Here is a 60,948-nt window from a genome sequence, read left to right as displayed (position 1 = left end):
AAGAAAATAAAGACATTGTAAACTGAAAAAATTTATATTCTAAAAAAAAAGCTGTTGGTTACATATGTGGATATAAAATTTGCAAAGCTAACTTTAGCAAGCATTGTCTGAGTAACATTATTGTCCTAAAAACCCCCAATGTCTTTTAAATTTAGTTACATCTTGTAGGATATTAACATTACAGGGGTAGTTCACCCAAAAATGTAAAGTCTGTCATCATTTACTCACAAACCTGTATGAGTTTCTTTCTTCTCCAGACAGTTGACGGTATTGACTTCCAAAAAAATGTATTTTTCAGTGGAAGTCAATGGCTACCGTCTACTGTCTGGTTACCAACATTCTTCAAAATATCTTCTTTTGTGTTCAGCAGAAGAAAGAAACTCATACAGGTTTGGAACAACTTGAGGGTGAGTAAATGATGACAGAATTTTCATTTTTGTGTGAACTGTCCCTTTAATAAATGTGACAAATTGCCAATCCTTTTCCACGGTGTACAGGTGGACCTCCTCCCTGTTGCTCCTTTCAGATATTTGAGCTTAGGGAGGAGTGATTGAGAAAACACACCTCTTCTCATTTATACAACATTACTGGAGAGACTTGTCAGCGGCGCGCACACGGGCTTCGCAAACTTCACACACACATTTTTTTTCTCTCTCTTTCATATCAATGATATTTCTTTTTTAATTTTCTGGACTTACACAACCGCAGAAATGACATACGTGAATGCAGTGAGAGCCGTGAACTTCGCGGAACCGAGCACACAAGTCTTGACATCCACTAGCGAAGGAGCGACTCTTTACGGCACGCGAACCCAAGCTGGGTCTCAACTACCGTTTCAACCAGCCTCTCCTGTCGGGACAAGCGAAGTAATACCTCATTTCGCCAAGCTAACCCTCAATGGACCTCAACTGCAGCACCAGATCCGGTACAGCCCCGAGTACACTGGACCTCCACTGCACCAAGCCTCTGCTGTCAGTATAAGCGACGGCTACCGAGCGATGAACGTCGTTGGGCCTCAACAACAGCAGGTCCAGTACATTAACAGCCCCACGGAGGGGAACGTGGTGTACGGGGGCGCTCGTTACCCGCTAACCTGCGCTGGACCTCAACTGCAGCAAGCCTCTGCTGTCAGTATAAGCGACGGCTACCGAGCGATGAACGTCGTTGGGTCTCAACAACAACAGCAGGTCCAGTACATTAACAGACCCACGGAGGGGAACGTGGTGTACGGGGGAGCGGCTCGTTACCTGGTGCCCGTGCAGATGTGTCAGGCGCCGCGCGTCATGCAACAAGTGTACCTTCGGAGCGTTCAGCCCGTGAGCGTCAGCAGCGTCGCTGAGACCGACTACAGAGGACAAGTTGTGAGTGTTTATTTACTTTTCATTTTGCTTTACAGTAGTACCTAAATAGTTAATATAATTAACTACTATATTGTAGGCTACTCAATGTAGATTGGAAAAGTCGAGAAAATGACCAAAATTTAAAAAAGATGCTGCTGATGCTGTCTATATACAGCTGTAGGCTATAGCGGCACATAGTTCAAAAAGTTTTAGGTTTCTTTAGCGCCTCCTAAGATCAGAAATTGAAATTTAACATGAATGTGCTAATTCAGTTTCCCAAATTATTATTTTTTTTGAGTCACGGTAACGTTACCCCTTGAAATGTTTCAATAACTTTTGGCGCCCTACAGCATGGTGTTGTCACGATACTGGAATTTCTAACCTCGATACAATAACTTGAAAAGTGTCGATATTCAATACCATTTTCGATACCATGGGAAAGAACTGCTGTGTGCTGTCATTTAGATATTTTTTTATATTTTCTCATTTTTGTCCATCCATTGAAAGCCGAGGCAATCAATCATTTCTTCTGAAGAGATCGCTTTATATGATGATGATAGATTTTAATGTAGGCGAGGCGTTTATATATATAATATAAACATTGCTCAGTTATTATGAACTATCTCACCTAAATGTTTACTCATTGATTGAGTCAATGTAGGCTATTTGTGTTTTTACAATGGGCTAATTTTGATAGTTTGATTAAAAAAAAGACAAACAGCCTAAACAGTTAGCAATTAAATAAGAACAAATAAACAAATGACAAAGGGTTGCACAAATAAATACTGGTACAACAGAATAAAGATGCTTTCACTTTAAGACCTGACGCATGTATCCAGAATACACATGCTTTCTTTGGGACCTGTACATTCACTTAGGACAATTGTGCTTATGTGAATACTCGACAAGACAGACAGATCTACCAACATTTTTTACCCAGCAATTTACTCCCCCAGAATATGATCCCCCCCCCCCCCCCCCCCCCCCCCCCCCCAAAGGTTTAAGTCAGGTACTTTATATTTCTTTGTTGACTACTTAAATAGCCCTTTAAATAAAAATAAAACTTCCCCCACCCCACCGCACCCCTTATCCAGACCAGAATACATATTGCACGACTATGGACAAATTAGCTAATCACTATAAAATGTCACTGATTGACCTAAAATTTAAAATATATATATACAGTCATGGCCAAAATTGTTGGCACCCCTGGTAAATATGATCAAAACTGGCTGTAAAAAATAAATCTGCATTGTTTATCCTTTTGATCTTTCGTTCAAAAAATTGCCAAAATTCTAACCTTTCATTGAAGCAAGAGAATTGAAAGTGGGGCTAAATCACATTATGAAATAAATGTTTTTCTCCAAAACACGTTGGCCACAATTATTGAAAACAAAAACAAATATCAAAATCAAAACAAAAATGGGTCACTGAGCACAAAACCAAGATCTGCAATGGCCATCCAAGTCCCTGGCCTGAACCCTATAGAAAATGAGTGGAGTGAACTGAAGAGAAGAAGCACCAACATGGATCTGGGAATCTGCAGGATCTGGAGAGATTCTGTATGGAGGAATGGTCTCTGATCTCTTGTCAGGTGTTCTCCAAACTCATCCGGCATTATAGGAGAAAACTCAGAGCTGTTATCTTGGCAAAAGGAGGTTGCAAAAAGTATTTAATAAAAGGGTGCCAATAATTGTGGCCAACGTGTTTCGGAGAAAAACATTTATTTCATAATGTGATTTAGCCCCACTTTCAATTTTCTTGCTTCAATGAAAGGTTAGAATTTTGGCAATTTTTTTAATGAAATATCAAACGGATAAACAATGCAGATTTATTTTTTACAGCCAGTTTTGATCATATTTACCAGGGGTGCCAACAATTTTGGCCATGACTGTATTTTGTGGGGTTTAATAGCTTTATATTTATTATATTATACAATTTATTTGATCAAGGATAGGTTTGGGGTCAATTTGACACTCCCGTGTAGTCTCAGGATGCCTCACTGTTGGCATGACAGGAGCGTTCCCCTTTTCTTCTCTGGACAATCGATTTTCCAGATGTTCCAAACAGTCAGAAGGATGCTTCATCAGATACACTAAAATGTATTTATTTTCTGAGGGGTTTTCACATTAATTTGTATTTTATGGCCTTGTAGTTTTGAATACTGGCCATAGACACATGTTGGTTAATGATGATATTAATCAAACTTAACATTTTTATATAGTAGGCTACCTTATGTGACTTCAAAAATGTATTAAAGGGGTGGTAAAACACGATTTTACTTTTCTAACTTTAGCTAGTGTGTAATGTTGCTGTTTGAGCATAAACAACATCTGCAAAGTTAACTGTTACAACGCTCAAGTTCATAGCAAAGGGAGATATTTGCTTTTAAAGAAATACATTTCTAAGGACTACAGCAAACGGCCGGACATTCCTCCAGAGTTGCCGACATCACTAACCCCAATATTTACATACACCCCCTCCGAGAATACTAAATAAGGGGGGCGAGGCCATTTTCTATTGCTTTGGAGAAGAGTTGTTGTGGCTGCGTGTTGTTGCGCAATGCCGTCGAAACGCTGTTATTTTCATCCGGATTGCAGGTCCACTTTGTTCAGCCTTCCTAGGGATGGGGGGGTTAGGGATCAATGGTTACAATTTATTTTTAACTCGGTCCCTCATAATTATTACCCAAATCTCGCTCTCTGCGCTGCACATTTTACGGAGGAAAGCTTCCACAATCTTCGCGAGTTCAATGCAGGATTCGCACAACGGCTTGTCCTGAAAGATGGAACAGTTCCAACTTTAAGAGCAGAAGCTGTTGTTTACGGGTCACAACCTGTAAGTATGATTTATTTTTCGTCGATGTGTTTTCCTGTAATAGTTCGTATTGTTAATTGCACGTTGTAGCAAGGAAGTAAGTTAAACAAATGACAACGCTGTTTGTTATGCTCATTCATACTTAGGCCCTAGCTGCTAACGTTATCTGACAAACACCTAACGTTAACGTTACAAACTTTTTTTTTTTTAAATCTCAACAGCGAACTTGGAATTAGTGTAACGTTAAATTATTCTTTGATTATAGCTTTTATGTATCGTTTGTTTATCTAAATGCTTGTTTATCTACAGACATGCTAAACATGGTTCTCTGTGTTTGATTTGGCTACTGTAGTAAAGCCAATGTTTAGTGTTCGTTTTTGGGTTAATACTAACGTTAGTTCTGGCGACAGATATTTGGCTACAATCGTTCAAACACACAAGTAACGTTAACGCTACTACAGAAGCAATCACTATAGATCCGCAGTCTTTACTAAAAACAAAAATCCCTTTGAGGACTGTAGTATAATTTGTTAGAACGATTATATGAAATTCTTGTTTATGAAGCTTATTTTTTGTGGTCTAATGATTATTATCCAGTAATTCCAATTAAATAACAGCGTATCTAAAAAGTATGAGACAACAATAAAAAACAAACCATTCTGAATTGTTTAATAGCCGTTCTTGAACAGGTTCTGCTCGATCATCTTCACTAACCTTCTGGTCCGATTCGGGCTCAAATTGGTATGGTTCCATTGTTAATACACCAAAGTAGCCTGGGAAAACCCAGACCACAATGATGATCTGAATCATTCCCTTCCGAATCTCGCAGAGACGGAGAGCGTGAGCATTAGCTGTCCATGAGCTAGCAGCGGGAGCAACTTTATGACTCTCTATGGGCTTCTCTCTTGACTTTATCGGACTTTATGCCTCCATGTCCCCCCGATTGCTTGCGAGCTTCTCCGCCTGTCTATACGATAATTTCTCGGACTGTGCGACAGAGAGTCGAGTGGTTATGACGCAATCGTTAGCCTATTTTTACAAAAACTGCTTCTACGGGGCCATAACGTAAGATACAAGGTAATGGAGCCTTTTATACATTGTCGTGTTTCTTTAAAAATAAATGATGGACAAATTGAGTCTTTAAACGCCTCAGATGTAAAATTATTCGCTGTCAAAGTGACGCCAAAATGAATGGGAGTCAATGGAATGCTAACAGCAGGTGATGGCTTGATAGCCAATGGTGGCCCCCGGGGAAGCTTCGGTTTCCGGCGGATGGATTACCCCCTTGGTTTTCACAAGGAGGGACAGAGCACGGTAGAATAAAGGTAAAATATATAAAAAATAATGCAATTTTTTTTTAAACGAAGCATGAACACATGTTACAGTGGACCCCACAAACAACACAATCAAGCCTTCGAAAAAATGTGTTTTACCACCTCTTTAATAATGAAAAAGTCAGACTACTGTATGCAGTGAAAGGTGTCATAGTAGCTTGAAAACTGAAAAGAGTTAGCAAGCAAAAATGTAAAGTGACAGTGCCATAATATAACATGAATCAACATCGACAACATGGCTTTTTAGAAATGCGTTTTAGTTTGCATAGCATCACATTTTAGTTCTCAACATTGTTTTTTTTGTGAGTTATAGGGTAATAGCTCCTACCATTTCACCTTATCTGATTATAATAGCAATTAGAGCTGTGCGATCAGTCGTAATTGATTTTCAGTTTTGATTCTGGCTTCCAACGATTATGCAAACAAGATAGTCGAGGTAAAACGATCATTGTGGCGCTGCCACGTTCAGACGGTGCGCTTTCGTTTCTCCCTAAGCCAGACTTAAAATCCAAATCATTGAATAAGTGAGTGTTGTAAAATGCAGTCTACTGTTGCTAAACTGAGGGACGTGCCTAATATTAAACGGTGTCATTAAAAAGAATTAAGCCGCTGTGTTCCCCAGGCGGCTTTCCGCGCTCGTGCGGATCGCGCATAAGCAAAGTATACTGTATGATTCAGATTAGGGATTTAAAAAATGTCAAAATGCCGTTTTTGACAAATATCCTCGTAAACAGTAATTTGTGTCTTGACTCTTAAGTGAATGTAAACCGTTGAGAAAGAAAACGTGCATAACTGTATATTGGATCCGTGCATTCGGTCTTATGCCAGGTTCACACATCACATACTCCTTTTGCAGTGCGTATACAGTACGTAGCCTATGCAGTGCAAAGCAGCACGGCTCGTGTGCTTTACATATGACACGTTTGCATCTGTATACCACAAACACAGCATTTATTCATTATTTTTTATTTTAAATTCAAAATGTGTTATTGAAAAATGCTTTTTTCAGCATCGTGATTCTCTTTGTACACAGTACAGTTACACAATAATTTCATCGACGCATTCACGTTTAAACGCACTCAATTTGAACAATGTATTATTCAATTACTTCTAGATTTATATATCAAGGTGCTCAAGCAAGTGGTAAAACATATAAACATATAGCCTACTTTTCTTATGAAAATCACAAACATTTTTAACTAAAACTTACAAATTAACAAAAGAGCCGACTCTCATGCCCTTCTTTTGTATTTAAATCTTCATAAGAAATGCGGGTCATAAATAACTTTTCTAAAATTAATAACTTTTGTAGCTTTAATAAGGATTCATCTAAATCTAATGTATTCAGGGATGACTATGAGTTATTATTTTACATTTGATTACTTTTACTTTGCTACATTATTAACCTAGTAGCCTATTCGTTTTTGAAGTAGCCCATCGATAATTGTGAGATTTTACTAATATCTAAAATGACTCGTATCATGAAACAAGATACAGTATGTTAAATAATTATGATTTTTCCCATAATCAAGCAGCCCTAATAGCAGTCATTGTGTCTAATGTCAGTGTTGCCAAACTTTTGTAACATTATTTTAAAGCAGTTGTTTTCAAGAAGTCAAAACAAGAAGGCATAGAGTGCTGCAGGAATAACATATTTTATTTTTTAAGTCAGCATCACACTGGTTCCTATGGAAGCTTGTTTCACAATATTTATTGTGAAATTTCATTAAGCTTCCGTTAACTCTTTCCATCTTTTTTTTCCAATGATGTCCCAACAACCTCTATAATTCCATTTAGCCACTTGTTGGTCACCACCTTTTTTAAGACAAGTAAAAGCTATAAAAAAATCACAAGGAGGCTTTAGAAGTATTTAATCGTGTAAAATGAAAAGTAAAAATATCTTGAGCTTGTGTTGAGCACAGATGCTTCAACTGATAGAGAAACAAAAATTTAGGTTAAAGTAGTTGCAGAATTATAATACATTTGTTAAGTTTGGACTTTACGTTCAGAAGATAGAGGTCTGATGGTTTCTGTTAAGTTTTTCAAATATGGGCTACTCCCAAAAAATGTCATTGGTTTCACACATCAAAATCATTTTGACAACTTATTGTTATGACAGTCCTTAGATGATACACATCAAAGTTGTGTGACAATTGAACCAATTATCTAGGACAAGTTTAACAAAGTAAAATTTTTTAAAATCTACTTACCAGTATAGTCTCAAAGAATTCTGTCGTCTGATTATTATAGTGTGACCTAAAGGGAGGATATGACCCTAGGTTCTACGGTTTAAGCAGTTCTAGCTAAAACAGATCAATCTGAACAAACACAATGGGTTCCTGCACTTTTGGTGCTTGAGCTAATATCTACAAGCAGCTCGACAATAATTATACAAGTACAATTAGGTAATTAGAATCACTCAAGTAAATACTGTACAAAGTAACATAATGTAAAGTGTAAATGTAAACCCACTTTATAAAAACCTGCATGTAATTAGGATTGTAAGGCCCGCCCAAATCCGCAGTTTCCGATAAACGGATGAAGGTTTCTGCGCGTTCGTTTTTTTTTTTTCAGCGTGGCAAAGTAATTTAATTCCTATTAAACTTTTATCTGACTCCATTTTATCACAACCTCGAATTTAGATTGGAATGCCAATTGGTAATTGGACATTTAAATAATAGTTTAGCTATGCATTTGATTATTCTATTACTCTTTATTGAAATTACACCCGTTCATCCGGATTCCTATAACAGTTTGAGTCTCGAACCGGCCAGGTACACAATCTCATAATCACAAACTCGTCAGTCTTTGTCATTAGATAGAGGTGGTTGACTAATATTCTAGACGGCCGTACTCTACTTACATATTCTAGAATATATTATTTAGTCCCCATAGATCTGAACACACTTAATTAAGGTACGATTATATCTAATCAGAGGTCATGACCATTACCATAGAACCAAGTCCCTCTAATGGTAACTTTGTATAATCATGCCATGGTTTCCCACGTACACTTTACTTAGAATAATATTACAATAGTCAGAGGTTGAGGCTCACTCTATTTAGATTGGTCTAAACAGAAAACCCATTATTAGCCTCTACAGTCTAAGTAGCCTATAATATACATGACTAATGCCACTGTGTTAGTCGGATCTCTAAAACTTCAGTCGGTGTGCTCCTCCGCGCCACCTAAGCTGTATTTTACTCCGTTACTAACCTGAGTGTAGATTTTGTGGTGTTTTGTGTAGATTTTATGGACTTAACGTAATTTAACTAGAGTTAATCATTTCAGAGTGAGTGAGTAAGAACAAATCCAAATATAACAATTTATTATTATTCAGGTAAATGTATCATGCCAATTACATTATCAATTTAAAGATAATCAATAAATAACATAAAATGCTCTGAAGTAAAAAGTGAAAGATGCATATCTGACCCCAGGAGAATAGGATACATAATAACACTCAGTAATATGGGCTAATCTGACCACAAATCACGCCGAGCCCTTTTCAGGATTTCTTTAAATACCCAGACCAAGACAAAACATCCCTCCAATGTAGGGCATGAACTTACAATAGGAATTTGCATTGACTCGGGTTATAGACCGATGGGGTTCGCACTGTACGAGACTATTGTACCAGTCGCACTGATACATTTTAAATGATACCAAACACGACTGTTAATTAACTTGCATTGACATGGAACATTATAATTTGTATAAAATCTTTCTAAGTGAAGAGAAGAATGTGTTAAGGGAAGGAAGTGGGGAGAAGGAACAAATGTGAAGGAAGGACAGGAGGGAAAAACGCTTTCCCGCAACTTCACCCTGTAGGGTGTGGAGACAAATGGCAGTATGTGTTTGTGTTGTCCATATCTCAGGAGATCAAAGTATCTGAGGTTCTGTTTGTCTTACGGGGTCAGTGCATATCAATTCATGAGCATTATTAATGTTTTGATGTGAATAAGGGAAAGTAGGGGTCAGTTGACAATGGCCACACAGGCTACGCTATTTCTCTGTAACTGTGGTTTTGAGTTGTATGCACACATAAATACATGTTGGTTTCAAACATCTTTAAATGTGAATTCTGTCTTCCAGTCTAAAATTACAATTTCATCCTTTTATATCCTAACATGTCCTGCTATTGGTCAGTGCATGTTCATTAACTTTTTCTTTCGGTCAAATAATGGTGGAAACCTTCAATAGGTTTTCTGTAAATCAACAAAGTTTATGTTTATTCACTGGAGTAAAAAGTGTGACAACTAGCTCCCTAATAAATGAAACATACAAAATGATGAATCATTACTACATATTGCCTATATTATACTGGTAATAACTTATATTTTAAAATGTTTGCTAAGTTTAATAATTTAGTTATAAAGTTAGACGTTTCCCCTTGTACCTTTTAAATTTGTAAATCTAATTTTAATAGACACCAAAGCCAAATGAAAAAAAAGTTATGCACAATGCAATTATTTTTCTTTTCTTTTTTACTTTTAAGCACAAGACAAAACATGTTCAAGAATTCGGTCTCATTCATGTTTTCTTTTTCTACATTCAGATTCAGAACCTAAATGGACAAAGTCAAACACCTGTCTCCAGCCAGGTATCCAGTCCCGTCAAGAGCCCGTTACCGTCTGAGGTAATACAATAATGTACTATGTATGCAAACGGGCACATTTTCACTAACATTCAAGGCTGAATACTGTTTGTATGAAATCATATGGTTAGCACACAAACACACACCTAAAGTTACCCTTGACCCCTTGACTTTCATGCCTTTACGCGGAATACATGAGCAAGCGATACTGTATTACACACGCTTTCCTCGAGGCTTGTTCATGCCTCTGGCTTGCTAGATGAGCTGGGAGAACGAGCTTTACTGTAAGGCAGGCTTTGACGTGTGTGTAGTTGCACGCACATGCTAATATGACCACAATTTATGCGTTTGAGCCCAAGTGCAGTACCTGCAGGGTTTAGGGTGTGTCTCAGAGAAAGAATGGACTCTGTAATTCCCAGAGGAGACAGTGTGTTAACACCCATTTAGATTGGTCCCGACAATAGTCATAATATTGCAAGGAAAGTGTCAGAGGGAGTTGCCCTTTATCGCAACTGTTGCTGTCAACCAGCCTGCAGGTGATCAGGGGATGACGGGTATGTACTGGAAGAGCTTAAATGTGTTCTACCAAACAAGCACCTTGTGTGCTTTTTATGTTTTACCGAGCATTTTATGTGACAAAATATTATTTTTCCATAACATATAGTCGAGCTGTGGTCACACTTTTTTTTTTTTCAAAAGTTAGTGTATCAAGAAAACAGCAGTCAGTGAATTGTCATTTATATTCAAGTTGCAATATTTCAAATTATGCAAAAGGTGCATAATTAAAAATGGTGCATAATTATAATCTTAATATTTCTTTAATTGTGTGTATGTGAGATACATAAAATGCTAGATTTGAAATTAGCCTTAGCAAAACCATATGGAAAATGGGAAACATATGATATCACTCTCTAAAGCTTTTTTATATATAAATAAAAATTCAGTGATAAATAATAATCTTGAAATATCAATAGATATGAACACCACACTACTTTCCTGCAACACTAAGAAATAAATAAGGTATGATTTTTTTATTTTGTTTTGAACCAAACAGTTAGGCCGTGTGTCCACCAAGTGTTTATTAGCCAGCTGAAAACACCAGACGCTCTTCTGAAAATGCCTTGCTGTGTTTTTTTTCCGGTTGAGACTTTGGTTGCTCTGATACGAAATATCCGCAGAAGTGCAAAGTATTTGGCTTTAAATGGTTTTGTTCTGTTGTTGTGCTTGTTTTTGTCGTCTGTTGCCGTTGTACAAGCCGAATGTGGCGGTTTATCAGTGTGGTATTTGTCCCTCCCCTCTTCTGCTGTGATTGGACGGCTGGGTAAAAAGTAGGGGTGTGCACGCCACGATTATTCGATCTGTAATTATTCGAAAAATAAAAATACTATTCGAATTTTGCTACATATGTTGCTTTGCTGGCCGTAAATTCAGTGAAATCCTATACACGCAAACTAAAACTCGCAGTTATAGCTAAATGCACTAGGTGGCGCTAGTGTTGTCAAAAGTACCGACTTCGGTACCAAGTCGGTACTGAAATTTAAAAAATGTGACGCTTTGAGCGCTGTTGAGCGGAATCGTTAACACCTCGGAATGGCCGGCCATTGTCACGTGCTCATCAAATATGTCTGTGATTGGCTACAATGATCAGCGCTTCAAAAACATGTTGTAAATATACATCAATAACGCTCTTCAGCGAGCGATTACACAGATACACACTGGAGCGTTTGAAAGCAGGCGTCTATCAGCGGATCGATCCACTGGCGCTGATAGACGCCTGCTTTTGCTTTCAAAACACTTTCAAACGCTCCCGTGCGTTGATCATTGTAGCCAATCACAGACATATCCGATGAGCTCCTGAACACAATGGCCAATCAGAGGTGTTTATGATTACGCTCAACAGCGCTCAAAGCGTCACATTTTTTTAATTTCAGTACCGACTTGGTACCGAAGTCGGTACTTTTGACAACACTAGGTGGCGCTGTGAAGCTTGTCAACAAGTTGATTGTATTTGATCACAGAATGTCGTCTGCCTCATTTTCCCTGAGGCAACTTTCACCCCGACATGTGGATGTTCTTTTTTTTTTCAACATGAACATGCGAAACAATATAAGCAGTATAACCATATGCTGACTCGACTGTATTATGTAGGCCTACGTTCGGCACGATAACTGGCGCTTATTTATTAGCGGGGTTTTTTTCGTTCGCTTTGCTTCAGCCGAACATGTACAGTTTGTTTTTGTTTTCTTTTGTTTGGCCAGACTCTAGCCAAAGCTCAGCCTAATGCTGTTTGACACAAGAGTGTGAAACAAAAAAAACAGCGCCAGAATGTAAGCCAGACTCGGCCCAGACTTTGTTGCTATCTGGTATGCATTTGTTCTGTATATTTTATTGTGTACACACATTGTTTAATGTTTTCAACTAAAAGCTATAATGTAAGCTTGTTGTGTATATTGATGATGACAAAAACGTAATGTTAAAAAAAATAATGGGTCTCCTTCACTAAGCATGCTTATGCACAAATGTGTGTCTGACAATGCAAACGATTTTAAGAACATATTACAATTCACCAAAAATAAAAAATATAAGAATGACTGAAACCACATGTACGCAAAAAGCACTTACTCTGTACGGCCTTATAATCGTATTAAAGCAGCACCAGGTAACTTTTCAACCTTAATAATATATTTCCAAGTCTCTTGTGATGGTACATCGACTTACAATAGGTTGAATGACACGTCTGCCATAGCCTGACGGGGTCTGTAGCGTTTTTAATCGTACTTTTAAACTTCGGGTTTCGGGTAGTAACCGGCGAACAAAGTGAACTACAAAATTCGACTGCTTTACGGCATATACGTCACTTCCACCACCACCCCCACTTCCTTAAAATCGGACGTGCGAGCCAAACTAGCGTTTGTTTGCCAAATGTTATAGTCATGGCCGAAGCAGCACAGAAAAGCAAGAAAGAAAAGGTTTTGTCGGAGGAAAGCAAAAAGAGGAAACGAGAATGTGATCGTATTAAAGGCAGAACGAGGATCAACATTGGGCCAGCGTTTCCTCGCAGGCGTGAGCTGAAGGAGGAGGAGGGGTGCCCGATGCCACCCGTCCCGGTTTTCCAGGGATTATTCTCTTTTTTGAGCGACAGTCCCAGAAAATTCATATTCTTTCCCGGGACACGAATTGCCCCGTTTTTTTTGTGAAAATGTACTTCTAAAGTAGAGTTTCCTGGTTTCAAATTAAACCGTTTCCGTCTACTGTTACTGTGTTTTCTTCATAGTTGTGTACAGTACATCCAATCCTGTGTCCGTAAACGGGTAAAAAACATGGTAAAAACGGGTAAAACAGTGGATTGGCAAATGCCAGGCGTTTACTTTTATTTGATTGGAAGCTCAACTTATCGCCTAGCAACTGCCTGTGCTGTCGGTCGGTCGCGCGCGCGCATCAACACACATCCAAGATGATACAGTGTGAGTTTAGTTGCTAGATAGCTTTTTAAAATATGTCTATTTACATCTATTGTGTGAAATGGGGAGAGAGACGGACGAGGAGGATAACCACTGTCTATGAGGATAACACAACAAAGTCTGGTAGGGGCTACATTCTTGCAAGTAAATATATAAGATGTACAAAATAATATTTTAGGATACCTAACATGTCTGTGATATTTGTTTATTTGTCTTGCCTCAAGCTATAATAAATCGATTTGTAAAATTTGCAGATTCATCTATGGTAGCTTGATATTATAATATTGACGATATATGGTTATTATATCTACCACTCAAACATTGCATTGAAGTATCATATAGATTCAGTAAAACGGTAACCAATAGACTAGACTACTACTGTATAATGACGCTGGCTTGTAAACGTGAGCATCACGATCATTTGTCGTTTGAAAAAAAATAAAACCCATGAAATTATATTCATATGACATGCTGAAATATATGCCACTGTACCTGGATGAAGACATTTCACACGCGACACAAGCAGAACACCTGCATGTGAACTCCTCCTACAGTGTTCTGGGCTATCATGGTTGTCAACAAATGCACGTGCATGTATGACAGAGTTTACGACAGTAGTAGAGGACAATTCTGTTTCCCAACTCTAGGGGGACCCCGAGAGCAAAAAAAAGAAAAGTAACCTAGTGTTACTTTAAAGGTGACCTATGCAGGTTTTTTACCTTAACTGAAGAGCTTCGGAGTCATTGGAATGGTTATATCACTTTTTTCGGGTTGAATGGTGGTTGTCTCGCACCCCCGTATCGCCTGTGAGCGGAAAAACCACCCCTGCAACTTTGGGCCGGCGGGCCGCCGCATCAGAAAGTATCGCGTGATACCAGGTCTCGCGATGTAACGCATTGCTTTACGGCAAAAAAAAAAAATCTGCTAAAATTGTAATTTAATATTTTATTGCGCTCCCTCCTCACGCTGTTGGAACCCGAATGAAGAAGTCGTTGTAAAGAATGTCCCGTCTGCTTTGATGTCATTGATCTACTAGCCTCTGGTATCTGAGAGTCGCCAACAAGTTTTTCAATAGTGTTGTCAAATATCTATTCCGAAGCTGTAGGGGGAGCTCTATAGAGAAACCTGCGAGCAAAAAGCGAGAATACAGCGAAGAAATTCCTGAAACTGCATAGCCCTGCTTTAAGAATTATATTTCATCCTAACATGACTATAATTATATTGAAGTATGTTGCATACTCTGAGTGAAATACATGCTTAAGTCACCACCGGGGAATAACTGTTTTTCAATATAGTCTTGTAAACGCGTTCAAAAAACAGATTTTTGGTCGTTTTCAGCGTATTGCTCACTGACATTTCCTCCATTTGTGATCGCCTTTTCACTTCCACTAGTTCATTCAAACATTAACTTTGGTACTGCGCATCAGAAGAAAACAATTTGACTTGTAAGTTGTTATCTGTTCAGGTTCCTATCAGTTTTATTTTTAACACTGTCTCTATGAGCACTGCCAGTTCATTCCGTTTTTAACCCTTGAACGTGAAGGTCTACGGTTGAGTCGTCATCGGTCTTTCATGTGGCCTATCCTAAAGTTTGAAAAGCATTACACTCAATGATTTAAAGCGAGCTGTCATAGGGTTGTGCTTGCAAACATGCTGCGACAGGAGTTGGGAGCACATCATAAGCTTCGAGTTTCGTACACACAGGAGGATTTAGTTGTGATTAGGCGTATTACTCTACACAACTATGTGAGATAGCATTGAAGATTGATTGGTTAGGAGGAGTTTCACATGATGTCATTGAGCTGATGCAAGCAAAATGGTGAATATGAAAATGGGCTTTAGTGCGCGACTCGCGAGCATCTTATACGAACATTTGTAACTTTGTGCTGTGGTTCTTTTGAATAATTCATGCATCAGGTTCATGCTATCCGAGGAGAGGTGAGGATTGTTTAGCAAGCAGTCTTTAGTCCATGAACATACAGACACAAGGATTATCCAAACAAGAAGCCATTAGTGATCCAAACAGTGATGTTACTGGAGACTTTACAACAAGTGACAAATACTGATTAAAAACATGGGGGTGTTTAATTATATACGCAAGAATACAAGAGGCATGGAGACTGACAAGGGTGTAATTATGGGAACTAACCAGACGGCAATGGAAACAAAGGAAACCGGAACAAATGCACAGAAAATGAAACCAGAAACATCAAGGCAACAGAATAACATAATAAGAGTCCTCGATAATAATTAATAATTATATTTAAAATTAATTTTGCCTTATACATATTTTCTTTCACAAAAGCAAAGTTAGAAATTGTTTGTCATTAGGATTTTACACATTATTATTAATATGTTAATTATTTAACTTCAATTAGACCCTTCAACTCATTACTTTTTGACGTTTTCCTATGATTTGACTGTTTGTCAGCTGACTCTGAAAAGATCATGATTTAGGCTTGGCTCTTGCAAAACAATGACTTGGAGCAAAAATGTAATGCAAAAACCATGTTTCTTTGCCACATCTCTGAGGGATTCAAATATGTAAACATTTTATTAATAATTTTCATGTACAGTTATTGTGTGCATGGGAGCATTTGAATTTGGCATTTAAAAATCCTAGGTAAGACCTTAAATAAATTCGCTTTTAAAATGAACCAGTAGGACTCGGGATCATGTGATTATAAACAGAAAAATAATATTGCAATGTTTGAAAACGGTCTTATGGAAAGATTCTTTGTACATTTTAGAACATTCAACTCTTAATGAATAGTTTGGAATGATATTGTTTTACGATAGCCAAAGAGAACTGATCTTTGGTAAAAACAAAAAAACAAAACTGTAGTCCCTCCATTCATTCAAATGCCAAATCTCTCAGTTCCTCTGTATCTCTCTCCACTTGCTTCCTGTGGTCAGACACGCACAACTTCACTTTGAAAGCCGAGCTCCTCCTTCCTTTCACTGTAGACCAGAGCAATGGCCTGCTGTCACACTGGAACAGAGAAGCTTTTGGCTCACTCATTGACCTATTTTTGCACACAGTAAGGTATTGTGGAAAGCAAAAGGCAGAAAGGACATCCCACAGTTGCAGGATTAGTAGTAATGATTAGTAGTGTCTTCTCATAATTCTTGGGAACTCGCTTATCAAAAGGTTTATACGATTTAGTTGTTATTTTCACATCAAAGTAAAGGGACACTAAGCTGCAGTTCCTATTTGTGAGTAATTATTAGGGATCACTTTTGCCCACTCTACCATATGTACATTTCTGGAACATGTCAACAACAACATGTCCTGTGTGAACTCGAACTCGAACTTCAACTATAAAAATATTTTTATGATTTTTCTGTAATGTTGATTTTAGGATTACAGCTCAATGAAGCTCTTTCTGTGCATTCCTGTGCAGAGTTACTCAATCCTGCTGTGGGAATCGAGGTTACAATAGTACAACTGAATTAAATTTGCATTTAAGAAGTTCGGGTGATCTGGAACTACTCCTAGAAATCTTTTGTGCATGACATAACCCATAAATAAAGATTTTTTTGGTCACACTTTAGACTATGGTCCAATTCTCTCTATTAACTAAGACAAATTGCCTATAAACTCCTAATTTTACTGCTTATTAGTAGTTTTTGTAGTGTTTAAGGTTATGTATTGGGTAGGATTAAAGGATGTAGAATATGATCATGCAGAATAAGACATTTATATGTGGTTTATAAGTACTAATAAACAGCCAATATAGTTATATACATGATACGCAACTAGTTAATAATAGTGAGAATTGGACCCTAAACTGAAGTGTTACCTTTTTTAAAAAAATACACACTCTTATTGATTATGCATAGGCCTAAGTGGCAGTTTGTTGCATTTCTAATTCTTTGTTGGACTTCTTATTCTAGTGATACCACCTCAATAGACTCACTAGAACAACTAAACTCTATTATGTGTCCTTGCTTGCTGTCTGCAGATCCTGCTGCAACTTGTCAGGTGGTAAAAGTAACTAATGTCCAAAGTACGTTTCAATCATTGATGATTTCTTATCTTCCTAATCTTGTAAGAACACACCCAGACGCAATCTTTAATTCACACAACTCTGCACAGCTAATCCTGTAAAAATCACAATTTGAGTAATATGCGCAACTGTTAACAAGCTCGGCTCTTTGTTTGACTTTGTTGTTGGCGCTCCAAACCGGTTTCGCCACAGAAGTCTCAGTAGTGAGTCCGCACACCCAGTTAACACCGTCGCTGCTGGCTTTTCTGCTACAGAATGTGTGGAATGTTCTCGAGGCCTGACACACCCACTGTCAAAAACACTTGTCTTTCTATATGTGCTCTCAAAACAGATGCTGACCCCTGCAAACAAACACCTATAGTACTTCTGCTGCATTGCTAAACTTGCTAAACTAAATGCATGGGACAGAGCAGAGACACTTGTAGGATACTTGCTCAAGTTGGTCTTCTGGTAGAGCATGGGACTACCAACCTTAAGTTCACAAGTTTGAATCACAGGGAAACGCATACATTTAAGATAAATTTCTCTTAAAGTTGAAAACCAATGAATGATGAGGACCTGAATCTTGATTCGAAAAATGAAATCGGTCATCTTGGTAAATGACTTCTAGTTATGTCATGATGATTAAAATTGAAACCTAAAGATCTTTTGTAGTGTCAGTTCAGTTACCGTATAATTCTGGATGAAACCAGACCCCGAGTGCTTTTCTCTCACGGATCAGTGGAATCTGGCCCGACCACTCCGACACACCTCGGCTTCTGGAAGTTACTGGAGGATTGACAAAACTGCTGCTCTGTCTTGCATTATATGTTGTGCCATCAATCATTTAGAAACACAAACACTGCTTAAGCTTTTAGAATGCAAACATATCAATCAATCTGAATGAAAACACTATTAGTTATGGGTGCCCCAAAATAGAAAATTTGGCCTATCATTATTTAAAAAAATAGCTTTCCTTATATAAATATATATGTTTGTGTTGTTCTTCTAAATGTGACTAAGGCATTAAGATATTTTAAACAATTACATCAAGATTTTCTGTAAACCTGCTCTTGGAACAATGTGTGTTTTGAGAAGTGCTATGCAAATAAATTTGACTTTAAAAAATCAGAGCAATGCAGATAATTTAAAAATGGTAATATTGGCCGATATCATATTGTGCTTCTCTTCTTCTACTACTACTACTACTACGGTACCACTACTACTAAAGTTTTCTAGCAGATGGCAATGTATAGAATGCAAAATTTGCATAGATATATTTCCATCAATAGCTTCAGCTATCAGCAACAGCTGCATATTACCTTTTTTTTTCTGCTCCCCTGGAGGCCTTATATCTTTATGGTCCACTCAATTCCCAGCATGTAGTTTTGTTTTCTGCTTTTAAGAGTATTGTTAGAGAAGTCACTTCAGGAGTGTCTGATCTGGATCGATGCACATGGGTGTGGGGTTTAACTTACTATTCATCGAGGTGTGGACTGTCTCTCGTAGTATGCATCACTCACAATCTACTTTAAAAAATGTAACACATACTTGTAAACATTAACCCTCATTTCTGAGCTCACATTGACATATTTTGTTTGCTTCTTTGAAATGCTTCCTCCATTTTGACATACTAACAGTTATATAAGCATCGTGTTTTGCATGTGTCAAGGAAGAGCAGTGTTGATCCTGTAGCTGATTTGTTTAATATTAAACTTGCAGAATAACATCTGATAAAATTCATGTAACTCAACACAAAAGTTGTGCACTCATGCTCAGAATATCCTCTCTTCACATCCTGCCCTTTTTCCAGTCGGAGTCTGTGGAGAGTTCAAGCATTCATGAGGAGTACGCGGTGGACATGAGGGAAATGAAGAATGGCTTCTCCTCTGAGATTAAGACCGAGGTATTCGAGGAGGAACCCGTCGCCAAGATGGACAACCGCTTCTTTGGTGAGCTTCTTGCCGAGGTTTACCGCAAGAACTACGATATTCACGCCTGCATCTCCGAGCATGTGGCGAAGATCCGGGGAAGGTAGAGCACATTATTCAGCGTTTTGATGTTTTTAAAACCGTTATTTTATAATAAGTACATTTTCACAAGCTAATTCATGAAATGCCATGCTTCAATTACAATAATAAGATATAATGAGCAATATTCACATATTCTGTCTTAGTGAATTCCTCGCTGTGTGCCTTAAAGGAGTATTTAAATGTAAGATTTGCATGCAGATAACCCTGTCAAACACTATATAGATGATTGATGACTTAACACTGAGAAAACCTATTACAGACCAAAATGAAATCTCATCTCTTTAGCTAATCTGGAGCCACTTTCTCAAATGACTCATTAGAGTGATCAAAATCCTGAAACCTCTCCGCCTTGTCTAAAGCTGTCTAAGCGCAAGGCTCAATCTAGTGATTCATGGCAAGTTAAGAGGATCTGTACTTTACACCTTAGAAATGATTGTGAGAACAGCAACACCTCTGGACGCCTCTGCTTTAAGGCTCTTTTTTTTTCTGTAATTTTGACTCATTCACATTGTTCTCCGTCTCTGCAGGAAACACCTTCTGGACTCCACCATTGACTACAAGGTAGGGAGTGGCAGATTAAGTTCCTGTGAAGTTGGCTAAAAGTTTTCCATGTTGCATACAGGATTTCAAGTTTCAAAAATTTTAATTTACCCCCCCCCCCCCCATTTTATAAATTTGTTCAAAAGTAAATTTAAACTGCAATTTATAATATGCACATTGTGGCATTGTTCCACCTCTACTATTATGAGAATGTTTTTTGACATTTTCATTGGGGCATAAATAAAAAAATATCAGCGTGAAAGAACTGTCCTGATATCACAAAATAACTTCCCAAAAACATATTTATTCATTAACAATTCATGATATTTTGGAAGAAAAAAAAAAGTTTGACAATGTTCTTGCAGCTCTTGGTCGAAGAATATATATGATGAACTTGTTAAACACGTGTTTGTCTGTGTGTGTGTGTTTGCAGGTGGACAAAGATGAAATAGAGAGTCTTATTCCCAAAGGAGTGTCTGAACTGACTAAGCAACAGATCCGCTACCTGCTGCAGGTGAGCGCACATTATGAACGACTGCCCTGCCCACTTCCACTCACCCCACCCTCAGACGCCTCTCCTGACCGCGGCAGATTATTAGCTCATAAAACCTGTCCCAGGAACACATGTTCCTCCAGGCACAATGTAGCCTCTCAGTCATTTTTTGAGCTGGGAGTCTGATAAAAAGAGACATTTGCTTCATCTTCAGTCATTTTTTTGGATATTCAGTCAACTTTATTGAGCAAGTTAGATTAGATTAAGTGCTGTCACTATTTTCTGTTATTTGAACTGTAAATTCAGTAGGGGGCTTCAAGTGAATATATGTGATTATTCATTTATGCACTATATTGCCAAACGTATTGGGAAACCCCTCCAAATTATTGAATTCAGGTGTTCCAATCACTTCCATGGCCACAGTTGTATAACATTAAGCACCTAGGCATGCAGACTGCTCCTCAAACATTTGTGAAAGAATGGGTGAGTCACAGGATCTCAGTGAATTCAAGCGTGGTACCGTGATAGGTGTCCACCTGTGCAATAAGTCCATTCATGAAATTTTCTCGCTACTAAATATTCCACGGTCAACGGTTCGTGGTATTATAACAGTGGAAGCAATTGGGAACAACAGCAACTAAGCCACGAATTGGTAGGCCACGTAAAATCACAGAGCGGGGTCAGCACATGCTGAGGTGCACAGAAGTCGCCAACTTTCTGCAGAGTCAATAGCTACAGAATACAGACCTCCAAACTTCATGTGGCCTTCAGATTAGCTCAAGAACAGTGCATAGAGAGCTTCGTGAAGTGGGTTTCCATGGCAGAGCAGCTGCATCCAAGCCTTACATCACCAAGTGCAATGCAAAGCGTCAGATGCAGTAAAGCACGCCGCCACTGGACTCTAGAGCAGTGGAGACTTGTTCTCTGGAGTGATAAATCACGCTTCTCTGTCTGGCAATCGATGGACGAGTCTGGGTTTGGCGGTTGCCAGGAGAACGGTACTTGACTGACTGCATTGTGCCAAGTGTAAAGTTTGGTGGTGGGGGTTTATGATGTTTTTCAGGGGTTTGGCTTGGCCCCTTAGTTCCAGTGAAAGGAACTCTTAATGCTTCAGTATTCCCTCCTGTTCCAACATGACTGCGTACCAGTGCACAAAGCAAGGTCCATAAAGACATGGATGAGCGAGTTTGGTGTGGAGGAACTTCACTGGCCTGCAAAGAGTCCTGACCTCAACCCGATAGAGAACACCTTTGCGATGAATTAGAGCGGCGACTGCGAGCCAGACCTTCTCGTCCAACATCAGTACCTGACCTCACAAATGCGCTTCAAGAAGAATTGTCAAAAATTCCCATAAACACACTCCTAAACCTTGTGGAAAGCCTTCCCAGAAGAGTTGAAGCTGTTTTAGCTGCAAAGGGTGGGCCAACTCCATATTAAACCCAACAGATTAAAGAATGTGCATGTAAAAGCAGAGGTCCCAAAACCTTTGTAATATAGTGTGTGTGTGTGTGTGTGTGTGTGTGTGTGTGTGTATATATATATATAACATTCAAACACAACATAGTGTATGATGATGCTGTTCATTAATTTTGTTTGGTCCTTTGCCTCAATGGGACTAAATGTGAACTATAAACAACGAACTTTCAGTGATCAGGGTGCAGTTACATCAGACAAAGCAAATTCATGTGCATGTAAAGGCAAGCGTCCCAAAACTTTTGGCAATATAGTTTGTAGATTCACACACACACACTTATATTACATTTTATATTAGCTGCGATTAATCACAATTTATCAATTTGACAGCACTAAATAAAACATAACAGTCAATACATATGAAGCACTTTAGTTGGTTTCAGACACAAAGTAAATGTCTTTCTCTCCCTCATCTAGACTCGTGTGACGGCTGATAAGACCATGCGTCTGCTGATGGCCACGTTCAGCAGTCTGCGAGAGGAACTTGTGCGTATGCAGGAGGATCTGAGGGTGAGTGCGATTATTCTACCACCAAACCAACCGACAGCCTCCTGTCCTGCAGAAGCAGTCGATGTGATGATGAATACATGTCAGGTTTTGCCTCGGGCGTGCGTTTGCTTTACTCTCCAGCTTTCAGCTGACCTTGTGTTTTTCAAGGTGGGATGCGTGTGTTCACAGATTCAGTGGTATGATGTAACCGCTAAACAACAGCCCCCAGCCCTTTAACATTGTATTAGCATTCATTTGTTAAAGGTAAAACAAATATTTTTTCTACTTCTTCGATTATACATGAGAAAATTACAAAAGTTCATACGTCAAATTTAATAATATGCACCTTACTTCTGCAAATACGAATTCAGATTGTGATTCAGGATACCAAAAGAATATCACAAAATGCCAACCTGCTTTGTTGGTATAGCAAGAGGTAATTTCCTGTTTGACTGAACAAAGCTTCTGCTCAGTTAAACATGAACCATCACAAGGTCATCACAAATACATGCAGCATTTTTTCAGTTGGTAAGCCAAAATGGAGCAGACAACAGCTACTGAAGACAGCAACTACGTCAGTGTCTGTGTTTTCACTAATTATCCACTCAAAATAATCAAAAAAAGATAATTGCTTACAATAAAGCTTTGTGTTGTCTCTTTTGAAGCAAGAAGTATTGCAAATGTGTGTATGTGTGTGAGATCTGACTGATCATGATTGGTCAGTTGTAGCATTCTGATGTCATATATTTTATGGTATGACTAGGGCTGCATGATTTGGGAAAAAATGTACCGTAATCAATTATTGCACTCAATTAACATGACAATAAAATAAACATAATAATATTGTTATGTATTATTACTAGTGTAATATTTCACCTTAAAATAAAACAACAACTGTACAACTACTAATACTAATATTTATGGCTGTCTTAATTTTCAAGCATTAATCCATCAGGTTTTTATTTAGACGGAAACCGCAGGGAGCCTTAAAGCTTCTCCTTTTTTGAAAACGGCTGGTTTATACAGCAAGCGCTTCTCATTACAAGTTTGGGAAGATGGTTGGCACGTGTTGTCCTCCCAAATGCATGTTATGAGTGACCCAAACTCAGAACACATGCAGGGATGATTTCATGTGGAGTCACTCTGAGACACTGAAAATACCACTAAGCCATATCGCAAATTCAGTTTATTTTGATAATTTGTGCAGCCCTAGTTATAACTATATATTTGATCATTGTTCTTGGCAGACTTTCTTCTTACAAAAGTTTTACTTTTAATAAAACATGTAAGCACTTAAATCAATTAGGTAATTAACTCTAAAGGGTGTGGTAATGTACAGTTAGATGGTTGCTTTTGTAAAAATAAATAAATTCATTAATTAATTAAACCAGACAGTGATAGGAGTCACTGTTTTGTAGTTTTTGAAGATATAACCTGTTAGCATATAATTTGACTAGCATCTACTGATTTTTACTAAGCATGCACAATTATATGGTTAGTTGCAACTTGCATTTGGATTAACTGTGTGCATTTGCAGAATCTGGAGAGTGAGAAGGAGGCGCTGGAGAGAGAAATGAACTTTAAGAAAGATCAAGCTTCTAAATATGAGAAACTACTGGACAACGTACGCGAGCAAAGCGGACAAATGCAGGTACCATAAAACTTCACTTCATCACTCCTGTCAACAATGCAACAATTTAACAGCAGCATTTAAGTAAGACATGTATTCTTATTAAATCTACTAACGTTGTTTAATCAAGAACAGTGAGTGAATTTCTGTTTTTCTTTTGTTGTTTGATTTATATAAACAGCATATATAGCAGTTGATACTGTATATTACGCTGCTTTCACTTTAATACACAGATCTAATGAGACTTATATTACTCCTTGTAAAAAGGGGCATAATAGGTCCCCTTTAATCAAGTCAAATACATTTGCATATGCCTGCCTCCAGAGCAAGACATTGACAAATAGTTTTACATCATCGCACCATAGGCCCCGCCCACGGGCATTCAGTCGCTTAAAGTCCCTGTAAAGTCAAAATTTAATTAAAATAAGCTATCAAAATCTAGAAAAAATTAGCAGTATTCTCTGCTCTCAAACGCTGGGGGCGTGTCCGCTGGCTGCGCTGAAACCACGCCCACTCGCGGGACGGGAGGACGAAGGCCGAGGCGAGAGATAGTCGGTTCGGCCCCATTCACCAGTAACAGCGGATTATCAGTCGATCCCAGTTGTCTCCGACGAAAGTTTATAAAACTATCCTGTGTAAAATGATCACTACAGAGGCGGGTGTTGGTGGGGATCCTCGGCTCTCCATCAAAGGGGATCGTCACAGAATTAATCCACTTCTTCTTGATATAGTCGTTTTTCGGAAATTTAAATAAGGGCACCGATCTGTTTTGTAAGTGATCGCATCCAGGTAATACGCATTTTCGTGACGAAGGCATAGCTAGCTAGCAAACTAGGCTGTAGTAACTAATAGTACTGACAGTAACTCGCGATTGAGCTGCGAATTGATGCGAATGTGCTCTATTGTTAGGGGAGGGGCCAGCGTCAGTGGCTCCAGCGCGTCATTGACAGTAGGGGCGGGGCCAGGAGCTCAGTGGCTCCAGCGCGTCATCGAGCCACCAGTTTAGCCCCGCCCAAAAATCCTGAACACAGCAACGGTGAAAAACTGTTTAACGGTCTAACTCCACAATTCAGTTCTTCACAGCAATACATTTCTAACATTTATAATTGCGTTTAGATTTTTTTTTTTTTAATTGCCTTTACAGGGACTTTAACGACAGACATTTGCCTACACGTGATGCGACGCAACACTCGCATCCAATCACAGGCAAAAGAACCCATTTTAATCACTGATGCTCTCTACACTGCCCTTAAAATTTATAATTTCAGACAGAGGGGCAGAATGAGGATTGAAAATAATAGTTTTTCCACACTTATATTTGTTTTTTGTTTTGTTCAAAAAACTGGTCCTGACCACTTTAATGATGACAACTAACAACCTGTTCATGTTATTAGATATCTTTGAAGGAAAGTCACAATGCTCAGCGTTCTCTAGAAAGTCAGCTACTGGCCTTCCAGACCAGAGACCCCAGCAAAGACTACCGCATCAAAGAGCTGGAGGGCAGCAAGAGGGCCCTGGAGCAGGAGAATGAGCTGCTCAGGAAGAAGGTGGGCAAACCTCAGGGTCTTCATCAAAATTCTGCTTAATAATTATACACCATACACTCTCACATATTATGTAAACACAAACTTTTATTTCGGATGCGATTAATCATTCCCCAGCACTATTATACATACATATTTTATTATTATTTAAATATCATTTATTACAAACACCAGCTGTGAAAGTGCATCTAAGCCTAGTCAAAAACCTTTATTATACACATAACACACACGACTCACAAGAACAGTTCATTTCCTATCAGATATAAATGAAAATGATGATGACTTGTGGCTCATTGAGTCCCATCCGTCACCGGTGCGATTCACTAAAGTTTTCAATAAAAGAACCAGTCAAACGTTTGTAAAGCAAACTACACTGGTCACACTGCATGTTTGTGTGCAGTAAGGTGCGCCGCAAAGACAACAAGAGAAATTGTTCATGGACCTTTAAACTCATCACTCAATTCACACTGCAAAAAATATAATTTCTTCTTTGTAGACTGTGGCTGGTCCAATCTCACTATACATGCTATAATATTATGTTTCAGTATTTACTTAGCATTATTTACTAGCAGTCTTGCAGTTTGTAAAATGCTCAAAAATAGGAAAGTAGACTTATACTGTGGAAATCATTGATTCTAGGGTTGTAATTTTTTTTGTCTTCCCGTCCCTCATGTGTCTTCCCTAATTATGTTTCCCTGCATTTACTGGTATCTCTTCCGCAGATGACAGGGCAGTGCAGTAGTTCCACTGTGCAAATCAAAACAGAGGAGCTGTCTAGAGAGTATGAACGGATGCTGAATGAACTGCGGGGGGAGAAGGACAGAGAGCTCCAGAACCTGCGGGTAAATAAGGAAGAAACTTGTACATTTGTACTCATGTACAGGGTTCCCATGCTTCTTGAAAGTACTTGAAATTATATTTTATTAACAAAGAGCATTGTCAAATGATCTACACTATCAGTACCATCGGAGGCTTACCGGTATTTATATAGCCGAATCGTCTTGGTTCCTCGACAGTCTTTTCTGCATCCCTCTGACTCCTCACTCTCGGCTAGCTCCTATCCCAGTCAGGGATACAGGGGAGAACTCTGGGTTCGGGCCACATTCCAGGCTCGGAGCCCTCCCTCGGACATGAGGAAAAATACGCATTCTCTTGTACTCAGTTTAATTATTTATAAGTGTGAACTCTGGAATTTCAGACACATGGATTCAAGGACTGTAAAGTATGTGAAAACAAGCATAGGTGTTTGAAAGTGCTAGCCTGGCTAACGTCAAACCTAGTCTCATTGAGACCTGGTCTGGGAACCACATGTTAATTTTCTTGTATTTGAGGCGTGGTTTACGAATGCCCAGAGCCGTTTATTGGGTTCTACGAATGTCTATCAAATGCGCCTGTACGTAGCTCATAGCCAATCGTTTCAATTATACCAGATGACGTATGTAGAGCGACAGAAATTCGACGAGGAAGAAGACGAGGGGTCATAGATTTATGTGTACACGATGGCGTTCAGCGAGCGACTATTGCCGTTTGTGCAAGACAAACATGCCTAATAAAGTAGTGTTTAAAAGCACAGGAGTGTTTATAAAATAGTGCTTTGTTTACCAAGGTAACCGGGGTAACTGCTATATTTCTGCTGTTGCACAAGTAGCGCAAGTAGAAAAGTAGCATTTAAGAGATTGAATTTGCGTTTTCATTCAGTGGGTCTTCCATTTTTGTTCAGACCAATGTGAAGATCGACCCATATTTTTACACAGTTTACACCTGTTGTAAATGTCAAACAGTGGATTGGTAAGAAGCTAACGTGCTTTCAAAAAATTTAGAATAATAAGGTATTTCGAATATTTTATATATATTAGATATTATCTATATTAGCCAAAATGATAAATGATTATACATATTAATTTAAAATACAATACAATACCATATATATATATATATATGGTAATGTAAATATGTATAATCATGTATCATTTTGGCTCACCCTTTTTCTTAAAAAATGGGTTGAAATGTGAGGTTATATATTTATAAATGACAATAATAAGAACACTCTACCGCACACTATTGACTTTACTCTATTTTATTTGTTTTTGTCAAACCTTGTATTATTTGAACTGAAAAGTTGTTTAAGTCCTTGTTTTTATAGTCATTTTATGGTTTAGGATGTTAAATAAATGCTGATCTCCCCCAATTAATTTTATTTGTGCATGTCTTAAAGGTCTTAAAAGACTTCAAATTGATTTAAAAAACCCTGCAGATAACATGCACAATATTTTGTAACGCCAAACAATTACCTTGTCCATATCAATTTCATTTAATTGCAAAATAGATGTATATTTTAATGTTTTAATCAAGTAATTATTCATAAAAAAACTAAAACCAGTGTAAAATAAATGTTAAAAGCAGGAATAATAAAGCTGAAAACGGCATCTCTCGTTCAAACTCGCTCGCTCGAACCAGTGTATGTCTCTCCTCAATGTATTTTAAAAAAAGTCATGCCCCTTAAGTTTGATCTTAGTTGTCAGTATATGCCTTTACATACTGCAGTAATGATAGACACGGGTACAGTAGGTCTTTGACAGTGTCCAGATTGGCAGTAACAAACCCACCTTTATTGTGTTTGATATAAAGTAAAAGGTGCTTTTAAAAAGTGCTCGAAAGTCCTTGAATCTGGTGTTCATATGAAAGAGTGGGAACCCTGAATGTATTAAATTGTGTTTTTAGGTAAAACTACGGAAGTATGGAAAAGCTGTTTATTGCTTTATAAGCATCCTAAAATGCTTTTATAAAATGACTAGTATGATAAAGACTCAAATGTTCAGTAAATTTTAAGAGACAAACTATTTAATTCAGTAATATAGTTAATTAGTCAAACTGTAGGCTGTGTATGATTGATGAACAATTTGGGTCATTAAGATACACTACTGTTCAAAAGGTTGGGGTCAAAACGATTTTTAATGTTTATTTTTTCTTTTTTAATTCTCTTTTGTTCACCAAGGCTGCGTTTATTTGATGCAGCCTTGGTAAATTTGCAGGATGCTTTGCTAAATAGAAAGCATCTATTTGAAACTGAAAGATTTTAGAACATTTAGAAATGTCTTTACTGTGAATTTCATGCCTCGGCTGAATACAATTAATTTCTTTAAATACTTTTATAAAAAATCTTACTGACCCCAAACTTGCAAATGTTAGTGTAGAATCCTTCACATGCATCCCATCTAGTCAGAACTATCTATTTTATGTGTATTTCTTCTTTTCCAGTCTCAGCTTATAAAAATCCAGACTGAGCGCACAGTGACACACACCTCTGACAGCACCTTGGAGCTGCGCATCACTGAGCTCCTGACCAAACTGGAGCAACATGAAAGCGTCATCAGACACCAGGAGGAGGTACGTCAACATACGCCCTCATACAGACATAAAACGCTCTGTCAGTGTTGTTTTCAACAACATCAGATCTGCCATGTGATGTGATGACATTTTCCCAATGTTTCCTTGAGCTGAAATTTGACAGCTTGGAAACCTGCTGGAAAAACATGAACCTCAATGAGTTGAGGCAGTCCTTATTTTTGTCCTTTTATGCCTTTATTATTAGATAGGACAGTGTAGATGAGACGGGATCGAGCCGGGACTCGAACTCAGGTCGCCTGAGGCACATCTGCGTCATTGTCGGAGCGTTGCCCACAAGGCTATTGCTCTGACAGACCATTTCTCTTTGAACCATTTCATTTTCTTCATGCTATATATATATATATATATATATATATATATATATATATATATGTATATATATATATATATATATATATATATATATATATATATATATATATATATATATATATATATATATATATGCAGTCTGTCATTCTAGAAATGCCTCAGGAGCAATTTTAAGTTAAACCTGACTTAAAGAGGATTTATTATGCAAAATTCATATTTTTTTCTCCCCAAACGAGTGGTTCCAGTTTTCCCCGTACTCTTACATAAGAGTAGAGTGAAGCCCCGCCCACGACTGGTGACGATCTGCCCTATTAGCATAGATCCCGTCCTGAGTGAGAAGCACAGAGTCTGCCATTTCTGTTTACTCGCTGTATCCGCCAGTTAGAGTATTACAATGTCTGCGCCAAAAAAACATTACAAATGTTCTGTTATTGGAAGTACCAACAAACATAAGAGTAACCATACTCCTGCCATCTGAGCCACTGAGGACACTGGCACATTTCCTTCATAAATGAACTTCAACCAAAGAAAGTCGGTAATGTGTTGCGCAAATTTACACCTGACTGCAAACCAGTGTCAGTTTTAACACTGGATTTGCACTAAACTTGTTTCTAAAAGATTTTTAGATAAACTTGACGGTACATGCTAGTCGATGAGTTGAATCAACTTAACTCCACAACAACTACATAAATGTATCCACTAACCATTGAGAAACGTCCAGTTGCATTCTAAAAGTTGTAACGTCTTCGAGTCCATCAGTGTCCGACTGTGGTTCGCACATAAAAGGCTGAACACCACTACTGACCATTTCGGCCATGTGACATTCTCCAGTTTGGTGGAGTATCAGAGGCATGAGCTGTGAAAGCTCCGCCCTCTTCTGGAAAGGGGGGCGGAGAGCAGCAGCTCATTTGTATTTAAAGAGACACACACAAAAAATGCTTTTTTATGCTCATACCCAAATAGGGGCAAATTTGACATGATCTGTGGGGTATTTTGAGCTGACACTTCAGACAGATTCTGGGGACACCAGACATATATATTACATGTTGTGAAAAGGGGCATAATAGGTCCCTTTTAACTCAGGATTAAACAAATTACAGGTTCTAGGTTTACTGTAAAACTAAAACAAGGAAATTTTGATTTTAATCCAGGTTAATTCAGTCATTCATTCTGTACGCAATTGTTTTTGTTAGAGGGGTTTGTTGGAAAAATAGATATTTAAAATATGAATTATATCAGAAGTCGGTATTGACATGTTCAAGGAAAACATCTACCGGTATTTCTAAACAAATCACTGAATGAGGTCATGATTCTCATTGTAAGGAACAGCACTTGATAGTTGGCATTCTTTGGTTTCTTCCGTCTCTGCGTTACCTCAGCTTCATTACCCTTGAGGAATGTGAAGTCACCGTACAATACTGGAGTACTTCATTCTGACCTTTGACTTTTCACTCTCAGGAGATCAAGCGACTCAAGCAGCAGAGGATTGACAGCTCCAGCAGTGCGACGAAGACTGTCGTTACAAAGAGGTGTGTGTGTGTTTATTGCTTATGAATTGTCTGAATACCATGTGAAAACTAAATTGCCATTCAGTCCTAATTGTTATTGTGAACTCTTTCTTATCATGGGACAGATACTCGACCCAGTACCCTTTACTGGGTCTGCTGAGTGACGATTACAAGTACACACCACCTATTAAAGCGGACAGGACCGTCTTCTTCGAGACGACGGGGGAGGTCACCACACGACTTGCCTAGATTGTAAGACTTGAAATTGTTTGGAATGGGAGGCTTTTTTCCAGGTGTTGTGTAGAAAAGACTTTTTACTATGGTCACGTAAAAGGGGTCATGTAAATTATAAATGTTCATAAATGTTCTATGATATTTTGAAGGGGAGAAAAGCATTTAGAAAAGGAGGGTGTTTACATAGAGCTGTTAAAGGTACAGCAGCCAACCTGCTTTCTTGTTGTTGTTGTTTTTTACCACAAATGCTCATGTAAAGCTAAATTCTGCATTTATTGGATAATTTGTTATATTTAAAAAGTATGGGGTCGGTACGTTTTTTTTTTTTTTTTTTAATTAACTTTATTCAGCAAAGATGCATTAAAAATGACAGTAAAGACATTTATAATGTTGCAAAAGATTTTGATTTCAAATAAATGCTGTTTTTCACTCTTCATTAAGCAGCACTACCATTTTCAACTAATAATAATACAAAGAAATGTTTCTTGAGTCAAATCAGCATATTAGAATGATTTCTGAAGGATAGATCATGAGTAATAATGCCGAAGATAAAATGGTAAAATATATTGATCAATGATATTCACTTGACCTGTGACTGGTCATATTGTGTTGGTTAATCAGATGTATATTAAATTGTAATCATATTCCTTTTTTTTTTTTTGGTCAAATAAATGCAGTCTTGGTGAACATAAGACATCTTTCAAAAAACATAAAATTGCACCGACCTCAAACTTTTGAACAGTAGTAGGGTACACTCACTGTTGACTTTGACTAGTTTTCTGGGTACATGTATATTTTCATGCAAAAAAAGTGTTAAGACGACATTGTTTTCTTTAGTTGCACTAGAAGTTTCACATCATTTCCAAAATGTCACACCTTGTCCAGAGCATTTATCTCAAGCGTGTGTTTGTCTGGGAACACAACACAGTGTTCACTAGTTAATAATAGATCGCTCGCTGGCGTAGAGGGCCAATGCTAAATTCTACGGCTGGCATAAATGAATGATGTCATAGGACTCGCTTTTTGCCAGTGACCTCATTATTTTATACACAATAACCGATGAAAAACAAAATGATGCAATAAAGCAGAATGCATATTTAATCACATTCCTGCTTAGACAAAGAATTACCGGTAAGCACCACAAAGACCACAGAAAAAGGGTCTGTTCTTGCAGCAGTTAGGGTTTTAAGATGAAACGTTAACCGCATTATGTGCTGTATGTTGCGGCATTTCAGCTTTATACGGCCCAGGGAATGTTTACATCGACACCAGCCGTGCCAAAATGTGTTCTGTTGACACATCATGTTTTCTCAATCGAAAGTCTCATAGCTGGCCGTACTTTCTGGGAAGTCCATGGAGTTTCCTGCAAAGATTTTTTGTTACTCCAACGCATGTCAGAGTGACGTTTTATCACTCCGAATACTTTTAAAACCACTACGGCCCAGCATTCTCAAGCTGTAAAGAACGCTGACGGGAAACACCAAGAATTAGATGAGATGGTTATCAGGTGGTTATTGAATAAAAAAAATGTGTTTCCCAGTAAAATACAGCGTGAAGCCAAACTTGCCCATGTGTGTTTTGTTATTACCGATTCTTAAAGAAGTGTCTCTTTCTCACAGGAATGAACAGGAAGAAGAAGATTCCCCGTCTGAATCCCGCTCCCGCTCTCTCTCCCTGCATGCCGCCCTCTTCCCAGCGGCTCCTATTGGTGGCGGTGGCGCTGACTTTTCGTGCTTAGGCTTTGGATTTGGATAATGCCATATGAAGTATGAACCAACCACAGCATTTAATGACACATCTTCCAGAAGCATCTTGTTTATTACGATATAGCGTGACTACTGATAGTTATTTTTATATTTGTGTGTCATCTCTTCATATGATGCACCACAACACTACTGTAAGGATGTAAATATTTGGAGAGAAACGACTTGCAAGTATCGCATACCTTGGCTGGAATGAAAGTTAAGCATTGTCAGTAATGTAAAAGGTGATTGCTGGTTTTCTTATTCAATTGGGTACATTAATTATGCTAATTGTATTATTTTTCTTATGTCACAGAGTTGATGCTTTATATTCAAAATGATGCCTATAGTAATAGTGGTCGATCGATGCATGTTTTTCAATGACAGGAGAGCAGGATGACCCACTAAATACTAAAAGTTTGGGGTCAGTAGCATTTTCTAATGTTTTTTAAATAAACCTCAAGGATGCAAAGCACATTTGATTAAAAATACATTAAAAACAAATATTGTGAAATGTTACAATTTTAAATGACTGTTTTCTTTGATTTGAATATATTTTAAAATGTAATTTATTCCTGTGGTGTAAAGCTGAATTTCCAGCATCATTACTCCAGTCTTCAGTGTCACATGATCCTTCAGAAATCATTCTAATTTGATGATGCTCAAGAAACTTTTCTTACTATCAATGTTGAAAACAGTCGTGCTGCTTAATATTGTTGTGGAAACCGTAATACATTTTTTTTCCTGTCTGTTTGCCTATTTTCAGGATACTTTGGTGAAAACAGTCAATATTTTATTTGAATTTTTTTTTTTTTGTAACAATGTAAAAGTTATTTCTCTCTTTTGATCAATTGAATGCGTCCTTGCTGAATAAAAGTCTTACTGACCCCAAACTTTTGAATGGTAGTTTATATAGCCTAGAAAACATACATGAGAAGCACAAGAATATGAAAATAAATAAATGAAATCAAGTACACATAAAAAAGACCAATTTTTTTTTAATCGCATTATCTGTTTACAAAGCTGTCGGATATTGCAACTGGCACAAAGGGGCGCGAACACACATTTATCTTATCAGCCGATGGCAGATCGTTTATTTTTTCTTTTCTTTTATTATATATATCATTAGGACCCTTCCAGCGATTGTTAAAAAACAAAGTGTAATCTAATATCTCTGTCTGGTAGATCGGTACACCACTAATATGTAATGTAAGCTGGTGAGGGGGTTTACTGCTTTAAAGTGGCTGATAGCGCATAACTGAGTGTAAGCTAATTTCTCAAAGCTATTGCCTACTGTATGTAACTTTTTTTGTCTGTCTGTCAAATGGTTAATTTTAGCCTATGTAAACATTGGTTGTTTTTAAATAAAGTTAATAAAGATTAAAACCTCCATAAACATTTCTGTTTTTATAGTTTGAAACTGCTAGTTTAAGTCATTGTCTATACGTCTAGTTTTTGGCATGGTAGCCTACTCTATTTCTATAGAATCTGCCTGTGGTTTTACACATTTAAAATTATTCATAAGACTCTGACACTTGAAGGGACAATATTATGTTTGAGTGTGGAGTTAGGTTTACTCTCATTACAGTGCAAATTTGGAAAGCAAGACAAGTCCAAGTGGTTTCTGATGTCACCAAGCGGTAGATTGTAGCATTACAAGTTACTTGGATATCTAGACTTTTTTTTTTAATAGGATGTAACTATAGAATATCTCCTCTTGAACTGTAAATATATACATAATATTTGGATTGTCATTTTGATTTATTAGTCTATTAATTGCTTTGTTTTCTTTTATGTTGTTACAATACTGTTTGAGTCTGTATCAGTTTTTATAGGCTACAATTATAGTTTTTGTTAAAGTCCCCCTGTAGTCAATAATTGTATCCCTTAAAACTCATATTTGATAACCAAAATGGCATATTTAAACTTTTTCCTTGAAAAAAAAAGGTAACACTTTATTTCGATAGTCCACTTGAGACATTATACTAATTATAAGTAACTTTGTAGCTACATGTCAACTAACTGTCAGAGTATTAGTAGACGGTCTGCTTAATATTTTCTAACACTTTATTTTGTTAGTCCCCCAACAGACATTCTACTGACTAACTTGGCAACTACAAGTCAACTTATTCTACTAACCCTAACACGTAACCGTAACCTAATAGTCCACTGACAGTCTACTAATACTCTAATGAGAGTTACGTAGTCCAGGCTGTTTTGTATGTTTTCTTCCCGGGGACGGGTCATGTGATGGGTGTCTGACGAATCAGGGAAGGATACGCCATGACTGATGACACCCAATCATAGAGCCGAGCGTGAGCCTCTGCGTCATCGTTTGTCAAGTCCTCCGTTTTGACCCGTCTTCACTAAAACGCCCTCCGAGATTCAAAACGCAAAACGGGGTCGGAGTGTTTTTAAACTTCTCCGTTTTAGGTCTTCGTTTTTGCCGTTGTAGTCTGGAAGGAAGGTGCAAACGTAGCAAAAGGTCTCCGTTTCTAAACGAAACCGCAGTAGTGTGGATGGGGCCTTAGTTGACATGTATTTGAAAAGTTACTTATAGTTAGTAGAATGTCTAAAGTGGACTATCAAAATAAAGTGGAACCAAAAAGATTATTATCTTCAAATAGATTGAATGTAACTACACCCTTACCTCATTTAGTAGGCTATACGCTATTACACTACTAGGCCTATACCTATTCTTTCATGAATATGCAAACTGTCCCCGCCTCCACTCACTCACACCAGCTCAGAGATCCACTCGTTGACGATCACACGTTGACCTGATTGGTTACAAGGTAGTTTGTGACGTCAGACACACCAGCGATTTCACCATTTCTCATGACACCGTAATCAGCGGAAGATGTCAGCGCCATATTGGGACAGGCGGCTTCACTTTTCTACAAGAGAGTGAAGGTGTGTCGTCCATCTTTTTTTTACAGTCTATATGGTTGCTAAGCGTCTAGCTGTAACATTTTAACACCACATCGTTCACTGTACAAATTTGGCAACGCAATGCGGGGTTAACATAACCCCAGGTAAAAAAAAAAAATGGTACTAACCCCACTACGGCTTGTTAGTCGTGACGTAGGGAATACTGTTTCCGGGTCGAAGACTACATTCATTTCAATAGAGAATATAATCTCTACAGCCATTTATGAGCACTATTTATTAATATCACACTTTTAAGCTTAAGATTTTAAAACGTTAGAGTACTAACAGTCTCCTCATGGCGTCCCGGACACTGAATATTTGAAAGATTTATAAAAGACGAATCACGAGTCTGGCAAACTGAGATTTCGCTATGGAGACAAAAGCTAGGATCATGATTTTTCTAAATTGGTTTAAGCTTTTTAAAAATATTTTGTTTTATTTCAGTTAGTTATTTTGTTTTAAGTAACGAAAAATCTTTTTTTGTTTTGGTTTTAGTTAACCATAAAATAATGGTTAGTCACTAGTCTATTCACCAGAGGGCGCCAAAACAACAACTTTTCCTTTCTAACACAGGACAGCTTTTGACATCCCCTCCATCTATGACGTCATTATATCTGAAAGGGCTTGAATGCCATTTTGATTCATTCACATCTTTGACAAAAATATTAAAGTATTTCCCTCTTAAATGCTATGATAATCCTAAAGTTAATTTCAGAATGCAAACAATGCTAATGATGGTAATTTTGGCGATGTGCACATACTGTATACACAAATGTAATTTGTTAAATGTAATATCACCAGTAGACTATAGGCTATAAGATCACACAAAAATGGTGATCAAGTGCTTTGAAAGATTACTGCAACATTTACAAAGAGATGCAGAATTATACAAACCCTGTCTAAAATGTCACCAATCAGCAAGACCCTAAAAGCCCAGCGTTAAATGCCCAGCCCAACGCCTGGTGTCCCACGGCACCTAAGACTTTAAGAACAGACATCACCCCAGACTAATGCCATTTCCCCCTTCACTGGTTTCCTCGCTCTCTTTCTCTCTCCGGATGATTCCACGGCCCTGCTGTGCTGTACAGTGCAGTGGGCGAGCAGGGGCAGTAATGCAAACGCATTGATTATGGCTGATAATTCAGAGCTTTGATGTGGATAATGCAGCCCATCTCTTCCTGCACTGGCCGTTCACTCCCAGCCCCTGGGGCCACAGAGGATATTGGGTTTACAGACACTGCTCTCTCTCTCTCTCTCTCTCTCTCTCTCTCTCTCTCTCTCTCTCTCTCTCTCTCTCTCTCTCTCTCTCTCTCTCTCTCTCTCTCTCTCTCTCTCTCTCTCTCTCTCTCTCTACAGTATATCACTCAGTCCATATCTCCTGCACATTTTTATGTGATTCGGACTTTGGCGAATTACAGTATTTTATTAAACAGATTTGCATTCATTTTAAATACTGAATTTTATTAAGTACAGCTAGTTTTGTGAGGTCTGGTTTGAGTTTTAGACTATTGGAGTGAGGAAAAAGAGAGTAACCTACCTACTTAACTATATTTTGGGGACAAATTTGTACCCAGAAGTGACCAAAACCTGACAACATCTCCAAAAACCTCCCGTTAGGGACGTCTTCATTTGTAAATCTGGTATAAAAATAAAGTAATGTTGTGTGATGGGTAGCTTTAGGGGTAGGGTTTGTGAAAGGGGATAGAAAAACCATTACGTCTATGGAATGTCCCCATTTAGGTTTTGAAGTAAACGTGTGTGTGTGTGTGTGTGTGTGTGTGTGTGTGTGTGTGTGTGTCAGGATATCTCTCTCTTGTGTAAATCATGTGTTCCATGATCTTTTTTCCTCTGTTTCTCCAGTGTGTCTCCACTGTATTTATTTAGTTGTGTCTGTTTTTGTCTGGAATCCTTTGCATGCTTGTTTTTTCACTGCCTGTTTTTCCCATTTCCCATAGACACTGATTCATGTGAATAGAGACAGCCCTCGTTTGACAAAAGAAAGGAACCAACTCATTTTTTGTTAACATTGAGCTGTGGTTGACTTAGACTTGATGAATGCTCAGTTGGTGCTGTTTTTGCATTGGCAAATTTAACGCAAAATATGTTTATTTTGTATTTTAGACACAGCATCTTGCAAGTCCTTTTGGTCCTGTGTGTTTCAAACACACTTTTAACACTAACACTAGTTTATTTAATTTGAAGACCTGAAGGCCTCTGTTATTTTTGCATTTTAACTGAATCAACAATTGTAATATCCACCACATCTCAAATTATGTATAGTGTCTAATATAATTATGTGGTGGAAATGACATTTCTGGAGAAATATATTAAATGTACATAATTCAATAGTTTTTTCATCATGTATAATTATATATGTCAAAATAATTACATATTGAATTTGAATAGAATTTGAACTGGGGTTGCAAACAAGATTTTAAGGTAGCGGAAATGAAAAAAAGAGTAGATTTCAAATAAATAAATAATGATTCATAGATAGATAGATAGATAGATAGATAGATAGATAGATAGATAGATAGATAGATAGATAGATAGATCACTCTCACACTATTCGAACAACAGAACCAGACTCAACCAATCAAGCACTTTTTCCTAGACATGCCTAATGATGACAGACCAATCCACCATAGACGACAATACATAACCCCCCCCATACACACACAAACACACACACACACACACACATTCCCTACGTGCTCCCTAAACATGGAATGTAGCTACAAAGTCCTTTAAGTGACCTGGCAGTGACCGGGTGCGAACAGGTCGCTGGGAGGTCTGGGCCTGACCTGACAGTCTGAGGTGTTGGAGCGTCGTGCTCCACTGTGGGAATGGCCTGTGTAACTGCTGGACATGGTTTCAAAACTTTACGAAGACGGCAAGACTGCCAGTGGGTGCCAAATGAAGACACAAAAAAGAAAAGAAAAAGAAAATACAAATAATAGGGAAAAGGAACTTAAGTGGCGCCAAATTAATAAACCAATAAAAACAATATAATTCCCAAACTATTCCCCACAACCTTTAACCTAATAAAAGAAATTGTGGGGAAAAAAAGGAAGTCTTCAGTGCATTCGAAGCCCTAAGATCTTTCTCTAACTAAGAAAACAAAAATACAAAGTATGGCGCACACTTCTTACCTAGTGTGTCTAACGCCTGACATTACTACGGGAACAATGTACATCACGCGATCTGCTGACCTGTTCTCTTTTCCCACATAAAGAACAATAAACTCAGAACAAAGCAAAAGCATAAAGCACAAATACTAAAGTAAGGAATGTTTGACTACACATTCACAAATGGGATTTCATCAATAACTGATACAAAGTACGCAACTCAGGATACTGAACACACACACACTGCTGCCAAACGAGACGCGCTGGAAGTCTTTTAAACCAGTGGGGCGACAGCAGATTGGATCCAGAAGAGCCGCCCTAACGATGATTGACAGCTGACACGGCCTATCACAGAAACCTGAGAGCGAGATAGCCAATAGGAGACGTAACAAGACAGGGAGGGAAAAACAAAAGCACAACAACAAACACGCATAGAACGTAACAGCGGCCATAAAGGTGCCATCTTCCGCATGTCCAGACGCATGCTAGCGCTTCCCGCTCCCCCACTGAATACCATTGCTGGATTGGGTCAAGGGTCCGGGAGGGGAAGGCTATCAGCCTTTCAACGGCACTCCGTGTCGTTGACAGCACGGCTCCGATGGCTGTGGCAGACGAGTCGCAGGTGACCAGGGTATCACCGGAGGTGCTGAAATGTGCCAGCACTCGGGGCAATGTGAGTTGAGCCTTAAGAGTGTGTCCTATAGCCCTAAAGCTTGAGTCCACACCCAGGGTTCATCTTTTCGCAATATTTACTGTGGGGGAGCTGTAGTTGGGGAAGAATATTCAAGTAATTCACTCGTCATTCAAAGAAAGGAAGCCTCCTGCACTGGCAAAGTTGGTTTGGGGAATGGACTGTATAGCCTCCGCATTGGAATTAACTGGGCAAATGTCCTCCGTCGACAATTTGAATCCCACAAATTCAATGGCGGTCACAGCAAAGAGAAACGTGTCACTAGGGCTGGGCGATAAAACGATAACGATAATTATCGCGATATAATTTTTCTCGATAAAACGATATCAAGAGTTCGATAAATGTTCGATAATGTTTTCGCGCCAAAAGCGGAACGAATCTCATTTGAACCGCGCGCGCCACACGGACCGTTTATCCGCTCGGCTCAAAGTCCAAACGGCAGCGCAGCGCGAGTTCACTAGAGCAGACGCGTTTACTCTGATCGGCCTCGGTCACGAGATCCAGTGAGAAGCGCTTGAATTGAGCGAGGAACACACGTCTCAGTGATTTAAACCAGTTTAAAGGCAGATGAGACCGCGCTGACGAACATGAGAAACACTGTGCGCAACGATACAGTCAGAAGCTTCTCCGTCTTCACATTCCCATCATTTACCACGGATTTAACGTTACTGTAACGTTAGCCTAGTAATATAACTGCACCATGAAATGTGGGATATATATATATTGAATTGTATAATATTATTAATGTAGACGATGTATTGAAGGACTAATGGAATATAATTACAGTTTTTAATAATGTATTTAGGCTACTGGTTTTCATAAATACCATAGAAACCATAAAGTTACATTTTATCTGTGGTTATCATGATCTAAATGCATGATGCTGGATGACCAATGGTTCATTTCAATAAAACTAAAGAATATTACTTTTTTTTTTTAACAGATGTTACTGTTTTTGTTAATGAACATAAATTGTATATATAGTAAATCTGCATCCTAACTCAAGCTAATACTACTGAAATAAAGATATTTATTTTGTGAAGGAAAAATTACAAATGTTTGAATGTTCTACCTCGGATTTGTGAATGTTCACCTGTTTGGCAAGTGTTTGTCATGATATGTTCTGATAATAGTTTCAGATGATTCAGGTGATAGTTTAAAAACACAATGCTCTGGTTTCTACAGCTTTCACTTAGGAGTAAAAATCTGTCTTTAAACTTGAAATAAATAAAGATTTGACATTTATCGATAATTATCGATATCGACTGATATAAAAAAAAATATCGTGATATTTTTTTTTGGCCATATCGCCCAGCCCTACGTGTCACTGTTGAGGGTCAAGTGATGTTTGGCTAGTGTATCGAACACCTTACTGAGGCGCTCGTCATGAAACATCCTGGTCCCCCCATTCACAACCACATTGTCAAGATAAATAACCGTGCCTGGTATATCGGCTAGCGCTGAAGTCAATATCTTCTGTAAGCAGGAAAAGTCAGAGCTTGGGTTGGGGAGATCCACAGCATGCGCACAGAAAGCCGCCTCTCATACTGCGTTGAGCACGATAACTGAGTTCTCTTCTGCGTCTTTTTGTACTTGAATGGACAAATACACACCAAAAATATCCTCGTAAACATAGGGCCCTATTTTAACGACCTAAGCGCATGGTCCAAAGCGCAGGGCGCAAGTTAACTTAGAATCCAGTCCGAAGTCCGAATCCACTTTTGCTATTTTAACGACGGGGAAAATGGTTGGCGCGCCAGGCGCATGGTCTAAAAGGGTTGTCCCCAGGGGCAGCGCTAGGGGTGGGCTAAGGGGGCTTAAGCCCCGAATGTTTTGTCAAAAGCCCCGAATATTTTAGTTTTTTTCAAATAAATTCAACTTTGTTTCATTTCCTCTCAGTCTTTCTGACTGGAGCGGCAAAAAATTAAACAATAGGTCTATTACGGTAATGCATCGCACATCACTCAGCTTGTTTGCCAACTGACAATTAAATTAACGAAGAATATAAATCTTCTTCTTCGTCGTTGTCATCCGGGGCTGGCGGGCTATTGTATGTTACACCGGCGTCGTAGCGAGCTTACTGGCTAACCGGCTGAAGTTAATATGGACATAAAGTTTTTTATATGGAACACTAACAGTAAACCTCACCGGCCGGAGAGAGATTCAGAAGCAGCGTCGGACGAACCGCGGACAAGTGTATGCTGCGTTCACACCAAACGCGAATAGAGCGTCTGGCGCGAGTGATTTCAATGTGAAGACGCGTTAACGCGCGTCTGGAGGTCCTACGGCGCGAATGAAGCGTTTACTTATCACGGCACGGCGAATTAACTTTTTTTAGTAGGCCTAACTATCATCATTTTCCCAGATAGTGTATAGATTTTTAGGCATTCTTTTATCTCAAACAGCCTGAAAAATAGTGAATTTAGCTGACGTAAATGGGAAAAAAATCTTCCTGGGGGAGTATGCCCCCGGACCCCTCTAGGTTTGGGTTAAGCCCCTAATGTTTACATCGTCTGGCTCCGCCCCTGGTTGTCCCTATTCTCTTAATGAGTAATGGGTGTGTTTTGGGATTTACGTTATACCAATCAGAGCCTAATCTCACATTCCCTATAAATGCCAGTTGCGCTCGCACCATGGCGGATTCGTTATTTACATGACAGAATTTGATAGTGGAAAGACTGAACGCGTCTCCTGAGCGCAAACGGATCTGCTCGTGCTGCTGTGCGTCCCTGTGTGTTTAATAAGCAGAATGTACGCGCGTTGTGGACCCGTCTAATATGTGCACATTACTAACGCGCTCTTTAAATAACAAAAAAAATATTGCGCCATTGAGTTTAGACCAGGTTTCAGTTGGTCGATGGCGCAGTCTATTTCTGTTGCCTCAAAATAGCAACGTGCCAACAATGCGCCTGAACACCTCGTTTTCAGACCAGCACGCATTTGCTATTTAAACAACGTGGCGCAGGACGTGAAAATGATAACTGCGATACTAATGCTAAAACTAGCAAAAAAACACTTGCGTCGCGCTTGCCGCTGCATTGTGGTGGGTATAAGATAGTGCCCATAGTCCATGTTATGTCTGAAGTGGTCAAGGTCAGGTCAAGTCATCTTCATTTATATAGCGCTTTTAACAATGTAGATTGTTTCAAAGCAGCTTTACAGTAATAAAAGTATAATTTAAGGTAACAGAGATTGTTTTGGCTTTATAGCGGTTCTTGAATAATGTAATTTTCCAGCTAAAACAGTTGGTCGTAAACAGTTGACAAAGAAAACGCATGTGTAACAGTATATTGGATCCGTGCCGCTCTTAAAGTGACAGCAGCACATTATTCCTGCTGCCGTCACTATAATAATGTTAATCAAACAGCAAAAGACAAAGAGAAAACTCACTCGCCATTCTTGACTGAGTAACTTTTGTAACTGTATTTGTAATGTATATATTTACTTATAAAGTACAGCTATTTTACATTTGATTAGTTGGTGAAGGGCAAAGCGTCCACAGGCTCAATGATATCTGCATCCCACAGCCATGCACTGCAGCTGACACACCATCACAACGGGCCAGGGGAATACGGTGTAGTGGTTGAATTACAGGGGTGACAGCGGGATTGAGGAGAGGTTGGTGGGTAAACTTGGTGAGGCAGCCCAACCCTTCGAACAGTACTGGCCACTGTTGCTGCCACGTTGTAGTCACGGCCAGAAAGGCAGACCCCCACTCCCCCATGTCCACCAAACCGAGCCGCAAAGCAGTGAACAGATTCAACCCCATCACATTTGCTCCCTTACGGGCCACATGGAATACAAAGGAGGGCAGTGTTCCTTTCCCATAACAAACAGTCAATTTAAGCGACCCCAGTATCTCTATTTTGGAGTTGCTATACCCACAAAAGTCAGTAGAGGGTGCAGCCAGGGGGAGCGAGTTAAAAAAAAAAGCTCTCTGTATGTGTTGGCATTCAGAAGAGAGACACTAGCCCCTGTGTACAGCAGCAATGGAATGCACACATCATTTAGGGATTACAGTACATTATTTGAATGTCGCCAATCCACCATAGACGACAATACATATGTATTTTATCAAATTGAATAGAGTATGCTAAAATTATGGACCAGGGTGGAAGATCACTTTATTTCCTAGAATGCATCATATGTGTTTTCAATTAGATTTAGAATGAACAATTGCTGAAATGGTTGTGTTTTTAACGTTTTTACAGTCTACATAACATTATTGAGTGATAGCCGAAATTGATTAATGACCTTTTGAAAAGATAGAGCTTTTCTAGTCAATTCGGCTTGGCATTATACAATAAGAGAATATGAATCACCATCCACTGTCACTGAATTGAAAAGAGCAGCTTAGACATTCTGCTTAGCATCTCAATTTGTGTTTCACAGAAAAAAAAGAAAATAGTACAGGGTCAGAACAAAATGAGAGTAAGGAAATGAAGACATCATTTTAAGTTTGGCGTTAATTATCCCTAAAAGGGCATGGAAACTGCTCAGCACCAGTGTTTGGAGACTGCAGCAAAAGCTTTGAGTAAGTTTTTCTGGATGTGCTATTAGACTCTGTGCACTCTACACTCAGCAGTGAGAGAGACTGATTCAGACAGAAGTGCTTCCGCCCCAGGTTCATATTTCCTCACTTCTTGCTGCACTTCAATAATTAATATTCATAATCGCATATCATGTCAGCAGAACACCCTCAGCTTCCTCTGCGGAATGACTGATCCCATCACCAACATTATTTTCCATTGTCACATCAGCATATATTAATAGCTTTATTCTACATTGCATGCAACTGAAGTTGGCTAGTGTTGGCCAGTCTCCTGTCACACGATGCCAGTGAGTGGTCACTTAATACAATTAAGTGCAGTGACACACATTTTAGAGTTAAAAAATGCTAAGAAGCAAACTTTTTGCAATATTATTCCCTTTTTTTTCCTTTTTTTTTTTTGCTGATCAGATTGCAGTGGGGTATGGAAACCTTGAAGTAATATTCACCACTGGATTTGGTCCAATAACTAAAATTGTAGCTGATGTATCATTACAGTATACATTGTTTTGATACCCACTATCAACAAGTAGAAACACTGCAGTATTAATAACAATAAACTATAATGTTTGTTAATGTAATGTAAATGATGGCATAATTTATTAAAACTATATTAAATCAAAGTCTTATCAACATTGCATTTTTTTTTAACATTGATTCGAATACAGGAACCTGAGAGCGAGATAGCGGCCACGTGGACGCCCTGCAACACGATGGCGCGACTCGCTACGACAAGATCTGGGACACAATTGGATGGGGCTGGCCCAGGACCGACAGACCTGGGCAGATCGTTGTGGTCTGCGCTGACCATCTTTGGCCGGCGAAGACAGACCGATTCTGGATTCTGGATTCGAATAATAATAATAAATTAAATAATATATTATTGTTATATTTGTTGTAGTATTTGGCCTAAACCAGAGTGGCCTAACTATGCACATGAGGGGTAAAAATAAATGATGCACAGCAGAAAATGTGGAGGGAAGTGCTTTTGAGTACCAACATTTTGGGCAGTTGTGGGGAAAGGGACACGTTTACTTACTTAAGTAGGATTTTTCTCTATCTCTGGTAAGAGATTAATTATTAGTTGTTAAGGGGTGCAACAGATCACAGTTGATCCTTGATCTGTACAGACCAGGCCCCACGGATCGGCACCCATGTTATTCGCGGATTAACTGCTACGTTTAACCATCATAAAGTGAAAGTTTTTCACTTGGACGTTTTGTCTAGCCAATTTACACATTCAAACGATTTTAAACGTGGAAGAAGAGGCGTAAATCGGGACTCCCGCTCGGTTATCTGTGCCTACAGACGCACACACCCGCCAACACCCGAAGCAGAGAGAGAGAGAGAGAGAGAGAGAGAGAGAGAGAGAGAGAGAGAGAGAGAGAGAGAGAGAAGGGAGTCTTAAAGTGACAGCAGCCTAATATTTCTGCTGTTGTCTGTGTCCTTAATGTTAATAAAATAAAATAAAAAATACAGCTTTATCTATATTTAATTTCTACTGTGAACAAATAGTGTTATAGTGAGGATAGCGCCTTTCAGGAGGAAAGTGATGACGACAACTTGTAGGATAAGTGTGCCGTGTAAAGTGCGAGTACCAAGCAGCATCTTCACGTGCTCCCATGAGAACCAGACAAAAAGGTTATGTGCACCCCTGTATATATATATACTGTATATATATATTCTCCTCACCTCAGGGGAGGAGAAAGGTGCTGTGAGCAAGCAGAGCACCCGGCTATTTGCAATTTACCTGTTCATAACTGACAACACACAGGACGAATCTGCATCAACCTGGAAATTGTAAAATCTAAAATCTCGCAACGTTCTGCATGCGGTCCAAGTAAATACTGTACGTCCTGCAGTAAGCACGTACTGGACACAGCAACGATAAGGCTGGGTCTGGCTTGTCTCGAGGCAGTGTTTGCAAGTTCACCACTTGATCCCTAAAAGGGATAGTGGGGACTTTGGGCATATAGCCCGGAGGGGGTTTCAGGATAAGGTGAGAGGACAGACCGAACTCAAGGCACGTTTCGCTGACAGAGAACACCTGTAGGTCTCCCACTCTCTTGATGGAAGTGAGCGAGGTTAGAAACACTGTTTCAATGATAGAGCCCTTGACTGACTCCAGTGGCTAAAAGGGAGCTCAGGACAACAGAGAAATCCCACAAGGGAATATGCCACATGCCACATATACTTTCAAGTGTAAGGAGTACAACCGACCCTCCAAACTGTCTTGTATAAAGAAAAGCTCTGACATGACTGCACATCTCTGTCGTCTTCCAGTCTTTGTTACTTCTGCAGAGGACAGATATGCCTCAGCAGCCTCAGAATTATTTTCAGTGGGACAGCTGTTTTTCCTCTGAACGAATTCAGGCAATTCAGCGCTGACTTTGTGCACTCGTTCATGAGATGCGCAATCATAGTGACTGAGTCCAACTCTACCCCGGGAAAAGAGATTATCTGCACTGAAGAGAGCTTGCTCTTTTCCCAGTTGACCTGAAGCACCAATCAGCTGAGGTACCTGAGTACCAGGCCCCTGTGTACACACAATTGACCTCGAGAGTGAGCTAGAATCAGCTAGTCGTTGAGATAATGATGATGGGGGCGTCGAGAAAGCGCACTTTGTCTATCTCCCTCATCTCAGCAAGGTTCAAGCCAGAGATGGCGTTCCTGGACCACTAGTGTGGGCCTCGCCTGGCCTTGAGCTGGTATTGTAACTTTTGTCGCTCTCAGAGCGAAGTCAATTACCAAATTAAGTTCCTGCATCAATCTAGGGTGGCCATGGCATGCATTGTGGAGGTGGCCTGTCCAGAAGCAACCTTACAGGCCCTGGACGGGAGCCTAGGACAATTCCGTCAGGTGGCGGCGTTTTGCAGTCACATATGCACAACAACTGTACGCTCCACCTGAGGAACATCAGTGTACCATCGAGGGTAGTGAGGCTGGAAGAGCCTGCGAAGCGTGATCTGACAGTAAAACATCTGGCTTCCACAACTTCGTGAGCTCCTCATGCACTTCTGAGAAGAAAGCCACTGGGCCAAGCTCAGATACCAATCATCCAACTGAGGACGAAGTCTCTCCCCGGGCCAGGCAAGCATGGCTGGCAACTCCGCTTCACACTCCGACTGGGCCAGCGCACCCAAGGGTGAGAGTCTAGCCGAGTCCTCCATGTCGGAAGGCACTGGCCCGCCCGCCGATGCTGCTGAGGAAAGCTCATCCTTATCCGGAGCCCTGAATGAGAAATCAGGTGTATCATGTAATGCAACGTCAAACTCATCCGGAAGCTCCACCGGGTGCAATGTGTGTGACGAGGAATGGGAGGCCCGTTCTAAAACCGCTCTTTTCAGATTGCTGAATAGCCCAGGTGCAATAGATATACCGCTGCAATGCGCTGTAATCTTCCAGCAACAAGGTGAATGAGAATGAGCGTCTGTCTGTAGTGACATGTTAACTCCTTTTATACTCTTATTATTTATACCCAAATTCTCATTGGCCTTTTCTGAAGTATCAGAGGTATTTGGGGCTCCCAAATGCGACCCCTAGTGTCAGCATTCAACATCACGCTGAAGTGACTGACAGATAGGGAACTCATTAGTCAACTAGAAAAAAAAGAAACTTTATAGAGGACATTGTGTTGCCAAAAAATTTTTGCCGACACACTGCACCCGATATATATCCAAATGAAGCAATATTGAATCAACATCGAAATCAAATCGAATCAAGACCTTGTAAATTGGAATCAGAATCCAATCGTGAAATGTTTGTCAATATGCAGCCCTAGTCAACAATGACAGAATTTTTATATTTGCATGAACCATTCCTTTAAAATCTCAGCGTATCTACTTCATATGACCTGTCAACTCCCTTGCTCCTGTAACTAGGGCTCCTATCAAGGGTCAACAGAGTCCCCCCTCACCTTCGGCACTCACATACACAAACTCTCCTGACACTGAGACCTCTTTGGGATGGGCAAGTACCTACGTCTCCAATTGGCTGTGACTTTCTCTCAGCCACTTGACCTCTCCTCCTCTGTGCTGATGGAGTTTAATAAGAAATGGGCTTGTCCTTCAAGTCGTGGTTTTGATTGGGGGCGTAGCCTGCCTAGACATTTAATTTCCATCATCTGTTGAATCTCTATCTCCAGTCATAAGCCTCCTGATCTCTCCAGGGGAAATGTGACTGACTGCCTTCATTTGTGTTAACTCTCCACATGTTCTCTTGGCCTCCTTTCACTCTACTCATATGCCTAAATGTTGAAAGCATGAACTATTCAGCAGTCTACCGGACCCCAAGCTGAGTATTTATTAGGAAGAACTGGTGCGTTCTCTCATTCTCATTCATCAAGTCTTGTCTTTTATTCTATCTTCCCATTTCTTCATCTGTTTTCTCTTTATCTGTTTATGAGACAACGGACAGACACTTACGGCGGGTCTGCACTGTCTTAAAGATGTTCTTAAAAGGGCATTCTGGAAACTCTCCTTCTTCTTCCCTTCCTCTATCAGAGCTCAATCATACTTAATGCTGTCTTTCCCCTCACTCCATCCATCTCTGTCATTCTCTCTCTCTTTCTTCTTCGCTGAGCCTTTGCTGATGCACTCCTGGCCATTAATAAAAATTTTATACATAGTCAGGAAGTGCATTTGCAGCGGGAGCGGCTGGAGGCTCTCAGGCCGGCAGGAAATGAGCCTCTGGCTGGCGGCCAGCACGGCTATTCCGAGGGGTCGTCAGCTCAGCCAATCAGAGAGTTCGGTTCACTTAATGGAATATGGATACTTCACCCCCAATCTATTAGCGACAATTACGTGGTGCGTAGGGGGGGACAGGGAATGTGTGTTTGTCTGTTATGAGAGGAGTTTGGGGTGTGTTTTGATGGGTTGTGTATGTATGTGTGTGTGTGTGTGTGTGTTCATATCTTCGGCCATGTCCATGTAATGGGGTGATGATGTGTAAGTATCTCCATGTGTGCATGGGACCAGGCGGCGAAAGGGGCAGCAGGGAAAGATGGAGAATGTGGAGGGGGGTGGGCATTAATTCTGATCAGATACAGATGGTGGTGTTTACGTAGCTCAGTGGTACAGAGCAGGAGGATGAGAGGGCTTGACTAGTTGTTTGGAAGAATAAGCTCCACTTGAGTGTGTGGGGTTAAGACCACTTTAAAAATGATACTTCAAGAAATCAGGAAGAATAGCTCACTTTGCTTTCTGGGGTGTAGTTTAAACGGACATTTGTGGCAAATAATTCAGCATTTACTCACCTTACTAAAAATATTTGTACTTTATTTGGAACACAAAAGGACAATAAAAAAAAAAAATCTAAACTCTTTTCCATGATATGGGTTTCAAGCTTCAAAAAGGACGTAGAAATACCATAAATATAATTTTAGTGATTCATTTGACCCGTGCACTCTATTTCAAGTCTTCTGATAAGTTGCAAAACAACGTGCAATTTTAAGACGTTAACCTCTGTGAGTGAGTTGAACTTGACAACTAACTCTTGATTTGTGAACAAATCACTCAAAGCGCCACTGTAAAAGTAAATTCATTGAAAAGATTTAAAAATAACAACAATTCAGAAATCGCAGCCATTTGTAACCAATGTGTCGAGGCTTCGGTTGTCAGGAGCTACAGTTCATTATGCTGCTTGATATTGCAAACGGGTATTATTTAGCGTACTATTTTAAAATATTATAATCATAAACTTATTTGTAAGACAAATATTCTGACTGTTATCTAGTTATCTACTTATAGCAGCTGAATTATTTTATGTGAACTATCCCTTTAAGCGATCTAGAAGAGGCAGGGCCGTGAGTGAGGAGTGTTTTGTAACTCAATATTACAGCTTCATCTGCAGTGGTGCTTTGACATGGGAAGTGATCTTTACACTAACACTGTCATAACAGAACACACACGCACATTCACACAAACACTCTTTGTTTCTCTATTCATCAAACCCCAATATCAGCGCTTTGTTTGTTTGTCTAGCCTTGTTGGTTCTCTTTTTCTGCTTTTCATTTTCTCATTCTATCTCTCTTTTTCATATTTGAGTTTGAAACACACAAACGTGCAAATCCCTCTTGTTTACACACACACAGAATACATAGTGCCGGCAGAAATGAATGACTTTGTCAGCTGTGTGCCGGTCATTAACCAGGCCATTTAACATTGATCCTTCTATGGCCCAGTCTCTCTCTCTCTCTCTCTCTCTCTCTCTCTCTCTCTCTCTCTCTCTCTCTCTCTCTCTCTCTCTCTCTCTCTCTCTCTCTCTCTCTCTCTCTTCTCTCTCTCTCTCTCTCTTAGGCAGTATGAGTGCCATGGGCTGAGGCACTGCAGGCCTTGAGGGAAAATGTTCCCATCACACTCACACACATACTGATAATGTGCGATGGATACATGCTATTGCATCATACAGATGGGTAGATAAAAAAAATAGGACTTGAGTAATTGTACGTCATAGCTAATAAATGTATTATTTTAGGAAATTTGTTGCCTACTTTTTCATTACTATTGAAAGGGATCCTTATACTCAAATAAAGGTCAATGGGAAACGTCTATAAAAAAGAGCTATTTAAAAAATATATATATTTTAAATTATGTTATTTTCATTTGAAAAAGATCATTTTAAATTATAAAATGTTTTGCTCACACTTTAGATTAGGTTCCAGTTCTCACTCCGGTGGTACTTCGATCCACTTTAGGTCACGTTTTCGCTCGTAACTTCATGAAACATGCTCCGATTGTGAAAAATGCCACAGCATTATTTACAGCAGATTCTCACAATTAAAATAGTCAAGAACCATAATCCATTGCGTCGATCACGAGATATCCCATCCTCACGGAGTTACCACACAATAAAACCCTACAGGCGCAAATGTATAGCTAGTAAAAGTAATTATAGCTTTCACGTGACGTTTACACTTGTAACATTAATAAAGTTGCACAGATAATAGAAAATGGCACATCATTACTTACAGTGCATGCTCCAAATTGAAATGAGTCCAAAATCAACATAATCCATTGCGTCGATCACGAGATATTTCTCATGGAGGAATCCTTTTAAAAATGGCCATTAGGGGGTCTCAAGGGCTAAACAAAAGGCTACCTTGATTCCAAATGCCGTAATTTGGTTATTTTATGCTATCACCACCAAATTTGATCCAGATGCTGCTCACATGTAGAGGAACTTCACCAAAAAAGAATGGTCCTCCATGTTATATAGTCATTGCATGTCAAATAAGAAAGATATGTAAAATAATAATACAAAATAGGCTAATATATTGTCTTTTAACAGCAGTGAATTTGTTTTTCTAAAAATGTTAAGTTTTCTATCAAATGATACCTACCTTTTGACTCTCCATGCAATAGTTCTGGAGTTATGAGTCTACTTTTGTGTACGTGTATAAACTAAACTAAACTAAACTAAACTAAACTAAACTAAACTAAACTAAACTAAAGTGTTACCAATTTTTTTTCTTCTTCTTTCAAATATAAAATGGAGATCCCCACAACTATGGCCATACAGTATTTTCAGTCACTACAACCTTTTGACCCAAAGCAGAGCTCCAGTGGTGCTGTAAGTAGTGTGCATTCATGGCCAGTTACAAGACTTTACGATAAATAGGGATATTATTTGAAGAATATATTAGTTTTTAACTAAATTAGATGAACAATTTTGGGCCATTTTCCATTGGTTTAATATAATATTTAATATATATATATATTTTTTTTTAAAGGCTTGCCTTTTAAAAACATTCATTATAACCATTTTTAAAAATGTGGTTCAAATGTGAATGCCATTAACAATCAGCATACAAACAACCATGTAAATGATCAAATATCTAATGCAAACAAACCATAAAATCAGTATTTAAAAGGTTTGAGGACATTGATTTCAAACATTTATTAAACTTAGTCTTAGACCCCTAGATATTCAGGCATTGTAAATTTTAGTTTGATTTATTTATTTTCTTTTTATCAAATCATAAACATGGTGATGAAACAAATTGCTTAAAAAATTGCTAGAACTTTAACGAGAGCATCTCTTGATTTGCAGTCAGTTTCTTCATTTTAAAGTTTATTTTGTACATTTTTATTTATTTATGTGTGTTAAATTTAATACCATACTTAAGTATGGTATGTTTCATAAATGGTTGAATATGAGACCAATGATGGGCAAAAGTATAGAATCAAATCCCAGAAAACAGAACTGTTACTGCTATGTATGCAGTAAATGAACATCCATCTCATAGAACGCTACTGTAGGTTATAGAGAGAGCATAAATTATACAAAGTACATTGCGAACATAGTAGATATGTAGATAAGCTGATTCTTTTTTGGGACTGAAGCTGTTCTGTCATGCGATTTGAACGTGTTTAGTATAGAGAAGCCTTATTCACTCTCCTCTCTCATGCACTGTTTGGTCATCCTAGCTATTTCCCTCTACAGGAAGCCAGGAAGCACCCCTCTTCCTGCCCCATTACGCACGCACACACACATATATACAATCACATACACACAAAATGTGTCCTGTTACCTTGGAGATACCTCCCATGTGCTATCAATAGACTGACATGGACACATATGAATATCCTGTGTATTTTATGCATTCAAGTTATTTTTTTGTTTTTTCAATATAATTTACATTTGCTCGTTCTTGATCATTTCACTGCGATTATGATAAGGTAGCTTGTTGTCTGTTGGCAATGTCTGAAGTGAAGGAACATGGGCTAGGTTCCAATCTGTCATGCACTCGATTGAGACACTGAATTATTCACTGTTCTAGGATGTAACCTGCTCTAGGACAGCTGCTAGCTGGCACAAACACATCAGAATGGGTCAGTGAGTTCCCAAATGTTGAGTCTACAACCACATGAGGCTCTTAGAGTTAAAAATGGCATGTGATGTTCATATACCTCGATGTTCTGTTCGTTCACCAACTGTGACGTTCTTGTGAAATATCAAGGTCTTCCTTTATATATATTTATTCCATATACTACTTTTTCTATACAGTGGCGCCAAATGTTCTTGGACACTTAAAGGAACACGGCGACTTTTTGGGACTTTATTTTATTCACCGTATCCCCCAGAGTTACATAAGTATAGATAAGATAAGAAATACATGCAAAAATACATGCCGTGACTCTGTGTGACGCACCCACCGCTAGCCTAGCTTAGCACAAAGACTGGAGGTAAATGGCTCCAGCTAGCATACTACTCCCAATAAGTGACAAAATAACGCCAACATTTTCCTATTTACAATCACTCCGCCCAAGTAGCATGGCTTCGCCTTCTGAGAATATAGTTCCCAGTATGTATACGGTTAGAAGATGGCTGTGTCTCATGTGACCTTGTTATTTGTACACGCTGTGACTATACAAATAACATTTAAATAGGAAAATGTTGGCGTTGTTTTGTCACTTATTGGGAGCAGTATGCTAGCTGGAGCCGTTTACCTCCAGTCTTTGTGCTAAGCTAGGCTAGCGGTGGGTACGTCAAACAGAGTTAGTTACGGCACACATGGAGATGAAATGGGTATGTATGGACTTATCTAACTCTGGGGGATATGGTGAATAAGCTAAAGTCCCCAAAAGTCGATGTGTTCCTTTAAGACACACTTTTATTGCATTAGAAACATTATCAAACCAAATTGTATCTGCAAACAAACGTCTTTTCACAGAACTAACTTCAATTTTCTGAGCCATTTTTTGCAATGACATTTAATCAGCTTGTGTCAAAGTGATTTTAATGGATTTATGAAGGCAGTTCTCCTCAAGTTCACACAGGTGTCCCCGTCATTACATCAGAAAGTGTCGATAACTTTTAGGTTAATTCTGAACAGGATATCTACAGTAAATGTGATATTTTCTAATGCACAGATTCATACTTTTAACGGTAGCTTCAGTGCCCAAATACTTGGTGCCACTGCATGCAAGGGAAAGATCAAAATTGTGAATGAAATTGTTGATATGTCTACACAATGTCTACAGAACTGTTTGGCTCCATGAACTGACACATATTCCACAATAAAGTTCTTGTCAGTTATTGTGTTTCTCATCTCTCTCTCTTTCATTGTTTTCACCACCTTTCATATTGTTGACTCATATTTTCCTTCTTTATCTTTCTATCCATTTCTCACTGTGTTCTCTCTCTCTGTCTTTCTCTTTATCTCCTTTTCCCTTCCTCCCTTTATCCATCTTGTTAGGCTTAGCTCAGGGAATCATATAGAACAGTTCCTGAGGGGGAGAAAATGAGAGATTGGGTTTCAGCCCGATGATGCCACTTAGCCATTAACTATCTCCAGCAAAACCAAGTGCCCCCCACCCCAACCCTCCTCAGCCCGGCCCTCCTTCCTTCTACCATTCATATCCAACCACCCCTCCTTCTCCTCCCCATCCCATCTCCCTCCCTCTCTCCCTCACTGTTTCCCACCCTTCATCTCTATCTCTCTCTCTCTCACACACACATACATACACACACTCTGGGAGTGAGTGGATGATCGCATGAGCAGGAAGCGCTGACCATACACAGATAGAGAGAGAAAAAGAGAGAGAGATAGACAGTCCGAGAGAGACAATCCAGCACTCACACTTTCAGCTCATACTGAGACGACAAACTACAGAGCTGCTGCTGTGGTCTTTCCACACTGTTTTGTGGAAGTACTTTTGAAAAGCGAAGCTCCTCTCAGTTACTTTGCCCTGGGGACATTTTTGTTTCTTACTCAAATAAATTGGGATATTTCGTGTGACATGTTGCCCTCGTTTCTTCGTCTTACTTCTGAGTGCTCTTTGAACATGCAGTGCTCTGGCTTGATAAAGGCTGTTGGTGTTCTTCAGAGGGAATGACTGAGCACTGAGGAACCAGGATTGCTTGCACGTGTGGGACACTTGTGAAGAAGCATCAGGAGGCAGAAGAGAGAAAACTGCTCAAGAAAACATAAAGGAAAGAAAGAAAACAAGAAACAAACAAACATAAAACACTGCTTTGGCGCAAAATGGATCTCCCTCCTTTTAGGGGTAAGAGATTCTTTATTTAAATCTCTTTAAGTCTTAATCTGTTTAAGTCTTTTTTTTTTTTTTTTTTAGCTCAAACTGTATTCTCTTGAGATTCTCTAGATCTACTTCTATGAATGAAATATAATCTAGTTGACATATAATGGGAGTAGAATAGCATCCGAGTGAGAGATGATCTCTTTGTGTCGCGTAGTGCCCTTAACTCAAGTCCTACCCTGACCCATCCAATGTACTGGGCTTTGGGTGTACAGGCATGGAATTGATTGTCCTTCATGGTTGGAGATGTCAATACTACAGTTTGTGCTGGCAGAGGCTGATGGGGAGTTTGGAAATGGACATGGGACAGCGCTGCACACATGTGTGCTCACAATGGTCTATGGTGAAGTTTCTGTGAATTTGGAATTGGTTTGTGATAAAGTTCTCAAAGTAGAGGCCGGCAAAAGGAATGTGAATTTTGTGAATGGTGCAGCTTAACAGGGAAAACTTATTCAAATGTCTCAAATTTTCTCACTGTGTCAATTTGTTTTAAATTGTCATAATAGTTTTAATATCTATTAATATTAGTCTGTTAATATTTAGAGTTACAGTTTTAGATTTACATTTTTGTCAGTGTTTTGTGTGTGTGTGTGTGTGTGTTTGTGTGTGTTTGTGCGTGCGTGTTTCGCTCAATAATACTATCTTTATCTTATATATTCCTCCTTTCTCTAAGTAACCCTCCCCCCTTTCTCTTCTCAGTCTCTCTCTGTCTCTCTCTCACCCAAACTTGCTGGTCTGCAGTGTCTATTTCAGTCCTTCCTGGGGGTCGGATTCGGCACATCCGGAATCTCATACAGTTTATTGTCATTCAATCCCACTGTGTTCCCAGAGGGGCCTGTAGGGCAGATCCCAGGGTCCTGGTGCCTGACAACTCAAGTCCAGCCGCAGTTAAGCCTGGCCCCTAGGACAGAGCATATATATGCCCTCTGCAAGGCCCCTGGCCCCTACCCCCCACGACTACCAGCTAATCAACCCTCAGTCAGCAATTGCCAATCTGCCACTCTATCTGAGTCAGAGAGAGAGAGCAGAAATGGAAAATGGATATCTCTAACGACAGTTAGCCTGCAGGAAGTCAGACTGGCCTGATGGCTGGCTGCAGAACTGCTGGATGCTTATCAGTGGCAGCAGGGGTCAATGAAAGGAGACTGGAGGCTTTAAAAATAGCACCACAGCATGATGTCATTGGCCAACATCCCATCAGCCCCCAAACAACAGCATCAGCACCTCATTCACCTGACGGTCACACCCACCAAAAGATAAACAGGCTGAACAATCTTCAGCTGTTCCAATGTTGTCCAACGACCCTTTACGGGACGACTGTTTTGCCTTTTCTCATTTGCCTGTTCTCTCCTCCCTGTTTGGAGGTTTAAAGTTTCTCCCAGTCAGTGGAGTGTGGTGACTGTTATGAATAATATGCGCTTCTCATCCTCTTCCTGCCCTGGATTGGATTACTCTGGCCAAGGATGTGTGCAAGGTAACGGGTGCAAGGAGCCCCGGGGCAGAGCCGCGAGGTACAGCTCACTCAGCACTGATACTCCCAGAGCGCAGAGGCCTGTCTTCAGGTTACCCCTCATGGCAGGCAGGGCTGAGTAAACAAGGCCACTCTCTCCCTTCTTTTTCTCTCTCTGGCTCACTAGATGCAGCTGTCTCATACTTGCTCTGAACTGTATGCACAGTTCTGGGACATAAAGTGTGCCTTAACCTGGGACAGGTGTTATCTTTTTGTGCACGCACAGTCTTCCATTTTATTTTAAATTTTTATGTTCAACAATTCATGTTGCATGTCTATTCCCCCTAGTATAGTGGTTTAAATGTGATAAAAAAAAAAAGTTGGATGAGTGCTCATGTGACCTGAAAGAAAAAGAGAAATACAGACAGCCATTTGTGGTAAATGGGTATGGACTTGCTTTACTTCATCCAATGTAAGAAGTGCTATCAAATTTGGAGAGCCAGATACAGAATATCCTTTTAAATGATAAAACCATCCAGCAAAAAACATAAGATGGAGTCTTCAGATGTGGGATCGGGAAAAAACAATACTTTGGATGAACTGGTCTAAACTGATCCATTCAAGTGCTATGCTGAAGTAGTGTAGTGTAGTAACCTTCCTATTTCCCTCATTCACAGTCATCACAATTGTATAAAATGTATCAGTTTCAGCAAATTTCTTGCTCATTTAGAGTAATTCATTTAGAGGTCATGGTCAGAACTTACAAATGAGAAGACTTGACCTGAACAGCATAATCAATATCTCAGCATACACTCACAATGGAAGTAGACTTAAATCAACATGTCCAACATCTATTGAATGTTCCCTAAACAACAGCTAGTAGCACGTTGGAAGGCACTCAAGTAGCAGTTATCCACAGAATTTGTTTAAGAGAAAACACTTGTGCAAGCTCCACTGTAGAGACATGATAGGCCAGTCCACAGCCCAGCACGGCCTCGCCCTGGTGTGCCGTCTGGGGCAGGTGGAGCTAAAGAGTACTCTGGGACTCAGTAGGGAGTGGTAGTGTGCTCTTTGTTGGGGGTTTACGTGTTGGGGTGATCTGCTGGACTTCCTGATGTCAGCACCTTACCTGCTATGCCACTGTAGTGTGACTTATCGACCCTCTGGCACCCTGACTGCTGCTGCTGCTGCTGCTGCTGCTGGTGGAAAAATGTTTCAGGGGATTTTATATAGCAGCTTATGCTCTGGTCTTCTGCTTCACAGCTTATTTTACAAATGCACTATACTCATTGACAGAGCATGGAAGTGGTTGGTGAACTCTAGTGGGAGGCAGTTTACGGTTAATGGATGGTGGCTTTCCAAACGGTCTGGCTCAAGGGAAGTAACTCATGGGATAAATGGGTATTTCATTGATGATAACTTGAGAGAAACTTTTGTGGACGGAATTAATGGTGAGCGGGCAGTTAATTAGAAAGTAGTAGTTTAGAATTTTTCTTTGTACCATTTCTCAGAGCCCAGAAAAAAGCATATTTTTTAGGTGTAATTTGGGTCTGTTTTTACACAAGATCTCTGCAAGTCAGTGGAAAGTTCTAAATAAACTCCAGTGTAGCCGCGAGTGATAAATGCTCCCAAGTGCCGACACACTTGAGGAAAACCACATGGAGAGGACATGTGCAAATGCTCAAACAAATATGCAACCAAAGTGCCTGACATGACACAGATGAGCTAACCCAAAACTTCCTCTCTGGCTTGCCCGCAGATGCGAGACTAAAAGTCCAATGTTGTTTTCGAACTCAGGCCCCAAATAATGAGCTCATGGAAATGAACAGCAGACCCCTTTCAACAATTAGATGGACTGATAGGACCTGACTACAGCTCTCTGCTGGGTTTGATGCAATTACTCTCCAGGACTTCTCTTTCCTCCTCTGTGTAATTTGCAAATGCATTTTGTGCTTCCGACCTGGGCCTCCTTATCTTGAGTTTCTGGCTGGGCAGTGGGAGCGGGGGAGGATGCTATCTTACTTCTTTTTTTTTTCTTCTTTTTTTTTTTTTTGCGAGAGCATTCAGGGCTCTTGCCAGGAATTCAGCTGACTGTGCCCCGGATGCTTGAGGGACTGGGAGCAGACACTGCTTCTTCTAATCACTGCTGTTGTGTATGGATTTCCGTTGCTTGTTATGTCAGAAGCAGCTCTCTTCTCATGTCCAATCTCTTCCTAGGCGGCCTAAAATGTTTGCTTTTTTCCCTATCACACATTGACTTTTGGAACAGTCTGAGAGTCTGACAAACATCAAAAAGTGGTCTTCTATCTCTCCTTTTATCGATGGAAGAAAACAAAACCCATCGCTATCTAATCCAATGCAATCCAATGTCTTGTTTGCCTATGACGTCCAATAATGCAAGCAACATGTTTCTCAATTCCAGGATGCTGATTATTTCCATGCACATTCCAAAAGCCATGTTGTTCCTGTTTATGAAGGATAAGGCCTAACAAAAGAAGGGCTGCAGGGAGGGGCAAAATTCCGCCAAGCTGCTGAGGAAGAGATACCTCAGGACACTAACACTAATTCTTTTGGGTTCCCCAGTTTCTCACAATTCATTGCTGTCAAATTCTTTGCTCTGGTTCCTTTCCCTTGTGTCAACAGCTGTGTTCTCCAGATGCTAAATTACAGTGTGATGTCAATGGCGTTATCTCTCCATCCTCTGTGTCTAATAATAACCATAGCTTTAGCCATAGACCATCTGAACTTCAACCATTTAATTTGATTCTAAATCGAACACTGAACCATTTATTTTATCTTTTTACTCTACAGGTTTATCCGATGTACCCTGATATTGGTCAGCCTTGCAGCTCAGCCCCTACCCTGGTGGCCCTGAAAGAATGGATCCAATACCACCTTTTCGGATGGACCCTGAAAGCCTGGATCTTCAGCAGGTCCCTGTTTTGTCCATTGACCAGATCCATGCTATAAGGGCTAATAATGACTATGTGGAACGCCCTGTGGCGCTGGAGCCTGCCACTCAGATTGGTGTCTTCTATGTGCATGATGAGCGACATACTCAGATGTCTCGCAGTCAAAGTCAGCATCAACATTCCCACTTGGCCTACTTGAGTCGTTCCAGTACTGTGAGCTCCATGTCCCGCGGCAGTGCTGCTTCGGACCAGAGACTTCTTACAGGACTAACGCCTTCCCATTCTGGTCTGGCCACTGTGGTGCGGTCCCAGCCCAAAGGTGACTTGAAACCTGACTCACTAGGCAAAGGACTGGCTGAAAGTGAGGACTTGGGCCTGCATCTCTTCATCTGTGAACGTTGCGGCCACTGTAAATGCCAGGAGTGCTGTGCCCCTCGTAATTTGCCCTCCTGCTGGACCTGTGGCCAGCGCTGCTTGTGCTCAGCTGAGAAATTCTTGGAGTACGGCACTTGCCTGTGCTGTGTGAAGGGTCTGTTCTACCACTGCTCGGCAGATAAGGAGGACAACTGTGCTGACCGACCATGCTCCTGTGCCCCGGCTCACGCCTGCTCCCGCTGGAGTGCCATGGCCTTCCTGGCGCTCTGCCTGCCTTGCCTGTGCTGCTACCCTCCTGCCAAGCTGTGCCTCACTTTATGCCAGCGTGGCTACGATCGCGCCACACGTCCAGGCTGCCGATGTAGCAACACCAACACTGTGTGCCGTAAGATCTCTGCCACCAACCCTGCACCCTTTCGTAAAACCCTGGAGAAGCCTGTATGACAGGCTGAATGAGCCTCTCGCAATTCTCCTGCGAGGAGACACCTCTAATGCTGAAGCAGCCGGGAAATTCTGCTAAATGAACTGACCAACTCTAAACCAATCAGGCCTCCCTGCATCATATATCCTACACCCCCGCCCCCCCTCCCCTATTTTTTTTAGCAAACCCTTGTCTATTTATTTATTTATTGGACTTTCCAAGATAGAGTTGGGTAATGTGAACCATATGTAACACAGGGAGTATACTATCAAAATAAATGCAGAGGCTGTACTTAGTAAAAGGATAATCTAGGCATCGCTTTCAACAGAAAGTCAGCGCTGAGTGTGTCTTCTTCAGCCTTACTGAATGGAAAAACTGTAAGCAAGCTGGTTCACTCTGACTTTACGTGGATACAGAGCACTGGTTAGGGAGGAGAGCCCAACCAAAATCTGACAATGTAAGTCAATTCTGTTTGACACCAAAAACAGGACCATTTAAACTCAG

General features: G+C 39.6%; 2 protein-coding genes across 3 annotated transcripts; both read left to right on the top strand.

Annotated features, from left to right (window-relative positions):
* The first annotated feature begins 486 nt into the window (after positions 1 to 486).
* On the top strand, positions 487 to 34,338 carry pof1b (POF1B actin binding protein). Of its 2 annotated transcripts, none has more exons than XM_079585542.1 (13): positions 487 to 1,361; positions 10,051 to 10,131; positions 19,353 to 19,573; positions 20,100 to 20,133; positions 20,546 to 20,626; positions 22,496 to 22,588; positions 24,105 to 24,218; positions 25,592 to 25,744; positions 26,464 to 26,583; positions 29,000 to 29,128; positions 30,920 to 30,990; positions 31,095 to 31,221; positions 32,823 to 34,338. In XM_079585542.1, the coding sequence occupies exons 1-12, from the start codon at positions 711 to 713 to the stop codon at positions 31,216 to 31,218; spliced, it is 1,872 nt and encodes a 623-aa protein (XP_079441668.1). In that variant the 5' UTR covers positions 487 to 710; the 3' UTR covers positions 31,219 to 31,221; positions 32,823 to 34,338. The 2 variants fall into 2 exon arrangements, with proteins under 2 accessions (XP_079441668.1, XP_079441669.1); XM_079585543.1 differs by lacking the exon at positions 487 to 1,361 and adding an exon at positions 3,853 to 4,178.
* Positions 34,339 to 54,837: 20,499 nt separating this feature from the next.
* LOC306985230 (protein sprouty homolog 2) lies at positions 54,838 to 60,714 on the top strand. Its single transcript, XM_079587220.1, has 2 exons — positions 54,838 to 55,253; positions 59,548 to 60,714. Exon 2 carries the CDS (start codon positions 59,616 to 59,618, stop codon positions 60,465 to 60,467), a length of 852 nt encoding a protein of 283 aa, XP_079443346.1. The 5' UTR covers positions 54,838 to 55,253; positions 59,548 to 59,615; the 3' UTR covers positions 60,468 to 60,714.
* Positions 60,715 to 60,948: the final 234 nt, after the last annotated feature.

This window comes from Phoxinus phoxinus (assembly GCF_949152265.1).
Source record: "Phoxinus phoxinus genome assembly, chromosome: 17".
NCBI classification, from domain to species: Eukaryota; Metazoa; Chordata; class Actinopteri; order Cypriniformes; family Leuciscidae; genus Phoxinus; species Phoxinus phoxinus.
This window is presented reverse-complemented; position numbering and strand designations above follow the sequence as displayed.

Bases quoted from the DNA above. Each gene is read 5' to 3' on its own strand.
- LOC306985230 (XM_079587220.1), top strand. From the start codon at position 59,616: ATGGATCCAATACCACCTTTTCGGATGGACCCTGAAAGCCTGGATCTT.
- pof1b (XM_079585542.1), top strand. From the start codon at position 711: ATGACATACGTGAATGCAGTGAGAGCCGTGAACTTCGCGGAACCGAGC. The intron at 20,134-20,545 runs GTAGGGAGTGGC...GTGTGTTTGCAG, and splicing joins ACTCCACCATTGACTACAAG to GTGGACAAAGATGAAATAGA. The intron at 20,627-22,495 runs GTGAGCGCACAT...TCCCTCATCTAG, and splicing joins AGATCCGCTACCTGCTGCAG to ACTCGTGTGACGGCTGATAA.